Raw genomic sequence first — 72089 nt, 5'->3', positions numbered from 1 at the left:
TTTTATTAATTGTGTTTGACACTTCCCTAATTACTTTAATTTACATCACATCAGCCCCGAGCACATGATAGGACTTGCATAGCAGCTCATCTCCGTATTGCTGGACCAAAAGGAGAGGAGTTGGGGACTGGCTTAGGAAGAATTATCACAAGTAAAGGATAATTCATAAAAACATATACTGACCACTTGATGTTAATCTTGGAGGTTTTTCAGTTTGTTTCACCTTACTTATCAGACTGGGTCTCGTTATCGACCAATGCCATTTGTTAAATGAGTCAAACCCTTCTCAGAACGCAACTGTGCTGCCACTTTGGGGAGTGGTGGCCTGGTTTTTGGAAAGACTGGTAGGAGTTTAAACTAAAATACTCATGTCAGTAATATAAACCTGACATCTTTGCTTTTAAGCAAGTCTTCAGTGATTGTGATTATATTAGACCATAAACTGTGAGCCTGGTCCAATGTTTGACTTCTGGTTGAAAATCCTGAGTTATGATGAATAACTGAAAATTTTGTTTTGAATAAATTCAACTTTGAATTTTATGACCATGAGTAATTTTGTTGTCCGCACACAGGCTTTGAGTCAGTGGAATGTGTGATGCTTTAATGCATCATTCAGAACTGAATATTCAAATACAATGCAATATTAACCACATGTGTTTTTTTTATAATTTTTTTATCTTAATTGAACTATAGATTTTCTGCAGTGACTGAAAGGTGGGTAATAAAAGTTCCAACACATGCAGAGACCAAATAATCTGCATGCCAAGGCCTTTTTGTGTGTCTTACATATTTTCAGTTTTGTTATAAAATATATTTTTATAGCAAAATATATAAAGAAATTATTTATAAGGACAAAACAAGCAGAGGTAATTGTGGACTATATATGGCTAGAGTTGAATGAGGTCTACAACTAGATGCGCTAAAAATGAGTCTGTTACTTATTGGGTACCTTGCAAGTAAATAACCATAAAGTCATTGAAAAAATAATGATTTTGGGTGACATTTGAAATAAAGGTACAAATTATATAAGGGTTATTGTGACTGTTGTGGAAAAAATACATTTAAAATAAACACATTTTAACTGTCATCTTCAAACAACTTGCTCCACTGAAACCAAAGTTCACTAAACATCGATTTGCTCTTCTGTTAGTAAATAAATAAGATTATAGCATGAGTTGTGTGACATTGCAGTTTTTCAGAAATCCTTTTAAAACATTTTGAAGAGGAAAGTAATACTCCTTAAACGGACCACAGGCCTTCCGTCTGCCTACAGTGTATAGTCATCTGTATAATCTAAAAAACTTTGATTCTTTCATTTTCAAATAGGTAATGGAAATAGATGAGGATGACTCATAAAAATTTATACCTCAATTCTCCTTTTTAATTTATGCCACACCCTCTGGGCACATATTATTCAAACATTAATATAAAAAAGAACTGTCCATCACAAAGTGTCAGCTTTCACTTCTACTTCCACTCAGAGTCATGCATATTATATTCACACTGGGCTTGACTTCTGCACGTCTTACAACAATTAAACATTAGGTAACAAGCAGATTGAGGGATTGATGGATAAGGTCCATATACTGCATTCAGTATACTTAATTTTTAATGACCTTTTTGGCACCCTTACCTTTCACTTATATGTTTAGATAATACACTTTATGCAAATTGAAGAATTCTATAAATTTTAGATTTGTCACTATCCATCTTTCCTAGTGTCGCTGAGATATGTTCATTGTGGAACGTAATTAAAATAAAATTTAAATAATTCATTTTGTATTGCCTCCGTAGCTCACAGATACACTTAGACAAATAAAAAAAGAGATGTGAATTCGGGTTCAAAAACTAAGCTGAAGCTGAGGTCAGTGCCATTGCGGGGGCATAATTATGCTGCATTAAATTTGTCTCAGGTTTGGGAGTGACGTCACACTGGAGGAAGGCAACTTTTATTTGCAAGTGAGAAACCAGTGGGATTTGCTTATTCATGTGCTGCAAAAAAATGCATTTTTCTGTGTTATTTAAAACACTAAAGTAACATGTTCAATGATTGTACCAAACCATGTGTGACATTGAGTTAATGTGATTCAAACTGTCAAAAGTGAAGGAAAAAAATAATACCTGTCATTTTGAGTTGGACTGCAGTCCTATTGATTAAATTAGAACATGTGTTCCAAATGAGGCCTATTTGTCAGATTAAAGGTATAGTTGGCAATCCTGTTCAGAGACACCTTTTGTTATACTGGCTAAAATCGTCCTTTCATCCTGACAGTAGTTAACACAATATGTATTCCCTAAAAGGAGGTTGAAATATCAAGCTCTTTAGGAGCTTGTAAAATTTCAAAGTTTTGTTCCGGCTTTCGCCTATAGACATTATGTACTCACCCCCCTCTGTCCCTCAAGTTCAGGGGCAATTGCCTTATCTATTGGTTGTCCAACATGCCAATCATTCTGACACGCTCATGTAACGTCAGTGTGTGTGCTCGTTCCTTCTGAGTTTCCGCTTGATGGCTGCACATAGACCAGCGTGGATTTGGGAGATTTTATTCATCCGATTCCCCTGAATAGCAGAAGAGCAAGGTAAGACGGTCTTGCGCATGCACAGATATTCAAAAGGGACTTGGGGAAACAATTATACACTACCAGTGGACTCACCTTCTCAAGATTTGTCTTTATTCTTTATTACTACTTCTGGGAGTTCCAAAAAAAAAAAAAAAGTAAAAAACAAAACAACTGGACTTGTTTTTCGCAATTGAAGACGTTTCGCCTCCTCTCCAGTAAGCTTTCTCAATTCAAATAAATAACCATGACCTGGATGACTGAGAATCTTCACCAGCATACTTCTGGGAGCTGAGCTGCATAACCTTTTCAGGCAACTAACCTCATGAAGCTTGAGAGAAGGCCAAGAGTGACCAAAGCAGTAAGAACAAAAGTCTATGTGTTGGTGGTGGGTGGGGGGTATATTTAGAAAAAAGTTAAATATTCAAGATATTTTGAATTATTTCACAATTTTGCATTTGATACTTATTTCTATATGCATTTGAGGCATGCTTTTGATGTCTTCACTATGCTATTGCAATGTAGAAAGTCATAAAAATAAGGATGGCCATTATCAGAATCAGACATACTTTAATACTCCATTAAATGACCAAGGGGATCTAAACTTTTTTGTGGTATTGTATGATGGACTCATGTTGATTAATTTTAGTAAAGAAAACAAAAACAATACTGAAGAGCCAAAAAGATACTCATGGTATACCATGGAATGCCATTCATTTAACCGACAGTCTGTCAATCACACTGCAGTTTATTGTTAACAGTTAAGTTACTAATTCTGTTTTTTTTAATTAATGTACAATCGTGTACTGTTTATTTTCTGTATGTTGTCTGTAATGTGTGTTTTATTAACTCAGATAATGCCAATATTATTATATATCAAACTGTGTAACAAATAGCAGCATAACTTCTGTCAAGTTCAAGATAATGGTTCCTTATCTCTGTTAATCAGTATCAATATTACTGAGATCAACCTCAACTTGGGGATTAATTAGAAAATAGATAATGGCTAATTATCCTGTACACTGTATTGATGTGTATCGTGTTCCATTAAAAATTCAGTTCCCTCATGTGGTCTGATAGTAACAAACTGTTTTCCTTATCCACAGGGGGCTAGGTAAACACTCAAATAGCATTTATTTTTTGTTCTTACCAGTTTTGATCCCCTATGTTTTGGCATTTCTATGTCAGAAGACATCAGCTTGACTCTATAAATTACCACCTGATCCTTTCTTCTTGGATAATTAGGTACCCATTAGTTCTAATCAAGTAGTTACTTAATTATTGCAGTAATTAGTCTAATGGTCTAGCAAATTGAAGCTTTATCACTTTCGGATACTTAATATTCCTGGCAGAGTACATCACAAATGTCAAAGACTTGGGCATCCACAATCCAGCAATAAAAAAAACAACAATTTTGTATCATGACATGAATAAGGTTGGTTGATTTATGTGTGAAATGCCTGTTGCACTTTTTTTGTCTGGAGTCAGGCTGTGGTGATGAAAAGACACTAATCCACTGGAACATGGGGGAATGCCTTTGATATTACTGACAAATGATGGTAAACAGCTAGTTTGATTAAGATGTTTCCTTGAGGAAAAAATAAAAATGTTCATGGTTTGCTTCAATGTTCCATTAAATAAACATCACAGATAAAACATGTTCACCAGGTTGGTGATAGACACACATCAATTTTAGGACTAACATAGGCCACAAATTAAAGGTGAATGGGTTAAATTGTTCTGTAATAGTTCAGGTTTTTCTGTCTACACCACATTATTGACTGCAGTTAAAGAACATCAGCAGACCAAGAGAGCTGGGAACATACACAAGAATATTCACTTGTGACTAAATCATCCAACACTGCGTTTGACCAGCATTGATATTACATATAGGATGTGAGAAAAAAAAACTATTAAAACAAATTTTAATTTAAAAATATATTACAAGATTTAAAATCTGCAAAATCAAGCAGGAAATTGCTTAAAACTTATCTAGAAATATCTAGAAAGGCCTATATTTTGCTACATATTTATCTTAAACCTTTCTATATCATTGTTAAAAGTATTGTTTAATTTGGTTGAAGAAACATCAATGGTGCCTTTACCAGCTATTTGTTTCACTTCATAACTAATATAAAATGGACACAAACAAATAAAGTGATCTAATATTTTAGACACACACACACACACACACACATACACACACACATATATATATATATATATATATATATATATATATATATATATATATATATATATATAGAACAGAGTTTAGGAGCATGCTGTAAATACCACTATAACTCTGGCAGACCCCATGTTGTTTATTTATATACAACATTTTTGTTTGGGAATAACAAAATATTTTTGAATTGAACAGATCTTATTAGAATTACATGCAAATTAGTTGATGCCTTAATTTAGGCGGTGACTGGTGACTTTTAGAACAGGCAATAACTATTTCAGTCACAGTTGCATTCAATAGTGTCCTTATTGACAAACATTTGGCAGATTGATCTGTGATAATGGCAGTCCTATTTGAAAACCCAGGTGCAAAACAGAACGACTTAAGGATGTCTGGCTGCATCATTTATGTATGAAACAGACTAAGAACAGAGCCCATTCTTTACACCTGTACAGTCAAAACTTTTATCAGACAAAATAAGTTAAGATTTCATAAGAAGGGTATCATAACATTTTCAAACTAACATTTAATAGTCTACTTTGTGTGACCTATTTGTCAAAAGAATCCAAATGCCCCACAAGATGCCTTTACAGAAAAAAAGTAAAAGGTAAAATCCTGCAGTGCTCCATGCCATATGACAGGAGTGTGTGAAAACTGACACACAAGAGTTTTCAAATTGGGGCCCGGGGAGCCGAAGCATAAAATAACTTCAATCTCAGCAGCTCTCCAAGGAATAGAGCAGAAGTGCGACCAACAACAACACAACAACAGAGAGGCAGGAAGGGGTGAAGGTAGGAGTTATTAGAGGATAAAACATGCCTCTCCATCTCACTCCCTCTCTCTCAGGAACCCCGAGGATGATCAATGGATTTAGTCAGAGGGATATTCAAGCAGAAAATTGCTGCCTTTTTGCTTTTCTTTGAAGTATTTCCAGAATACATACTGGAGCCCCTGTCCACCAAGGTTGAAAATAACAGTGCAAGTGCAGTCTGTACCAGTAATCCTGAAAAAGGGGAGAAAAAATGGAGGGGAGGGTTTTGGTGTGGGCAAGAAATGTTAAAGGACGCAGGGAGGGTTTAGATTGAAACTTTGCAGGTATAAAATTGAAGGCAGCCAGCTGAACAGACATAGTCAAACTATGGCTATTTTTCAAAACTGAACCTCAATGGCCAGCATGGAAATAAAAAAAAAACAGATTAGACCAAGCGCCAAGACATTGGACACCACTATGCAGATATCGCTGCATGATTTATTACATCATGTTGATATGTATTTACTTTAAAAGGTCCAGTTAACTTTACTGTAAAAGTGTTTTCTTTAACGTGTTTTGTTAAAACACCTTTAGATGTGAAATTAATTGTTTGCAAAGTTAATTTCTCTGAAGTATTTTAAATTTGGATTTTGTTCAGTAAAAATAAAACTGATTTGACTTGAACATTAAAAGTGGCTCATCCTTACTTAATGCAAAAATTTCTGAGGTCACTCTGATGATGACGGTTTTCTTAAATGAGCCACTGTACCAAAGTGTAGCAGTGACAGGGTAAACTTGAGTGCCAGATAGCGAGGACTGCCCCTGCCCCTGGGGGCCCCGGTGGCACTATGCAGATGACAGCACAGGCATGTGGCACACTCGTGGCATTATGAATAGGACACAGCGATGGGGGACCAGACTTCTCAGCTCCCTGCTGTGTGGTGTGATGGCCTCATCTGTTTTCCTATCGCTACTCTAATACATCTGCAGCACACCCCTTCCTAATTAAGATTCCACCGTTCTATTAGTCATAGGATGGAAAGGATATCACAGAGGGTAGTTTAGCCAGAGTTTTTGGATTAATTGCTGGGCAATTCACCACACACAAGAGTGCTTAGAGAGCCCGAACAAGAACACCAGAGACAATAATTCAGCTCTCTTTTTTTTCCATTCATGGATGTTATTTTTATAGAGAACCCTCCATGGGAATAGGCTCTGTGAACTATTTGTCACATTCTATTCATAACTTTCATTAATAGTAAGTAAGGTTTACTAGTGTGCAGCCATGGGAGACATAGTTTAGAGGCATGCATAAACATACTGAGTTTAGGCTTTTTTGTTAATAATGCAGTTGCATCTGGATTTATCAACTGAGTAAATATTATCAACTGCGGGTTTTAGCTGTAGTTAGAGTGCCGTACTTAACATGAAGAAATCTAGAGCTTTACAGTTAAACCAAAAATTATGCATACACACAGAAGATTTAGATGTAACATTATTGTTATCCAAGCAAGAAGTTTCTTTCTGATAGGAAATGAGACTCATAAAGGATAAGATGTAATAACAAATTCCTTTATTGTTCCATAATGGGGAAATTAGGGTGTGACAATGGCAAAGACACAGACAGAGTTGCACACAATTAATAGTGATGAAAAAAGAAGAAAAAAAAGCTAGTTTAATTTAAAGTCAGTTCTAAAAAAAGCTCCAATAATATAAAGTAAAGTAAAGTAAATTCCAGGGGTGCGCTGGTGGCGCAGCAGGTAGTGCGACCCATGTACGGAGGCCTTAGTCCTCGACGCGGTCGACCCGGGTTCCACTCCGACCCGCGGTCCTTTGCCGCATGTCCCGCCCCCTCTTCCACCCCCTTCCTGTCAACCTACTGTGTTAAAAACAAGTAAATATTGCTCAATTATTGATAATATGGCCTGCTCATGTAAAATTAAGATGACATATTGAAGTTTAACTGTTGAGTAAAACTCCAGCCTGTTTACTGAAGTGAGAAAATATAATATGCAATAAGCCTGATAGTACATCAATTGCAAGGTCACATTTTTATTGGCCCTACAGCAATCAAAACGTTTCTTACAATTGCTTACAAACATTCTGCATCATTATTATTATTATTATTATTATCATTATTATTATTATTGTGGTTGCGCTGTTGCCCTGCATTCAAATCCTGGTTTGGGGTCTTTCTGCATGGAGTTTGCTTGCTCTCTCTGTGAATGCATGGGCTCTCTCTGAGACATCTTTCTTCTCACTGGTGTAAGTAATATGAAGCGGAATTGCAGCTGAAAGCAGCAAGTTTTGAATGATTTGAATTCATATCTGGCAGAAGTAAGATGACTTCATTGTACATGACTACAGACAAATAATTAAACTGTGAAAACCATACTTACTGTAATTCAGCTACAAGCATTCAACTCTGGTTTAATATGGAACTTGGTTTTTCAGGATTCTACTTGATATCATGCCATGCCTTGCAGATTCTCAGCTCACCTCTGCATGCTGAATGCTTGACGTGGCGTAGATCATGCATAAAACATTGAACTTGAATGATTAAGGCATCTGAAGTCATTAAACTAAAAATTTGCTGAGATGTTGACATCACTCCATAAGTAAACCACTCTGTCCTGAGATTTTAGGATGGGTATAAAATGTACAGTATGCTACTAATACACAATCACTACATAAAAAGCACTTCATAAGTGATGCACTTCTTATTTGTGACAGGACTAGATGTTTCAGAAAATACACTGAGTTTCTATGTATTGTAAACACTTAAAATGGGCATTTAGAAATACCAATGTCTGTGACAGTAGCAAAAATATTTGACTGTAATCAGCTTTGCACGGTGACAATGCAACAGCATCAAAATCTGTATTAGGTGTGTGGAAGTTATTTTTTAACTGAGACATTCCACAATATCCAAACTTCCTTAATTTAGTTATCAGCAATAATCAAGATCTCATTATTCGAAAAGAGCATAAGTCACCAAAACAAATGTTTTAATTTTAATAATTTGAAAATATATTTTTACACTCTTGCCTAAATAATGCATAAATAATATTGCAAATGATAACATGTTTATCAAATCATCAAAAATGTTCTATCATAGTGTGCCTTATTCAAAAAACATAACTTAAAAAGCCATAAATCTATGTATTAATTATAGCACATATTGTACAACTGGTCTATTTTTTTAGGCATGACTGCACACAAACCATATTATACACTGGCTAAAATACTACAGGTGAATTCTGTAGAGAATTGAAAGCAATCTTGCATTTTCTGCGTGGTTCCTATCATGTCAACAAGAAGGGATTTCTTGTTATGGTTTAATTCAACAATAGCATTTGCAATTGGGGTTTTGGGCATCTCAAGGGCATTCCTGGTAAAATTACTGAGACTCTGCACCATTTATCACAGCCTGACATGTGTCATGTTCTAGATTCTGGTGCGGAGAGGTTAAAGCTGAAGACAGCTTCTTCTTTGTTGAGCAGTCATCAAAGACAACATCTTGTATTTATCAAAACAAAAAATAAAAGGGGAGAGATGAAAATCAACTGAAGAAACAGAAGCTACAAAAATGTCATGTTTTCAGATTTCCTAATATATATTTTTGTATAAAATGCACACAGAGTTTATTTTAATAAAAACAAGATTCACACCAGAGAAAACAAATGTTGTTAGTATATATTTAGTTGGGTTGAATATGGCTGAATATGTATGTTTTAGTTAATTTAACATAATCAAAAATAGTTTTCATTATTATCATGATCCAAACTAAAGCTAAATAGATGGCAGGCTGATTTCGGATTATCCATTTAAGGTGTTTTATATGAGGCAGCTAAAGTAAGCCATTTAAAATCAGTTAAGTGTTTCTTTAAAGGTCCTGGATAGAATTTGCACTCTATTGTTGTTTTGAGCTTTTATGTATCTGTTAATCTCGCCCATTGAAAGCTGCAGCACCCCACGCGACCCCAATAGGGATAAGCGTGTTGGAAAATGGATGGATGAATGGATGTATCTGTTAATTTAATGATTCCATGTCTGGCTTTTTCTAACTATTTCTTTTTTCTCATCATATGTTACCCAGGAATCATTTATGTCACAAAAGTCTTCTGTTGACAATGTTGATGGCAACAACATTCAATCAATTTGTCAAAACATTACCATATTTTTTTACCAATTTTAACTGGAATACCAACAAATATGAGTATGAATTTGTGATGTATTAACAAATTGTCTTTGGCCGAAAAAAATTAAATAAGGTTGAAGCCTTTGCTGTTGGAGTCCAAAAGAATAGGAAAATCTAATCTCCTAAATTGCATTTTTTCAGGGATACACTTAAAATAAAGATCTATGAGTAGTGCTAACAACTACAATCACAAATATGTTTTTTTTATCACATGTATATTGTCACAGGAACCATAGGGACTAGTTTGATATGTTCCAATGTATTGTATTATGTATTACGGTTAATCTAAAACAAAACTAATGCAACATGTCAACATTAACACAGTCTAACTGCCATAGCAACCACTGCAATATCCAAGGTGAGTTATTGCAATGTATAACCCTTAAAACCACTGTCGGGCTTCCTCAACAAGCAATAAATAAATAAATACACTACTTATGGTATTTACCAGTTAATATAGACATATTCATGTATCTCCCTTGTGACTCCACAATAAGTTTTAAGGGGAAGCAAAATGGTAGGGGTAAATGTCAAGGTAATGCTAACACAAGGAAACAGTATTTGGCTTAAGAGACAATAAAATGAATAGCTCATATGCAAATGATGACGTTAATCAGGTTTTACACTCAAAGGAAAGTTTTGTGGAGATGACACTGAAAGGTTTTTATGGACAACTGACTATGACTTTCAAAGTTTTTGTTTCAGCGAAATTTGCATAAAATATTATTTATATAAAATAAACCCAATATTTTTTTTTCCCTGAGTTGTGTGGAGACCACAGAAGGCCAACCTAAAATAGCCAAAAAAATCATTCCAAAAGACATTCAGTGGTCCGTTGCAACTAATCACCATTACTGACCGAACCACATGAAAACTTTAATTGAAGGCCACAATTGTTTTGGGTCTTTCATTTATTTATTTATTTTTGCAATAACTGCTCCTAATGTTTGGGAAGACAACTGTAGTGAACGTGGCAAAAAAAGAACATTTAAAGGATTCCTAGGACCATATCAGTATGCTGCAATGTATCTCACCTGATCATGTGGATTAACTAACATTCCCAAGAACACAAGTTACTCTGTGGCATGTGGATTAAAAACATTGCTGACTAATGTGCAATTGTATAAGCAATATTCTAAACTGTCACAAGGTTTTCTGCCAATGTTATTTGATTTAGTGTCATTTATTTTAATAATTTGTATTTTGACAATCAGACTAGTTTTTCTTTACTTACAGTGTCATGGCTGGGTTTTCCATGACAACCCAGAGGCAACAACCACAGAGGCAGTAATATGGTAAAAGGTGTTTATTGATCAGAGTAAAGACATGGGGTTATGATAAGAAGTGGACAAGATAGTGGCTGACTGGAGAGGCTCTGGTCATAGACTTTGTGGAGAGAAGAAGAGGTCTAATGAGCACCAGCAAACAACAAGCTAGTGAAGGAGAGAGCAGAAGATGCCTTACAGATGGATGGTTTGACTGGACCCGGGAGGAGGCTAGTCAGGCTGTGGCTGTCAGTGTCATGGTTCCACGACGGAGGGCGTACAGGCTCGATAGAACAGGATGGAGCAGCGCGGGGCCGACCGGAGATCCAGGAAGGCTCGAGGGGTTCCGACTTGCCAGGGAGTCGGTATGGTGAGAACCATCAGCGACGAGGTAATGACTGAACTAGAGCAGGATCAGAGAACCAGGATGGATTGAACCAGGGGCAGGATAGCAGGAACTGAGCAGGAACAGGAAAGGTTCTAGGAAAGAAGAAGGCAGGATCAGTGAGCAGTAATCACAGGACCATGAGAACGTCAAGGAGCTGAGATCAGGTCAGGTACCACTCAGAAGAGCTAATGCTCTGATGCCTTCCTTCTGTCTCCAGTCGCCTTAAATGCTCCTCCTATTTAGCAGAAGATGGGGAATACCTGCTAGCTAAACCCTTCTTCAAAAGCTTAAGGTTTTCATTATGTATCATTAAAAAAAAATTATAATTCTGCCTTGAGTTGTTGGAGGACAGATAAGAAAATGTTTTTCATTACTCATAACTTAAGATCTAGCTGTATTGTGTATTACTGAAGAATTCCTCTTGAATTTAACAATATATTCCAAGGAGCTGTATTCTTTTGAATTAAAACTTTGGATCAGAGTCTATCCTGGTCGAGTCGAATTCTTGCTTCCTACTCCTGTTTCTGTTTCCCACCATAGGCACTGCATTTTAAGACGTAATTAATTAATCTCAAAGGTGATAAATCCATACCCAATCTGTCAACTGTTTTAGGACGATTATAGTTTTGCGTTTCAAGTCACAATAATGTGAACAGTATGGTTGCAATAGCTACCAAACATTCTGAGTATAAACACCATTTATTTGGAGATGATGGTTATGTACTCAGTGTAAGCTAGTGGTTCTGTAATTCTGACAAGAAAAATGCATCAAGTGAAGGTATGGTTAGGCCCAAGATCTTGCCAATTAATACACCAGGCTGTGTGCTTAAAGGTGAAGACCGTCTCACGAAGTGCTACCTCTTTGCTGTTGTTGTTGTCCAAGTTGTATAAGGTGAGTGCTTTATGCTTGACTCTGTGTATGAGACTCCTATTTTCAAGTAAGACTGGAAGTAGTTCTTGAGTTGGAGTTGTGTGGTATGGCAGTGTTGGGAAATAAAGATTGTACTTTAGACACCTGACAACCTTTAAAAGCAAAACAAACAAAAAAACATAGAGGTTAGAAAAGCTACGAAGAAGCATCCACCACTTTCAAGTTACGTGGTTGCACTTAGGGTACTATGCTTAGGTTAATGTTCAGGAAAACCTTTGTTCTGTTTGTGAAAACACAATAAATGTGCAGTTTCAACTCTCTTGGAGCCACCATTAGGTTAAACAGACTCATCACCCCTAGATTTAAATGTAATAGATTGATTTAAGATTATTTGGAACGCAGTTTGCAAGTAAAATCTGTACTTCATTTGTTAAAAAAAATAGATACTTAAATTTCTCCGATACTGTTAAAATCTTGTGTCTTTTGTCTTGTGCTGGATGTGTCCATCACACCCCTAGTAATCAATGACAGAGTAAAGGTATCTGCATGCTGGACAGCTATGCCAAAAATGAAGAGAAATGGAAGATGTTCTGAGAAAGAAATACGCAAAATCTATGTGTTGATTGATCTCTGGAGTTTCGACTTAGCAAAACAATCATGCTGGCATTTATCACCAGCTTTTAAAAAATAACCCAATCCCATTATTTAAATCAGTACCCTAATCCATGATAGTGAATGTTGTGGATAAGCCTAATTTTTTTTAACAAGCACAATAATATAAATCCCATTATTTAAATCAGTACAAATACAAAATGGTGAATGTTGTGTTTATTAAAGTTACTGAGTCAAATCCAACAAAATCAAAAGTCCCATTTATTTTAATCTTTTTTAGTTACCGAGACAAAGTACATTCAATGCTGAATTTCTGTTGATTATTCCTGGGAAGAGACGCTCCCATAAAACAAGAACAGCCTAAGTCTAAAGGCCTTATATATTCCACCATCCTAATTGCCAACACCATTAGAGAATCACAAAATAGCTATCTTTAAAAAGCCATATAAATTGTCATTGTTTAAAGAGCGCATCAATAAATGCTGACATAGTTGAATGTAAAGTAACACACAAGGGGGAGGGGCATGTATAGAATTAATTAATTCCACTACCATTATTTATGACTTAATATGATATACTGGCGTGCTTTATAATAACACTGAATGTGCATATTTCTGGAGGAGACACTGGAGTAATTATGTAGAATGCCTTTTACCCTGAATGTACAACATTAATTACAGCCACGGTTGTTTATCAATTGCAAAACACTGTTTAAAGGCTGTTTGGAAGATCGCCATGATGACCCACTCATGTCTTCTATCTTTTACTTCAACTTCACATAATGTGACACAAGACATCCTTCCTGTGTCACCTCTGATATGTGTTTTGATAAAGGAGAGCTTTACAAAGGAGACCTTGATGTGCAATAATAAAAGTCTAAAGAAAAAATGGGAAAGGTAGAAGAGAATAAGTACCGGTTGCTGATAAAGCACCTTGAAAGGTTGCAACATTTTGTATGCCACATCAATTATATGTTTGTTTACTTCATCTGCATCCCTTAGCTCTCCAAAATTGTAGCCAGGAATCTTTTTGGACCATGCGTATTTGTGTGTCATTACGGGTATTACTTGACATCGTCTTGGATGAAAGTCTTCACTCTGATGGTGTAAAGCATCAAAATGGATTCCATCCCAGGGCCTACTGTCTAAGAGTGCCGTGCAATAATTGTCTGACATGAGTAAGCAAACACTTTTGTGCTGATTTTTCTTCGTCAGCAGAGTCTACACCTGCTTTATTTGATTTACCTGTGCCAAAGGACATCTGGGCATTGCATGAATCTGGAGGGTATGGACTGTGATTAAAGACAAGGTGAAATGTTTGGTAGCAATCCTCCATAAACTTACGATTCAATTACACTTAAGTTACTTTGCAGATAGATACCAAATAAGTTCATGTGTGGCAATTTGATTAGCTTTTTCAACCACCGCTGTTCACATGTCTACAGTTATTGATTATCTGCTATATTAGTGCTCTAATTTAAAAGCAAAAAAGTAGTCTAGATGTATATGGGCTGCCAGATGGACACCAGAAGCAGAAAATAATGTAAAAAAAAAAATAATCACAAGATTTTCTTTGCCTGTTAATAATCCCAAAAAATCCTTGGTGACATAAAAATCTTAAAGGTGAACTGAAAACAGAATGTCATGAAACCTTTTTCACTTGTTCATTTCTAAACTCATAATACATCCGAACAAAGATTATCTGCCAATGGTAGAACCATCCAGCTCTGGACATGGAACAATATTTTAGGGAAAACTCCCTAAACTCCCTTTTTTGTTGTTGTTGTTTTTATGTTTGGTTGGTTTCACAAATAGAATAAAGACTGCCAGTTAATTCCCCAACTTTATACCTACGCATTAGCATTGTATCCTTTCCTACTGCTATTTGATTAACCATACCCTACTCAAATACATAACTCGTAATATATCAGGTTTCTTGTTCATTGCAGTTATGTTTTTTGTTCTTTTTTTTTAGGAATTATGGAGACTGGATGATGCAGATGCATGATACATCATATGAAAATCAGATGATAGCCACCTGAAAACTTTGCATTACGCACACTTTCCATTAAATTCTTGTTCTAATCTCCACTCAGCCCAGTGGATTAGCCATACATTTTACTATTATTAGCATTCATAAAAGTTTAATGTGTTGCTTATGTCTTTCTTATTTGTCTCAACATTCCATAGTTCAAAAACTTGGGAAGTTCTGACCTATTGTGCATACAAAATATGCAAACCATTACACTTGGGTCCAGCAGAGTAATTATGCATAATGGAGCTCATCAAGTGAAACAGAGTTTCCATTTGAAATCTGAAAGAGGATATAACCACTTTTACTAAGGGGTCAGGATTTTTTTTTCTCACCAAAAACAGTCAGTTTACAAACAACAGTTTAATGCAGCAATAAGTGGTTTTCTAAAGTATTTCTGCATATACAAAGCACATGTCTGCACTTTGGTTATATGTTGGTTTTCTCCCATAAATGGCACTGTGGGTGAAAATTGCATGTGCAGTTTCATGAGGACAGGCCTGAGTTTAGAGCTGCATCGTGTCATGTGCCTTCACTGCCCTCTACAGGATGAACTTTATGGTGTTTGTCCTTTTGCCCCCACACCATTAACAAAAATTTGCTGTAACTTCTTCTTCTGTTTAGCAGCATGTTTAAGATTGTATGAAATTTCACAGAAATCGTCACAATAGACTAATAATACACAAGCAACTTAAAACAGTGCACAAACACCTAAAAAGTCACAATTTATTTGTTTGCTATTACATTGATGTTTGATTACTTGTGGTTTCCATTAAAATGCTGCATTTCTTCTGAGAGGTTAAACTACAGCACAATTAAGTAATTTTTTTAAAGCAAACACAAAATCTAATAAAACCTGCTTGTCTCACCTGTGTTCATCAGCATCATATATTTTTCACACGTTTCTTTTTTAACACACTTTCCAAATGTGTAAGTACTAAAAAGATATACTTGAAGAAAAAAATGTGCTATGCTGCTTTATAGTTTTTTTTTTTTTTAAAAAGGCTGGGCTGATAAGATTAAACCTCTTAGGTATTCCTTCATGCTCTCCATCTCAGATGAGTTCACTCTGTCTCAGACTCTTCCTTACTCTGCCCTCTCTTCCTTCTCTTCCTGTTTTCCATCTCTATTTGAGGTAACTGAGGTAAATATGTCAAACTAGCCTATATAGGTCACCCTAACAACCACAAAAGTGTTCAGCAGAGATTTAACCCAGCTGTCTTTGACTGTATTCATGCCATTGAGCAACTTTAAGTCATAAGGCGACTGTGAACTAATTTATTATGCAGCGATACGCTTTAATCTTACAACAGCAATACCTGGTGATGAAACCAGCGTTGATCACTCTTACTAAGGTGCAGTCTAGGTTTAAGCAGGTATGTAAAGGTGATCGGGATATGGCTCTTTAAAATGTGTTGGGGGGGCAGCTGATGTCACTAATACAGTAATAGCATGGAGAAGCTCAAAGCCTTGTGTTTATTGCTTCCATTCAGGAATATACAGATTACCCAATGTTTTTTTTTTTTTTTTTTTAAATGCCCCACAGCAAGTTTTACGTTCGTCAACCTGCACCATGATACACACTGGTATGTAAAATCTGATTTACATTTTTTTTTATTCATTTTTTTTTTTATGATCTGAAGCCTAAAGGTAAGCCAGAATGGATGGCCACATCACTTGCACACTGTTTGTTTGGTGGATTTTTAAGCAAGGGTAGGCACAGCAGAAGCAGAACCGTATCGTCAGCCAACGTGCAGAGAGAATGCTTCTTGAAAATGTTTACATTCATCATCTGATTGTCAAATGTGGGATTCATCACTAGAAATGTCGCTGTGTCCTGCTGCCAGTCATTTGTTGTGTCAAAATGCACTTGCTTTCAGATTAAGAGGGCAGCGGTGACAAGTGTGTGAGTGTGCATGTAGGGCAGCTGAGCAAGGCGCAAGGGCTCTAACATGCAGAGCAAAACAAGCTGCACTAAGCTGGCATGTTCTGTGACTCTCGCTCATCATCTCATTGGGTGTGAGGTCTTGGGTGTGGTTATTAAGGACACTGATATTAAATGGGCCTTCTGCTTGCTCACTGATTATTCCTTGCAGGGCAGCTGTGGGTAGGGTCGCTGAGCTGCTTTAAGCTGTACAAGTTTGAAATTTGCTGAGCCCATTCTGCCAAACCAAAAAAAGAATTCCAACACAATCAGCCTTTATATTATGTCGCTGTCATAATTTTTACTCTTGATCATCCGAGGTATACTAAATAAAGTAAGAGGCAGTAATATGGAGATTTCAACAATGCAGATTTAGCCAGCATTAGAGGAGAAAATGCCAGAAAGGATTTGTGTACGTGTGTGTACGTGTGTGTGTGTGTGTGTGTGTGTGTGTGTGTGTGTGTGTGTGTGTGTGTGTGTGTGTGTGTGTGTGTGTGTGTGCGTGCGTAAGGTAAAGTAACACGTAACTTAGTCGATACGCTGGAGGGAAGCAAACACTGCTTCTGCCCTGAAAACAGTGTCAAGTTGCGTTAGCAGTTCAGAGGTGCTATCCACAGTTTACACCCGTGTCCGGAGGTACGTAACATTCCTGCAGCCTCTGACCTATCCACTTTAGCTGTCTCTGGGGTTAATTCCATGTCCTAGAGCTGAAACAACAGGATCACGGCCGCAGCACTAATACTCAATAGACGTTGACCTACTTTGCTGGATTATGCGGGTAAAAAAACTGATCCGCTGCCCTAATGCCAGCAATGAAAATGATCTAATGGTTCTAACTGCGCTGTTTAATCTGAAAGCATGCTCATGTTATTAATTTCTCATTATGGGAATGCAGTCTTCCTGATGGGATTAAATGTCTTGTGCTGGCTCCCATTTTTCTCTTTTTTTAGGTGGTGGCGGGGGGGGGGGGATGCTTCTCTGAAAAAACACAACAGCTAAAAAGCATCTGGCTGAACACTGAGTCATGACCTTGGTTTATTTGTTTGTGTCTTGCAACTGTTTGTGCATAACATGGGCTGGTGTTACTTATGCATGTTCAGATTTCTGAGACTGTTGGTATTGGTGTCGATTGTGTAATATATTAGATATTTCAGCTTTATTATGAGAAAGGTCCTAAGCTTGTAAATCATGCGTTTTAAATATTAAAACTGCACGCTGCAGCCATCTTGTACATGTAATTATTTTATGCTCATCCAATGACCCTGCAAGTTGTTTCTGCTTCTGTAAAGTTATGCTCAAACGGCTGCGGAATGCCCTTGGCTAGTTGTACACCTAATGTGAACAATCAAAATCTTTTTGTTTTTTGGTCCATTACATCACCACCAGGGGGCACTTGATTCATCAAGCATGCAGTGTGTTCTTTGACAAATTGCTGTGGAGGTAACACATGTATTCAGAGAGGTGGGATTAGGTAAAGGATCAGGTTTACAAGTAGCCCCCCACCTTCTCGCCATGATTGTCTTTGTGTTTACTCTGCTGTATCATGACAGCTGGCCGCTGGAGTGGAAGAGCTGTTTTAGCAGTGGTGTACTTAGTCACTGATTTTGTGGGCATAACACTATGTTAACTGTATTTACCCCTCCATCAATTCCAAATACCACAAGAAGTGATTGTTAGAGATATAAATAGATGTTGAAAATCTTAAAAGCCATCAACAGAATTTACAATTACTTTAGTAATACATCTTTGTTTTGTTATTAAAGTAATAATATGGGATGTTACAACAGTGCATTGCAAAAGTTTTCACACTCCTAGAACTTTTTGACGTTTGTCACATGACACCCACTGACTTTGACACATTTTATTGGAGATTTTTGCAACACGGCAACACAAAGTAATGCATAATTGTTAAGCAGAAAAGAAAAGAAATCTTTGTCATTTCAATTGTACATTACAACAAAATGTGTCTTTTGCATTTAACCCATCCCTTGGTGAGCAGTGGCAATGTTACTGCACTCAAGGAACAATCAGGGGTTTAAGGTCTAGCTCAGGGTCCCCTAGTGGAAGTCTGGGTGGTTCAAACGTGGTTCTTGCAGCCTTCTCAAAACACAAGCCTGCTGCTCTAACTACTAGGGCACCAAAACAGGGTTTTCAAAAAAAAAAAAAAAGTTTGTTTTAAGCATGGCATACCTGTACTTCCAGAAAGATGTAAAAGGGTTACCGACACAAGGGATAAGTACAGCACTGAGAGGATTGTCAAGTCCAGTTTAAAGTTTCTACTCAGAGATGATTTGGGATGCCGTGCATCCACTGGTGTTGGTCCACTTCATAGTATTTTCTGAAGTCCTCAGTCAATGCAGCTGTCTACCCAGGAATTTTAGAGTACTTCCTGCTTCCTCCTCCAGACAAGTTTTATCGAGATGGTGAGTTGATTTTCCAGCAGGACTTTTCATCTACCAACACCTGCCGAACGTTTCAAAGGTACCAAAGACTAGTTCAATGAACCTGGTGTTACTGTGCTTGATTGGCCAGCAAAAGCCTACAGTCATCTCCACAGTTCTGAGCGGGTTAAGCACCAGGTGGTTCTGAGTTTCACAAGTTGGTGCACAGCGGTTCAATCATTTGTGTACAGAAAGGCGTGGGAGAGAACCCACCCCTGGGGATGCCGCTGCTGATGCTTTGGGTGGGAGAGGATGCTCCCCCAGTCTCACCTGCTTCCGCCGGTCAGTCAGAACAAGTCAGGGATAAAATCTGCCTAAATCAGGATTACATTATGAAACAACATCCTAAGCTTTGAACATCTTATGGAAGACTGTTGACCCCTCATATGAAAATGGAAACACAAAATGGCACAACTGCAAACCTACTAATATATCACCGACCACCTAAACCAACAAGCTGGGATAAGAAGAGCAACAATTAGAGTAGCAGCTAATAGGCCTATGGTAACTTTGGAGGAGCTGCAGAGAAACAAGACTCAGGTGGAAGAACAAATAGTTGTGCACGTCACAAATCTAGTCTTCTTGAAAGAGTGGCAAAATTGCTGAAATATTGAAAAAAAGTTATAAGAAGTCCCCTCCACAGTTTGGTACAACCTGTGGAGGCACAACATGGCTAAGAAGCACCTTACAGAAAACGTAAAAATGGGTGCTCTGGTCGGATAAGACATAAATTAAAATTTTAGGCCAACATTTGAAATCCTACAGTGCTTTGATTTGTCTTGCTAGTGAAATGTGCTATACAAAAAAAACTTGCCTTGGCTTGTATTGCTATGTGTGGTGAAAGACTAACACTCAGTACACATCCTCTTCACCATGACACAAGGTGGTGGCAAAATATTGTTATGGAGATGCTTTTTTTCTACAGGATATCGAAGCAGGTCAGGGTTGGTGAGAGAACTTATGAGCAAAAATACGGGGAAAAAACAAAGCGAAATCTGGTGGAGGATGTTTTATAGAATTGTGTAGACTTAGATCTAATTGAGTTTATTTGGCAAATCTTGAAAATTGCTTTTCACAGGCACTGTCCATGAAATTTGATTAAGGCTGTGATATTTTGTAAAATAAAATGTGTTCGAAATTCAATCTCTACATTTCCAAAACTGGGAAAGACATGTCTAAAGAAGGTTTTGACTGTTAACACAGTGAACTGTGGTTCTACAATGCACTGGCTCAGGTAGACTAAGTACAGTATACACACCACACCTTTCTGAAGTTTATTTAAAAGGACCATGTACAATTAAAACATAAATGCTACTATTTGATGCATTGTACCAGAGCTAGCCAAAGGCTAATTTGCATCTGCAGTCCTTTTGGCAGGGCACAATTCATATTAACTCCATTCAACTGATAGAAACAGTAAACATACAGAATGAGTAATATATCACACTCACACATTACCCATAAACAATCTTACAATATCAGTTAATTAAAAAAAAACAATAATACACACACAAAGCCAGTACCATGGACAGAAAAATGATTGGGTTAATTTTCTTTTTGGTCATCTGTAAAAAAACAAAACAAAAAAAAACAACAAAAACAACAAAAAAGAAAAAACCGAGATAAATAAAAAATTGCACCATCCGGCTCTTTTCACTTTGACAATAGTATGCTACTATGGGTTGGTTTATCACATAAAATGGCAATAAAATAAACTCATGGTTGTGATGCGGGCAAAATTTGGAACAGTTCTATGGGTGTGAAAACTTTTCTGGGTACTGAGGGCCCACAAAAGAGCACCAAAGATGAAGGCATTGAAATTATTCCAACAAAAAAAGTAACGAGAAAATAAACAAAGAAAAGTATTGACGATTACACATCTGACCTCTATAAAATATATAACGATGAAAAGTTCACCAATGCTGACCAAAACAAAATGTGGTGTAATGCTGTAATATACTGGTGCAAGCATTATACCTGGTTCCCATGCTAAGTGGATATTGAATTCAATTGTAAAGCTACCTTAATATTTATTAAAAAAAGGGACAAATTCTTTCATCAGCACACTTAAAGAGGCACGCAGGATATTCACCAATCTATCACGACAAATTTGGACATAAAAGGCCACAAAGAGCTGAATAGGCAGAAAAAGGTGTGCAAACCTGAGGCTCTCACTGTACTTAATAAGACAAACTTGACATGTCATGAATCACACTACCTATTACCAAGCTGTATAAAACAAGACCGAAATCTGCAGAGCGTTGACAGATCAAAACATATATTTTCCTCACCCCGAGGTGCTTCCTCTTTGTTTCTATCTTCATACATCTCTTGTACTTTGATTCAAAATAATATTAAAATACGAGTTGTGTTGTACCTCTACATGAATTATGGAACAAAACAGGACAAATGTAACTTTTTTGAAGAAAATCAAGATGTGATTTGTTTTTGTTTTTTTTTTTGGTTTTTTTCTAGAGCTATATTTAAAGCTTGTTCCTTTAAGTTCAAGGAGTCAACCTGATTGGGGTGAACGCAATGAATTATTTGCAAGGGAAAAGGCATGATGCATCTTTTAACATGTGCAGTCATTCCAAAGTGCAAAACCTACAAATGTCATGTCCACTTAAGTTCAAAAGTAATTGGTCAGCCTGCACAACAAGTCACAGGGGTAACGAGGCAGTTTGCCACTGTAACAGACTCAAATGGCATACTGTTCAGCATGGCGGGAAGCTAATAGACCCTCTGTCACAAGGAGATGCAGCAGTTGCATTCTTACTTAACAAGTTAAACAAAAAAGGTGTAACCCTAACAAAAAAGCATTATATTTGTCATACAACAATTGCTAAAAAAATAGTTAGACATAGTCCTAATATATTTTATTAATACATCTCAATTATGTAAAAAGGAATACATGAACATGACTTTGGACAATAACTTGTGCAGACAAGTCCAATATTCCCTAATGTAATGGGGGAAACAAACATTGAATAGTCAATATTTTTTTATTTAATCCTGGTTTAAGGTTCCTTTATTTGCACCAGTTGGTAGATTTATTTTGCAAAGGTTCAAAATACACATATGAATACTAGCAGTGCTCAACAAAACAAAAAGAAGAGGAGCCAATAAAGATCATATACAGTCCACTAAGAGGGTCTGTGTCATTCCAGCTTGTACATTTCACTACATTACATTAATGTAGTTATAATGGCCCACAGACATTAAATTCATGAAATTCAGGATGTTGGATTTGGTACCAACCCAAATATTGAACACAGAGGGAAAAAAAGCACACCCGATTAGTTCCGAAGATATTTGTCATAAAGTGACCAGGTAATAAGCACTCCCTGTATATCTTCAAATTATTACAAAGAATTCAAATTCATATCATCATTTATCTTGCCAGTAAAATTTACTGAAAATAATACTCACACAGTGATCTTCACACCTATAAAATTCCCTCTTGTGTGGTGTTTTTAGGGGCGATGTGCAATCCAATTTTCTCTCCAAATATAGTGTTTGCAATGGCTGTCATGGCTAAATTTTGGTCTCAACTGACCAGACAAACCTTTCTGCTGCAAACTTTAAATGAGCTTAAACATGCTTATTGTGCATAGAGGCCACTTTGGATACTTTGGTGTACTTCCAGTGGCTCCAAAAGGGCTCACTGGAACATTGAAAAGTTCAGAAATAGGCCTACATCTGTTACTAGTACCGTCAGTAACAAAGCTGTGACAACAAGGTTGCAACAGCAAAGTTCTGGAGAAAGCTCTTTGCTTTTACCCATGCTGATGTGTTTCTTATGCAATGCCTTGTTAATAAGAAACCCTTTTAAAGACCATTAGCCATGATCAAACCACTCAATATTAACTTGCACTGATAAGAAGCAGGATGCTTTTTAAATACTGAACGATATTAATTTTTCCTTCACTCTACGTCTTTTCAAAGCTTCTTTTCCTCCTGTGTTTAATACTTATTCTACACTGTATTTCACTTTATGTCTTACAATTTAACTACCATTTTTTGTATGCATGGATTACTCAATAAATTTACTTGTGTGAATTTAATGGCGGTTTCCCTATTCAATTTGCCGGATTGAAAAGTTTGACACTTAAGTGTATGTCTCCTTAAAGAGCCAAACAAAGGATGGTTTGCTTCAGGGTTGGCTCGTAGAACAAAAGCTTGGCCCTGTGGTGCCTTTTAGCTGCAACAGAAAAAAGTGCTAACAGGGGAAGCAGGTGATAGGCTCCAAGTGGCCCTCCATCACTCTGGAGCCGCCAGTGGGTGCCTCTATACCCATGAGGTACAAGACGTCAGATGTAATCATATACAGCTCAGATGACAATGCAGTGGAAATCTCAGTATGAATTTAGGTCTTTATCAACTCCAGCAGCACCGAAACAAAAGGCAAGATATTTATTTGAATATATTTCAGTAAGTTAAGAAATATAGATCAATTTTACTTTGCTTCACGTAAGGAAGCATTTATTTTATTTAATTCTCTCTTATTTACAGTAAAGGTAAAAAATAAAGTATAGCCTCTGTGTATTTCAGGGTTTTAACACCTAAGTGATCTGTTCTGTACCAGGTTCTTAAATAATTTAGATCAAGCCTCCAATGTATAAAACCTCATATCCCAGATTATATTACCTCATTGCTTATGAACCAAATATGTAAAATAAAGTGAAGTTGAAAGTGGTGTGAAGATTTGGTATACTGAGTTCATCCTGGACAAGTATATTTAACGATTTTATTTATTTTGACCATGATATGGCTGTATGTCTCTTCTTTGTGCCAAACCAACATCAAACTCATCATATCCAGCAGGACTACAAGTTACAGCACTGCAAATCTTAGAATGGGTATTTTAAGGTGGTTTTGATGCTGCTTCATGCAAACACAACTGTCACGCTCCCGTCAGCTCGTAAGTGGGTCACAGGACTGTACATGACCCAGACATGGGTCTCGGGCCCCCAGGGTCATAGGCCAGTCAGGCATGAGGTGACAACTGAGAGCCTCTGATTTGACTCCCAGTAAGGTGGCCTTAGCAAAAACCCTGAGTCTAGCCAATGGCTCCTTAAAGTGACACAAGACAGACTCAGAGAGGAACCCCAGGGTTAACCAGGGTAGAGTTATAAGACTGGAGCAGGACACTGCTATAGTTTGCTTTCAGTGACATCATTACTCCTCTCTTTCACATATTCACTCCCTTCTTCTCTGCCATTTATCTATACTACCGTATGTGTGCTCTAATCACAATTACACAAAAGAAGGAAGCTAAAATGCTTTCTTTGATATTTGTTTTTATTTTAAAATTAAATTGTAATTCAAGCTAGAATTTTATCATGGTTTTCCAAGCTCTTGATGACTGAATTTCCCAGTGATACACTCCCATCTAATTAGGCACCTCTACCTGTGAACACCGATAGCCAATTGGCTATATTGCATGGCAGCATCACAGTGCATTTAGGAATCTAGATCGGGCTAAAGACATCTTGCTGAAGTTCAAACTGACCACCAGCACCTTCTTGATCATAACGGTTAGTTCACTGAACTCCAATGGCCTTCACGTTTCCTACAGCTGAACACAACAGAGGCCTTTTAAGTTGTCATGTAACGGAGGATTCATATCATGAATGCCATTAAGTCAATATAGATCAGAATCTTAGAGGTATGATTTTAACAATTTAATCTATGCTCCAAAAATTTTGAGATGGTTTAGAAGGCGTGAAGTGATTCAACTCAGTACTAGAAAGTGTACTTAATAAAATGAAGAGTGAATATTTGTATCGGAGTAAATAGCTTTTAAAATATCTGTAGTAAATTAATCAGTTAGATTCTTTCTACATTTGGGTAAGAGGACATTAGATTTAATGCCTGGTGCACACATCTTCTGATGGCTATTTATAAAACTACCCAACCACAGATACAAATTTTCTGGGGGTTGGACATATCCCATAACCCACCAAATGCTTGACCACAAAGTTTGAGAGGAGGATATTAAACTGGTGTATTAATTAATTCAACTGGCCCATGTAACCCCTAAGACAATTCATACTCCACACTGTAACATCTTTATTGATCCTGGGAATGCTTCAGTGGGCTCCCAGTGCTTATCTCGCCATTAAAAGCATCTCTTGTGACGAACCACAATTTAATTAGATGACAATCACGGTTAACATCTCAAAACTTGCACATTAGTGCTGGCAGTGATAAATTTCACTGTCCCTGCGGGGACAAGTTCCACTATTCACTTAACCATTTCTTTGCAATGCAAGTCTTGTTTTTACAACTTTATCTTGAAGGATTGACACGGAAACCAGATCTAAGCTTGTTGATTATTTTTCTTTATAAATAAAATTAACCTGGAATTACTTGTGAAATGAAGAAACTGTAAGTTGAAGGTGTCATTAAGATGTAATCTGAAAACAAACAGTGTGGTTCTTGAAACAGTACCAGAGACGACAGTGAGCGGTTGCATGCTCTCACTACAAAGCCAGATGACTCCACTAAGCAGTTCACGACAACAACCACTGGAGGGCAGCATACAATGAAACAGCCTCTGGCTTTACAGTACTTTCCTTTTTCAATATGCACAATAATGTCAGGTTATGCTTGAAAACAATTGTCTCGAAAGTATATAATAATGATGATATTAATATATATTACTTTTTCTGTGAAATTAACTTACATACTAATTCCACTCTGGTTGTGTAATTAATACTTTGGCAAATATCACAAACAAATAATATGAGAAAATATTGCAGTTAAAAACCTATGTTTGATACTTTTAATAAGCATGATTTTGTCATTTTATAGATGATTATCAGCATCAGCTAACTTGAAAAGTGAAGGCTTCATCAAAGGGGTCAGCGTGACAACAATAGGGTGACACTATATTTTTGGCAAGGGACATATATAGGGGCCAGGGGCTAATAGCAATGAAGCATTTGTCTGTCATCTGTGTATTTAAAAATCCCTTGCACTCCATTTTCTGCTGTTTGTTTATATTAACCTCTGGTTGAACTCTCTTTAGTAGCAGCCTCTTTTGCCAGAAAGTTCAGTGAACATTCAGCATGGAAGCGGAGAGCATGTCATCTCGCATCTATTAGCCCACAGGGGAGATTTCAGCATCCAGTGTGTGTGTGTGAGTGCCTCTCCCCTTTTCTAACTCTTACATTCTCAGACATAGACATCTGCAGATATAAACACACACTTTTTAACACAAAAAGAACACACCTTAAGTGTGCTACTCACCCACACATTTCCCTTGCTTATGATGCATGTAACTGAGATTATTGCATACAGTGCCCTGGTGCTGACCTCTCCTTTTCACTCATGCCTAATAATCTCATCCTAACATGCACTATATAATTTTACTGCAGAGTTCTACGGGTCTGAAGACTGGGGGAAAAACTGACCACAGACGATTTTAAACGTAGAGATATTTTTTTGGAAGATCTCTCTAAACAACATATATTACCTTTTTTTTTCATTTCTAAAAGGTAAGAATAAATAGTGGGGCATTAATGTACATTGCTCTGAAAATTATTTACTCTGACTTTGCTTTTCTGCCCAATTTAAATGTTTCAAATCGTCAAACATTTTTAGACATATATTGAAATGCAAAAATAAAAACATCCTTTTTAAAAGCATCTTGTAAATAATGATGTAGTTTCCTGAAAGGGAAAGATGCTACCAGGATTTTCCTGTGGAGCAATTGCCCCACAAACCTAAAAAACTGGTTGTGTCACCATGTGCTTCAAAAGCTGTCGTCAAGCATTTGAGATAATGACAATGAATGTTTTTCACTGTGGAGACATTTTGAACCACTCTTCTTTGCACAATAGTTTTAATTCATCCATATAGGAGGGTCTATCAAGTATGAAGAGTCTGTTTAAGGTCATGTCATCCCCACTGCATCTAAACCTGGTTTAAATCTGGACTTTGACTAGGCCACTCAAAAAGCGATTCAGACGTGCTGGTTTGCTTTAAATATTGTACCAACGCTAAACAAAAGTGAGTTGAGCTTAAGATCACAAATGGATGGCCAGACATCATCCTCCTTCAAGTCTTCCTAGCACAGAGAAGAATTAATCAAAGGAAATGATCTAGATTTTTCCGCAGCATCGCATTTGCAGGTCATCACACTGCCACCACTATATTTCACTGTGCATATGATGTTAATTTTTGACATGCTGTGTTCATTTAACACAACATGTAACAGGATTTCCCCCTACCTAAAAGTTCTGTTTTTGTCCCATTAGTCCACTGAATATTTTTCCAAAAGCTTTAGACGGCAAATCTATTTCCTGTTGTTAATACATGAACACTGACCTTGACTGGGTTGTCCTTGGTTCTTTTGTAAGCTTCTGGATGAATCGCAGTGTTGTTTACTAGAACCCAACAATGCTTTAGGTGTTGTTCAGGCTTCTTTCATAGCCATCTATATAATTCACTGATACACTCCAGGAGTGATTTTGTTAAGCTGGAGACTCCTGGGAAGGTTCACCACTATGCTGTGTCTTTTCCATTTTTTGGAGTCTCAAAGTCTGAAAATGGCTTTATAACCCCTGTGTAACCAATGGATTTGTGTCTTTGTTTTTTAATTGTTATATCTTAACTCATAATGTGTTCCTTTTTGGGACTGTTTTGCTGAAGTGCCAAAGGGACAAGTTGGTTTGGAAAGTTTTTTTTTCCTTAAGAAATGAACCTGAAATGTTCATCTGAGCACTGCATTTTGTATTTGGTCAGCTGATCTTGTCTTCTATTGTCTGAGATTAAAAGGTTTTGGACCTGAAACATCAAGTGTGACAAAAATAGCAAAATTGGACAAATAAGGAGGCAAACACTATTTTTTACATAAATCTGCAGAGTTGAAACTCCAGAAAAAGAGTAACAAAAATGTCTTTGCTGAGTTAAAATAATACTGTCATAAACATTTATTCAGGAAAAGTATTTCACATTGTGTTTCTTTAAAGCACAACAAAATAAACTGACTTTATTCCAGTGTTGATGAGCAGATTCACTTCCATAGAAGGAACAAAAATGTGTAAGCAGTTGGTTTTATTTTTTATGTAATGATAATGACTGTCATAATATGACATTAGGTGAAATACAGTCAGTATAAATGGGAAAAAAACTTAGAAATATTTACATTAAAATAAATGCACAATGGAAGAGAAAAGTCTAAATTGTCCTACAGGTGAGAATTTAAAGCAAGGCTCTGATGTATCAACCATATTATGGGGTCACAATATTGATTTAAAGGTAGAAAGCTCTTCTATATTAAAGTCTAACCGTGCATCAACATTGCTGTTATGAGGTCATTTGTGTGACACAGTACATTTAATTATCCTTTATTTTATTGGCCATGTGAAGGACTAGGTTATTTTTGGAACAAGAATCATAAATTTGCATTTGACTGCATTCCTCATTCATATATAAATAAATATTGCTCATAAATGTAATGTTATGAGTCTCTTTCAGGCTGCTATTGGAGACGCTGTAAGGAAAACGTGACATTGGCATTAAGATGATTTAGTCACATGGAGCTCATCACAGTGTGACAGTCTTATTAGCAACCGAGGGCATGCGATTTAGTCACCTGCTTAACTCCACAGATGACAGAGAGTTATCTGCTCTCCGTCTGTGAATAACATGACGTGTTGTTAATGTGAAGCGGCCCACGGGTTATGGTTTGTGCAGTTAGCTCACCTAACGGAATATCATGGTTTATTATCTTCAATGCAGGTTCACGAAAGGAAGTTGTGAAGTTGCAGCTACAAACATGTAACAGTATTTTGCAATCAATAGTATATGTTTTTACTGAAACATAAAAACCAAGCCCATCTAGTTTTTAGATACAAAGATGTGTAACATGGTTCATATTGATATTGTGGGACCAGGTTACATTTTTTTCTATTTGAGATTCCTTGTAGAGGTTTCCAACATATTACATTTTAATTTTGGATATGTGGGAGAAATGTACAATGAGCATAAGCTCATCTAACATGCTGTCAATCAGCAGTGGTATTATCTGGTGCAGAGCCACTTTTATTTTTACTGATAACAGCTGCCAATATAGATGAAGACATGTTGAATGATGAGTGAGCATATGCAAGGTCAGTAACAGCCACATGGAGGAACAAGGTACTTAAATGTCCCTTTAATAAAGTCATTACGGTGGTGACAAAAATAAAGAACATAAGCCCTGTTTTCATTGCAGGAACTTGCAGCTATTACCTGGGATTTTAAAAGCCCTCCACACTTTTCAATACAATTTTCCCTGAGTAAATTAACTTTCCTGGGTCTACACTTTCCTGGATAAAAGGTCCTGGTCTGGGATAGGACAAACAGAAGCCCTTCGGCGGAAGATAGCGGCTAAAAATGTGTTTAAAATTTCAAATATTACACTTTCTCTGACACAAAATAAACTCCAATATTTTAGGTGAGAATGCATTTGTATAATACTCAAATATCGCTTAAATCCAAAAGTGTTCTGTCTGTTTCGGAGAAGTCCATTCCTGCTGTGCTGACAGTAATCTCTCCTCTCCAGCTGTCAGCTAACCGGGTGTTAGAGGTTAGCTGCTGAACATTGTTGACTGTGTTGTCCAGAACATTGTTTTCAAACTGACTGGCTTGCACGAAAAAGTAGCAATTAAATAGAGATATAATTCAGTCAGATGGTATCTTCAGTATTTCCTTCATCACTGAGCAAATCAATTTGGCAGAAATTAAGGTTAAGGTTCATAGTTGGATAATTTAACTTTAAAGGAGCAATAAGCAATAATTTATCATTTATACAGTGTCACAGCCTCCTCTGTCCTGCAGAAGGAACCATCCCTGCAGGCAGAGGTGGGCCTTAGTTAAATGGAGCCACCTGGGTTCACTAGTTAAGTAGTGTTCCACTAACCTTTCTCTCTCTGTTCTCCGTTTTTCTTTTTGTTTCAGTTTGGTCCTTTGTTGAAAACTCTGTCATATTTACTGACAAATATTCACTCATTCATACCCTGCACAGATGTTTACATACCTGCATTTCATCTGGGTTATTTTATTTGTTTGTAAGTTTATGTTGTTTAGAATAAATCACTGCGTCTTTAACCACATCTCCCCTCGTCTTAGTGATGGGCTATGAGCCGGCCTGTAAAAAGTGTGAGCTTGTTAAATATAAGTTGACATCAGTTGTAGTTTAGTTTGGAGTAACATTTTGTTGATGGTTTGTGAGAACGTTCTGTTTGCTCTTTTTAGGTTTTAAATTAATGAGTTGTGTTTTAGTAGTTTTGGTGAGTTTGCTTATTTTGATGCGGTTTACCAAAATATTTGTTTGAGTGCACTTGGTTTGGCCATTTTAGAAGAAGAGAGCAGTGAGCATGTGTTCCCTTTCGTCTGGTTAGCTTTTAGGAATTGGATCTGGTTTTGTAACTCAATGAGGGCTTGATCTGGCTTTGTGTTTGGGTGGGAGTCCTCCCCTATTGAGGTTTTTCAGCGAGTTCTTCATATGAGACTCGTGGAGATTAATTTTAGGTGGCAGTGAACGTGGGTAGAGCGTCCTTTTCCCTTTTCCCCAACATTGGCTTTTGAGCACCTCTGTGGTATGTGACTGCACAAAGACTAGGGTGAAGTTAGTTGTTTTTTTGAGTACAATTGGAAGTGTCTCTTTTCCTAAACCCAGGTTGGCAGGAGATAAGCTGATTTTGCGCATTTAGGTGTTTGGTTTGCCACATGGCACAATGTGTAATGGATGACAGACTGCATATGGAACATAGTCAGTGTGAAGCTAGCTTTAAAGTAAACTCCAAGACCAGAACACCCTACACACCCAAACTCCACCCTCACCCAACATACCCTTCCATTGTGTAAGGATTAATATATTTTACTGATAAATTGGACACTAACCTATAGATCTAACCAAAGTATCCAATTTTTGTTTCTTGGTTTGGCAACGATTTATGACTTAATTGTCCTTTGAGTCATGTAAAATGATAATAATCCTGCTCACTACATTTTACTTTCATATTTGTTGATCCAGAATGAAAATGTATAACAATATTCATTACATCCAAATACATAAATCCATAACAGCTTAACTGCATCCCTAGAAAAGCCAAGAGTTACTAATCAACTGCACTTTAAGAACTGGTTATCAGCAATGTAAAAAATCTCACTAAATTTTTTTTTATTTCATATACATGTCATGCTGTCAATATCAAAATTGTTTATATAGCACACTAAAAAACAAGAGTTGATCAAAATACTTCACAGTTACGCCAACAATCAAACTAATAAACAGAATACAACTGGAATCGAGATGAATGAAACACAGAAAAATTAAGATTTATAAAAAAGATTTTGTGTATCATAGTCAAAGGACTGGGCAAAGAGAATGATTCTATGCTCTGAGTAAGGTTAAGGTAATTCATGGGGCAGTAACACTGAAAGCTCAGTCATCTCTGCGTTATAGCTTTGATCTAAGGACATTGAGAAGAAACTGGCTGGTTGACCGGAGTGCTAATTCTAAGGTGTGTCGATGTGGAGAAGATCACATAGATAAGATGAGGCTGGACCATTTAAAAGTCTCCTCAAAGCAATGGTTGAAAAACATCAGCACTCAAAAAAGTGAAGATAAATAGATTTGCCAATCTTTCTGATGCTTGGAAAAGTAATTTCTTCAGGATTGGGGTTATGAACACCAAAATCCTTAAGGGAGTATCAGCTTCAGTCTCATTAAATACATTCATTTTACTGGCTTATTGTCCTCAAAAAACATGCTGCTTAACCTGGGTACAGGAAATGACCTCCAAGATACTCTGTCAACATAACAGTGCTTGATCACCTTTAAATAGCATAGTTTCTCTTTTAACTTCCAGAGGGATGCTCAGATTAGCATCCCAGCAACTGCAGAGAGGAACACTCTGGGACACAAGAGATTTAATACAACAGCAATTAGATTCATAGTGGTGGTGGAGGCTCCACTATGTTTAGCAGAAACCTCTAGTATATTTCCTCTGAGACAAACAGTGGTAATTATAGGAGCTTCATATAAATCTTCAAGTAAAAGGTTAAGCGCAAATTATAAGGTTGAACTTTTATTGAAAAGTTACAAAGAAACAATGAAAATTCTTATTGTATACTATACTATGCTATAGGAAATTCTATTCCTGACATAGTACCTGACATACCAATAGCAATACCAAAAATACTTTTTAATCTCTAAAATATAAATGTATTAAATTTAAGATTATACTTTGCACTGGAAAAGTATGTTCCTTTTTAATATGTATCTTCTAGCATTGCTGTATTGTCCTTCTTAAATGTCTCAGACAATCGAGTCGAAACTTTAATACCAGAGATAGACAACCTGCGTAAATACACAAAGCTGTTTTTAGTTTCTATTACTGGTAGAAAGCTCTGCAAACCAACATGCCCTTATGTAAAACAGCAATAGGCTACAACAGCAATTACTGATGTGTACTTTCCCATTGCTGTGGGGGATGTTTGGCCAACTCTTCCTTGTAGAATTTTATTATTAAGTAACATTGATGGTTACAAATTGTTTTATATTGAATGACATGCATGATTTGGGTAAAAAAAAACAACAGAAAGTTGATGTAGAAATCCATGTTTTGCTAATGCAGACCTTGCATTGTAGCTACAGTAGTGCAATGAAATGTGCTAATAATAATAATTTTGGTTGAGGTCAAGAACTACGTCTTAAACATAAATATAAGAACTAGCGTAGAGGAGGGTTTTTCAAGCATGAAAGGCCCCATCACTGTTTCTCAATCAGTTTTAAGTCCAGACTGGGTCACTCCAAAAGCTCCACTGGTGTCCTTCCCATTATTCTTATGCTGCATAATCCTAGTGCACTTGAACACAAACTGATTGGGCCTGTCATTGTCCTTCAGGACATTCTGCTTGATGGCAGAATTCATTGTTCCATCAAATATAGTAGCAAGGTAGCCTCAAAACATCACATTGATGAAGAGATATATTTTTATATCTGCATTTGGTTTATACCAGACATGACAGGATGCACTTTTTGCAAAGAGTTTCCCTTTTATCTGATCAGTCCACATTATATGTTCGCCAATGTCTTGGGTATCAAGCTAATTTGGGGTCAATTTGAGATGGGGCTTTTTTTCTTTTTTGTCTTTGAACTCTCCCATGGTTGCTATTTTTCCTTTGTTCTTTCTTATTGCTGAATCATGAATGCTGACCTTAATTGAGCCAAGTGATGTCTGCAGTGCATCAAATGTTCTGGGTTCTTTGGCAGTCTCCTTGATTGAGTTGTCTCTTCACTCGGACAAAATTGGGGCTAACCAGTCCTGGGAAGGTTCACTATTGTTTTATCTGTTTTCGGATGACTGTCTGATTTGGTTCTATGTAGTCCCCATATAGAAGTGGCTTAGTAACTATTTACAGGTAGACAGATATATTTGTTTCTCATCTTTTCTTTAATTTCTTAAGATTGAGGTATGGTGTCTTCCTAAGATTTTGAAATCTACTTGTTTGCTGCTAAATGCATGCTTGCTATTAGGCTGCAAAGTTAACGACAATGCAGGCAGCTGTGTGACTACATGCTCTTTCAGGAGGGAATCCTGCAAGTCAATGACCCAATGCAATCTGCTGGTTTCCTTTGATATAAAACTTTTTGGCCAATCTGTCTGTATGATTGCCTTGATGCCTGTGTTGTGAAATGGCGCTATACGAATGAAATATAATTGAACCAAATTATTTTGTCAGAGAGGTTCTATTTAAATGAGCAATAAGCAATAAATCATTATTTTAGATAGAAATAACTAAAAAAGACAGCAATGTGAATAACTAAAGGTGTCTTTTTAGGTGGTCTTGTTTTTGAGCAGGACATGTCGTTTAAATCCCATATTAAACAGGTTTCCAGGGTTTCCCTTTTTCTCCTCCGGAATATCGCCAAAATTAGAAATATTCTGTCTAGGAGTGATGATGAAAGACTAGTCCATGCATTTGTTACTTCAAGGCTGGACTATTGTAATTCTTTACTATCAGGAAGTCCACAAAATGCAGTTTGAAGCCTTAAGCTGATCCAGAATACTGCAGCAAGAGTTCTAATGAAAATCAACAAGACAGATCATATTTCTCATATATCAGAGATCTGATTGCTCCATATGTTCCTAACAGAGCACTTCACTATGAGACAGCAGGTCTGCTGGTGGTTCCTAGAGTCTCTAAAAGTAGAATGGGAGGCAGATCTTTTAGTTTTCAGGCTCCTCTCCTGTGGAACCAACTCCCAGTTTTGGTTCCTGTCTACTTTTAAGACTAGGCTTAAAACTTTTCTTTTTGACAAAACCTTTAGTTAGAGTAGCTTAGGTTACCCTGAGCTATCTCTATAGTTGTGCTGTTATAGGCTTAGTCTTCTGCTTTTTTGTGTCTCTGCTCTGTCTTCTCTAACCCTTATTCAGTCGAGGCAGATGACCGTTCACATTGAGCCTGGTTCTGCTGGAGTTTTGTCCTTCCTGTCAAAGGGGAGTTTTCCTCTCTACTGTTACTTCATGCATACTTAGTATGAGAGATTGCTACAAAGCCATCGACTATGCAGATGACTGTCCACTATGGCTCTATGCTCTTTCAGGAGGAAGGAATGTAACAGCATGAAGTCAGATGATTGTTTTTGTTGGTCTTACTGTCTTGTTCTGGAACACCGAATGCAGTTCCTGTGAAATTTTCATGTGAATTGCATGGTGTTGACCACTTTGCATTTTGCATGCACAAATGGTGACACATAATCAAATAGGAGGAACTTCTATATGCTTGTCTCTTTAACTCTACAAGGTGGACCAAGATTTTACCAAGCGAGTCACTGTGCTGTATTTAATGGGGAAATCCAAACAATGGGCAGCATCCTTGCGGGACTACTAGATCCTCCAGAGATGCTTCCAGTGTGGGGAGTCCTGGAGCTTCAGCTGGATCACGATCGCTTCTCATGGTAACTGTCAACTTAACTGTATACTTCATGCCCTGGAAATCTCTGTATTTTATACTGGATATTTTCAACCAATCTATTGAATTTAGTGCATTAGTTGATCTTTTCTTCATAAGAGAACAGCAAGCACTGCAGCCAAAATATGGCCTTTTTTTTTACCTGCTGTATATTAGCCAGTCCCTAAGGTTGATGTATCATGAAACTGTTGACCTTTCGGGTTTTGTGATTTTTATTTTATTATTACAATTAAATAATACTAATACTACTACTACTAATAATAATAATAATAATAATGTTCCTAGTGTTTTTTTTCCTAATCCACCTCTTATGTCTTTCAATCCTTTTGCAATTTTGTCTGTGTTGTGTGCATCTGCCTTAATACTGTCAGGATTTTTCTTTGATTAACACAGAATGCACACCACACACACACACACACAGAGCTAATTACAGAAAGTTTATTGAAAGAAAAATGAGTAGTGGATGAAGAAACCAGAGAGGCAGGACTGGACTAGAACTGGGGTGTAGATCAGAGCAGGAGCTGGAGGACTGGAGAGAGTTCTTGAGTTGCAGGGCTGCTGTTGATTCAGAGAAGGAGAGCGAGACAGTTCTAGGGAGAGCAGGGCTCCTGGAGTACAGGGGCAGCAGGAGATCCAGGCAAAGAAGCAGCGAGCAAACTTGGAGCATGGGAGTGGCAGAAAATCCAGCAGCTAACAGAGGCGTGACTAGAGGCACAGAGGAGGCAGGAAACACAGCAGCTGGCAGAGGCTTTACTCGAGGCACAGATGAAGGCAGGAAACCCAGTAGTTAGCAGAAGCCCATTGAAGCTCAGAGGTGGCAGGAAAATCCAGCAGCTAGCAGAGGCCTTACTTGAAGCTGACAAATACAAGCAATACAATTTAATAGAACATCTAACTTGTTTAACTATGAGTCATTAAAGGAGCAGTACAACTGAATTTACTTCGGCATATAAATGGTAAGACACATTTTTAAAGCTGCTAATAATCTTCCCAAGGGGGCTGATGTACAAAAAAACACAAAAGTGGGCCTAAGACCAAGCCATAAGGAACACCATGCAAGAGAGGGATGACTTCAGACATAATATTATTCACAAACATGGAAAATTTTCTGTTGTTCATATAGGAAGAAAACCACTTAAGAACAGTACCAGAAAATCCTTTTTCATTTTGTAGTCGATGTAACAGAATTTTATGGTTGACCATGTAAAAAGCTGCAGACAGATCCAATAGAACTAATACAGTGCACTGACCAGAGTTTGCAGCCATGAACATATCATTAGATACCTTTAACAGAGCTGTCTTTAACAGATGCTCTAAGGAGTGTTTCCACAGGTCGTTCCTCCAGGCTGCAGTCCTGTTGGCTGCTCCCAACAAGCATAATAATTGTTTACACCATGCTAATCGTTGCGCAGGTTCTGATCCAACCATTAATTGTTTACACTGCTCCCAGATGCTAAGATAACTGTTAACATCATGCTAATCATTGCACAGGTTTGTTTACAACAATGTCAAGGGAATTTGCACACGCCTTAGCTAGGGATGCTGCTACACTACTATGAACATTGCATATTGTATTATCGTACGTCATGTAAATATTGTATATTCTGTTATTGTGTTGTATGTAATTACTCTTATCGTCTACTCTTGGTGTGTCTTTAGAGCTAACTTTAGATAAGACCAGCTTGCTATTTTTTCTTCTTTTTTTCTCATTGCTGACAATTGTGTGTAACTGTCCGTGTGTTTGCCACTGTCACACCCGAATTTCCTCAATAAAGGAATTATTATTCTTATTCACCAGTACCCAACCTAAGGAGTAATGTCTTACCGTAAAACCCCTCAATATTTGAATAAGTAGCTGATTTAACTGCCAAAAGCTTAGTAGTGCCAGTATACCGATTATACATTTCTATATTAAATAATTTATCTATTGCTGTGATGTATAATTTAGCATATGATTTTGTATATACATATGTGTGTGTAATGTTTTTCATTGTGTGAAAAAATGACAAATTCTATTTTGTTCTTTGTAACATTATAGTCTCAAACATAATGTTTTCATTAGCTGTGAACAGAAAATCATCATAATTAACATAAATAAAGCCTTGAAAATATCTATGTGTGTAATTAATCTGCATAATATGTTTCACTTAGTGAACTGTGTTACTGAAAAAAAGATAACTTTTCAAGAAGACTAGTATATTGAACTAAATATAATTTAAAACAATGATCAGACTTCTACAGAGTTTGGCTTATTTTTGAGGCTTTAAAGCCATATAACCATTGAAATTATGAAGACCAGTAATCTGCCAAAATTTGCCAAAATTCTTTAAGTATTATCTTTTGGTGAAACACCTAGTGTCTGGTTCATGTTTTGATAGCTGTATTTCTGTATTGGTAATAGGGGTTAAGTGAAGGGAGCAAAGGTTTGTTTGTTTCCATATCAATCCCTGTCATCACCAATAAACCCCTACAATGTGCCTTGAAAGTATGCTTATAAAATATTTATGGAACTTGGAGAACTTAACTAATCTTCCTCAGCTCTGCAGTAGCCTGCAGCGAGCAGGATGTCTGCTTATATTAATTTCATGGAGTTTAGGGGGTCAGCAAACTCATTTGGAGATTTTTACTCATTTATGAACTCAGCACCCCGTATGTTCTGCAGTGCTCTAAGTTACTGGTTCAGATATGCTTAAATTTACATGGAATTTTATATGGCTAGTTGGTGAAAAAGTATGGAACATCTGAAGTTTTAAGCGCAAGGCTGCATGTGTATGTGCTTTGTAATAGCATTCACCTGTGTTTAATGAATGATATATGCACATTTCTACTTTATCTCGCATGTATAAAGGAAATTTGGCAGCTGAAGCAGTGAGATGGGATTGGGCATTAAGCCTTTGGGGAAAATGGTTTATCCAATATTCAGAAGACAATGGGCTGCTGGAAAAGCAGCTTAGCAGCAGAAATGTGAAACCAAGAGAGTGAAATTGACTAAATGATCTAGTTGATGTTCTTAGCTTTCAGAGTGGAATATTGTCATTGTAAGAGAAGTAATAGGGCATTCATTTCAATTAAAAAGAAAGTTGGGCTAGTAAAGCTAGACTTTAAAGGGGAAGTAGTTAAGACGTAGTTCAAAGGTTAATCTTATTGTACTCTGTCACACTGACCTCAGAGCAGTCTGACTCACAAGTGGGGACAGCTTCGTCGCCGGCAGAAGCCCCCTGACAAAGCCAGTTTGTGGCAGTCTTCCATCGACTGCAGATCTCCCAGTGAGAATGTTTAAAACCACTGAGGCCTCACATCTCTGCAAGGGCTGAGCTTGGTCTGGGGGATAGTGGGTGATTAATTGATGGTCACATCTCACTGACTGCTGCCCACACCTCTTTGATGAAGAGGGATTAGGCTGTTCACCACAAGCTTGGCTGATAATAGCAGAACGAAGAGGAAATGCTCATGTCACGCTCCATGGCAAGGATTTCAATCAAAGATGACTTTTTAAAACAACAGGAACCCTCAGCTTCCTGTACCCTTTATTATTAAGTAACATTGATGGTTACAAATTGTTTTATATCGAATGACATGCATGATTTGGGTGAAAAAACAACAGGAACTTCACATATAGTAAAATTAAAGTTGATATAGAGATCCGTGTTTTGCTAATGCAGACCTTGCATTGTAGCTAAAGCAGTGCAATGAAATATGCTAATAATAATCATTTTGGTTGAGGTGAAGAACTACGTCTTAAACATAAATATAAGAACTGGCATAGAGGAGGATTTTTCAAGAAGCGGAATTTTTCAAGTTCTAAATGTGAAAGTGGGCAAAAGTACTAAATAGTTTTAAAAGACACTCAAGGACAGTTCTAAAACATCCATGGAATAGCACTTTACATCTCAGCTAAAATGGGGAACATTAACTTGGATCACTCTAGCAAGATTAAAAAATATTAAACAATGTCCTTGGAACACTTTATTCTATGCCACCATTTTGTAGCAAAGATTAATTGAGATATCAAACTTTCTTCAAATATTTCATGTAAACAAATCATGGGAAATAATTATGAAAAGGTCAGACAGAGCAACAGAGCATCAGAGAACATGAAGTCAACGGTAGAAACCAGGAAAGATCTAAGGACACCAGTAAGCTGTACTGAGAGTAGGTGCAGTGAATGACATGGGCTTCAGGTGTGAGTAATCAGGTGGGGATGAAGAACAGCTGAAATTAATTAGCTTTGGGGAGGAGTGTAAGGAACAGGTACTGAAGGGAAAATGTATTGAAGGAATCCAACAGAAATAAAACACAATGTACAAATAATAAACTAAGAACCTAATCCAGAAGTGTATGAACTAAAATAGCTCCAATTAGATAATTTGAACAGGAATAAATGAAACATAAGAAACCCAAAAAATCAAATACCTCAGGATCCAACACCATCCTCCTGAGCTGCTGAAACTAGTCAGGATGGAGCCACGCTTTAAAATGGTTTAACCCAAATCCTGAGTCTACCATCTGAATGCTCAAGTGTGTTATTTTCCAGTTTTGATGAGCTTATGTGAACTGTACTCTGAGTTTCTTGTTCTTAGCTAGCTTAGAAGTGACACTAGGTAGAGTCTTCCATGGCTTCAGCCCATCTGCTTCATCTCTATGGTATTCTAAATACACTGGCTGTAACAAGTGATTATTGGGGCTACTGTTGTTTTCTCCTACAAATCACTTTGCTGTTTTTCCATCTGCAAGGCATTTTCAGCTACACAACCACTGCTTACTGTGTATTTTCTCTTTCAACCAAAGAGATGATTGTGTGTTAAAATCCCAGTTAATTTGTAGCTACTAAAATACTCTGATAAGTCCATCTACCACCCACAGCCATTTCATAATGGAAGTCACTTTAACTCTCTTTCATCCACTCTAATGCTAGATAACTAATTAATTCAGCTGTGTCCAAGTGATAGGCTGATTCAATATATGTGTTCACAAACTGCAAATTATTTGGTTCTTATCAAGACCTTCAAAAACATGACTTTAGAAGTGTTAATGTGTAATGTTTTAAGACAAGTGTTTAACTTTACCCTAAAATCTTAAATCACGGAATTTTGTCAAGTGAAATTATCTTGCTGCATGGATAGATAATTTCCCTTGTTTTGATTATCTTTTCCTGCAGATTTAATGTATTCATCTCAATTTTAGACACCCCTCCTTTGGAGTCCAAGCAGTTGAACTAGTGTAATCATGTCTTTTGTCAAGGTCTTTGTGAGTTTGTTGGCTTGTTATCTTCAAAATTCTTTGTATGAAGGTTTACTACTGCATTAAAGAGTGAACTTGCACAGCACTGCATGTAATAGTGGTTAAGTTGTTTTATTTCTTATGACGCTATGTTATACCTATTATTTTGCTTTACAACAGGTTTGTCAACTTTTAATTTCCCTTCTGATTCTTTAACATCAAGTGTTTTGGAAATATTTGGCATAAATTAAATTAAAATAAATTAAATAGTGACCAAAGTCCATTAATTATGACTGTAAAAAAGTTATAAATATTCTTATCTGACAAAGCTATGTTTTAATATTAACATATTAAAACTTAATTTTACATATCTGAGGCTTGCTTTAATGTAATTTTACTTTGATTACTAAAAGAAACCTCCTTTAAACAATTAATGTTTTAAAAGTTAAAACATTTTTGTTAATGCTTCGGGTAAACTAAGCTGAATATAATGTACAAAAGCATATCAATAGGTAAGTAAAAGAATGACAAAACCATGTTTAGGAAAAAAACAATATTGCACATATGATAAACATGGCCATCACAAACGGTGGAGAAAAATGATTGTCTTGAGGTTGTAAGGTTGAGGTGCAATTTCATCTATCTGAGCCTTTATTTAGCCCCCTATCCTGTCTCAGTACTTGCTGAACTGAGATCAGTCTGCAGTTTTCCCTGGAGACAACGCTAATGTCACATACCCACTTGGCACACCAATATTTCACAAGCAAACCAAACCTATTAAGGATGACTACTTACCATAGACAAGATATGTCCTTCACAGCGGCAACCTTCACATTCTGTGTATTCTCAATCTTTGCAGAACCACAGGGAGACGTACATGGACATACACACACTCACGTGCTGTGCATGCATATTTCTTTTTGTTTTTATGGTTACTTCAAAAGTCCCTCCTTCAAACAACCTTTATAACCGTGGAGTCTTCAAAATCTCTCACTTGCAACATTGTATGCAAATTGTGAATGCAGCTGGAAGTTATCAATAATGCTAAAGCTTCATAAAGAAATAACAGAATATGAAAACAATTTCCCTAGATGTGATAATTTAAAGGGGACATTTCATTAACAAAATTTACTTTTTTTAACCCTTAAATACATTTTGTTGTGTACTTGGAATCTCTAGGAGTGCAGAAAATGTTAATTTAGTCTATCTAGGTCCTGCATAGATATCTTATATCTACTAATATATTCTGTATAGGTCATATAGGTCATAAGATTTTCAGTTTTCTTTATTCTCTATTATGTTTTTTTTAACAAAAATGTCACTGTATTTGCTGTAAAACTGCTAACCAATTTTGCAAATCTGCCATTTTTTATGGCCACAACTTTGTGGTCCAAGTTCAAGGATGCCAAAGCTACAAGTTAATATGTGAAAATGTTCAGTTTGTGGGTGTATTAACCCACATAATTCATTACATTGTTTTGGTTGCTCATATACTGTAACTATATTCAAAATAAAGTTTAATTTATTGTAGATCATATTACTGAAATTAATTATTGCCTAATTTAGCCAAATGCTTTCTATTGAGGATGAATTAAATCAATATTGCCATAAGAATCAGTCAGTCACTATTTTCTGTTTATTTTGCTTAAATTACATGGACGAGATAACCTATGAAGTATTTAGTTTGAACTCGGAAATTAGTTGTCATATTACAGTATATTTCTCCTTTCAGTAGCGAAGCCCACTGCGGTTTGATTTATGTTCTCCCCGGTTTTATTGAACTATACAAAGGAACTCTCCACCTTGACCGCTCCATTAAAGTAAGAAGCCAAAGTTATCAATCGAGGTGGTGAAAGGAGGAAAAGTCTTCCCAACAAGCTATGCTTTCTCTACCTAATGGATCACACAATGCTGCAGAGAGCGAAAGCGAGAGTGAGTGAGACAGAGCGAGCAGGAGCTTGCTTCTACAGTAAGGTTTTGACTGATTATGCATTTTTTAAGCTATTCATAGAAGATAGATTTATCATTCCAATTTGTCAAACTACCAAAGATTTCAATTAATTATGTGCAGCCTAAGACTGGTGTATTAGGCCTCTCTGTCAGCGCTAGTCTGAGTTCCCATTTACAGGACTCAAAATAAAGAGGTATCAGAGAGGGGTTTGGATCCACCAGTAATTAATTTGATGAATGCCTTAGCGGCACAAATAGTGGCAGCCGTGCATCTTTTCATCAGACACAAGCGACAGTCTCTGTGCTCAGTGCTAATTTGAGGGGGCGACTCATCTGTATGGTGGATGGGCCTGTAGCGGGGTCCATTCTTCAACCTATGCCTCCTGCTGTCCAGACAGTGTGTGGGGGCCTTATGTTTTCTGTCAACTTTGTCCTTGTGCCAAGCAACTTGCTCCACTTAGTGCCCGGTTTTTCACTCTGTGGGTTGAACTTGATAATGGGAGGCCTCCTGGATTAATGGAAGGAATGATCCTGTTGTTCTCCTGGTGCTGCTACTTCTATTAGGATATAGTTTAGATTTTTTGCAAACCATGAAAACTATCTGATGAACTTCGATCAGATACTCTGGAGACATAGGAGCGCTTTTGCACTGGAACAAATAAAGTCAAACACAAAGGGGAGGTTTGATTGGGCCAATCTAAAATGATGGATCATATTATTATGATTAGGTGAAAGCTTCAGCGGTCACTGTTTGTGATGCACACTGTCAATGTTGGCGGGAGTTTCAGCCTAACAAAGAGATAATTGGACTGGTGCTGCATAATTCAGATTCATATTTTCACAAGCAGTGGGGGGGGGGGGGCATCATTATAAATCAGGTCAGCCACTGATACAAGACCATAAATCAAAGAGAGACATAGCTCAAACCATTAGATAATTACTGGACCACAATGTCATGGCTGCAGAGATGTTTTGCTTTGTCAATAACAGAAAGTGGAAAAAAGTACTCACAAAAAAATGGATAAACTTTAAAAAAAAAATAGATAAAAAATTTGGATGGATTTAGTAGTATTAAGTTGTCAGCTTACTTTGTTTAAGCAAAAGAAGTTATTCTAGTTGTTGCTTTGGACAAAATTACATTGGATCAAAAATCCCCAAGAACACACTTAGCTTATTTATTAATATTAATAGAAAAAATATGTCTGTTATGATTTGTCTTAGTAAACCTGGACAGAGCTTGTTCTTTTGAAGTTTATTAAAAGTACTGAGTTGTGGATGATGGTGACCAGAGTTAGTTACCGGACTGGAGATGATGGGTGCAGGAACAGGCTGTCTGGAAGAGACTGGAGAACACAGAGCTGGATCTTGTGACGAGTTCTTGGAGGGGCTAGGACAACTTTCGAACCAGAGGTGCAGTGAGAGAGTTCTTGGAGATGCAGGGCTGCTGTCAAACCAGAGGTGCAGTAATAGAGAGTTCTTGGAGATGCAGGGCTGCAGTTGAACCAGAGGTGCAGTAATACAGAGTTCTTGGAGATGCAGGGCTGCTGTTGAACCAGAGGTGCAGTAATACAGAGTTCTTGGAGATGCAGGGCTGCTGTTGAACCAGAGGTGCAGTAATAGAAAGTTCTTGGAGATGCAGGGCTGCTGTCAAACCAGAGGTGCAGTAATAGAGAGTTCTTGGAGATGCAGGGCTGCTGTCAGACCAGAGGTGCAGTAATACAGAGTTCTTGGAGATGCAGGGCTGCTGTCAGACCAGAGGTGCAGTAATAGAGAGTTCTTGGAGATGCAGGGCTGCTGTCAAACCAGAGGTGCAGTAATACAGTGTACATGGAGATGCAGGACTGCTGTCAAACCAGAGGTGCAGTAATACAGAGTTCTTGGAGATGCAGGGCTGCTGTCAAATCAGAGGTGCAGTAATACAGAGTTCTTGGAGATGCAGGGCTGCTGTCAAACCAGAGATGCAGTAATAGAGAGTTCTTGGAAATGCAGGGCCAAGGACCGCGGAACCGGTAGGGCCGGTAGGGCCGCGGATAAATCATCCCATCTAAAAATGTATAGGGTAGTTCACTGCTATTGTTTTCATCCGGGTTTTTCGCACATGCGCGACTGGTAGGCAAAAGGCGAACACAATGGCGGACGCAAACAGAGAAACTGCTCCAGACAGCCGCAGAAGTGGCTGCTACAGCAGCAGCCGCTTCTCCGGCCCGTCTAGCGATCGCCACCTCCCCTCCGCCGCTATTCAAGTAGAACAATGACTAGAGCAGAATTAAGTTGTATTTACCGGATATGAAGTGTAGACTGCAAATTCTGTTGTAGTATGATGGCTCCCCCAGTCCATTGGGAGTGTCTGCCTGCGCTCTTTTCATTGAAAATATCCATTTCCTCCTTCGGTAAACGACAGAAACGTACATCCAACGATTTGGAATGCCTCTGTGTGCAACCGGGAGCGCAACAAGTCGTAGGCATTGCTTAGATTCCAAAAATAAACGAAGTAAAAGTACGCTCTAAATCACCCGTTTTGTCATGTAGTAGACGAGAACAGTACTGTTTGTGCCTACACGCCGGACCTGGACCGGACGTAGCGCTGACGTCACGCGTGAACTACCCTATTGGCTGATTGTGTCATGTGATGTAAACAAAATGACCGCTACTTCGTTTGCTTCGTTAGCTTAGCTAGCTTTAAGGCTGTGTCCACTGCAAGTGCTGAGAGGTGTTTCTCGTCCCTCTGTCGTATCAAGACTTATCTGAGATCAATAATGACCCAGAAAAGACTAAATAGCTTGATGTGCGCCCACACACACAGGGATCTTTTGACCACAGTGGATGCTTTGAGGATAGGACTTGTCAGGGTTCTGCGGGCATGCCCGATCAGGGTGCTATCCTTTTCCTCCTTCTCCCCTCACAGGTGGCCTTGATAAGCAGGGAGGCGTGCTGTGGCAGGTGTTCGGCCTTAAGCGGCGCTGGGTTGGACTATTTAAGCGGATGGCTGCCAGCACAACCCTGCCAGAGTGTTAACCTAGTGTAAGCCTCAGTTGGCCACTGTCAGATGACAGCTCACTTACCTGTCGGTAACTTTGTTCTCCCTGTGTCCCAGGTTACCTCAAGCCCTGGATCCCGTCCTAAACGCTTTCGAAGCTCAAGCACCCGTCGCCTGATCGCTCCAGATCCTTCCCTCCGATCACAGCTGGCAGTCGGTCCTGGATTCCTCCGAGTTCCGTCAGCTGGACCCGACCCACTCTCGCCCAGCACGCCAACCTGCCTTCTCGTCCTCTGTGCTCCGAACGCCCGTAGAGCCCGTAGACCACTCCCCTTGGCTAAGTCTCAGCTGATCTCGGTAAGAGCGCACCGGTGGATTCGCTTCACGAACCCATTGTCCAGACCTAACCGTGGAGTGAGTGGAGACTGATGAGAACAGGACTTGAGAGGCGTGGTGTTTGTAATGACTGAAGACGAGCCCGTGGGGAAGAGAAGACAGAGCGGATTATGTAGAGAGGCTGGCAGGTGGAGTGAGTACTGACTGATTAGTGCCTAAGAGGTGTGACTGATTGCTGAGGGAGTGGAGGCTGAGCTCTGTGAGAGGAGGAGGTGCTGAAAAAATAACAGGGGAAGACAGCCAGGCCAAAACTGAACCATGACACTTTCTGTATGTATGTTGATGCATGAAAGAAGTCTAGTCAAGGATTTACTTAGCTTATTCCTTTGTTTTTTTCCTATGTCTGTAATGTTTTTCTGTTCATGTACAGCAATTTGTGTTAGCCAACTTCGAACTCAGTTTATTCAAAATAACAGTTAAACCGCAGCTGCGCTTTCCACCCTTGCCGCCTTTGCCGCCCTTGCCGCCCTCACTTCCTCCAAGAAACACTTTCTTTGGACCTCTGAAGCCGAGAAAGCTTTCAGCGCACCTAAAATTAAATTTGCTATAACTCCCATTCTCACCCAGCCAGACCCCATGCACCTGTTCAAACTGGAGGTTGATGTTTCCATCACTGGACTTGGAGAGGTTTCTGCAGCAACGTAGCTTCACCCATTTCCTCCTGTCATCTAATCTCCTCCAAAAAGAATTATGATGTTGGTGATTGAGAGATAGATACCTGTTTTTATACTGTTTTTTTTATGAGTGGCACCATTGGCTTGAGTGAGCTGAACACTATAATTGTTTGGACAGACCACAAAAACATTTCCTATCTCTAGGAAGCTAAACGTCTTAACCCACAACAGTCTTGATGGTCTCTCATCTCTTCATAAATTAATTTCATTATCTTTTACAGATCTGCATCCAAAAACACTTAGCCAAATTATTTATTAGTTCTCCCTGATTTGGAGGCTCTTGCAGCAAATTTACACTTTTATTTTCATTTATTCTCGATTTAAATCCATTAAATCTTTAAACTGTAACAAACTGTGGTAAAAACATAATTACTGCAATTATCAAGCTTTAAATAATAGAATATATATATATATATATATATATATGAATTTCGTATTTCTCTGAATAAAGATATTTACATGCAGTTGCATCTGTATGACCAATAATTATAGGTCAACAAAAAATTACAATGAATGACCAAATAGTTGTTTAAATTGTCTGCCACCTTTGGTCTGATGCAACATTTTATTATGTACTGATTCAACCTAAAGCTAATTCTAGACATTTCGGTTAAGGATCTCTTCACTCCATTATTACATGGACTGTCACTGACCCCTAGTGTTCCTCAAATGTTCACTTACACTGCCTGAACTCCACTTACTCTAATTACATTTCTGGCCTTTGATTACCCCAAGGCAGGAGAAGCTGCCTGAAATCCAGAGGCACGGGTCCAATTGACCCCAATTGAAAGTGTCATTTCACAGCACCGCGAGTTGGAAATGCTTGTGTATCCAAGGATGAGCAGAGATATTAATTCGACTTTCCTTCTCAGCTTCATTGTCGTTTCATATCCGAGTGGCTTACTCTACTCGGTCAGGGCGGGTGCGAGCTCTGCCTGCACTGTTCTTGTGTCAAACCGGAGTGCAAGGGAGCTCCAACAGCAGTGAGAAATTGAGGTCACAGCACCAGAGTGAACCAACTGGAACAGATTGTTGTGGAACCTCCAGGCTTTTGCAGACACGTGTTGATCCCAGAACAGCATGCCCTCGCTTTTACCTTCCTACCCTTCTTTGCAGCTTTCCTGAGAGTGGCTTATGGATAGGAGGAGAGTCCTGATACATTACTTTTGACCATATGCATCCTCCTGTTTGAGTTTATGACACAATAACTAAGAAAAAAGGGAAAGAGTGTAATTCTGAATGCACTTACTGGGACATAAAGTCTTTTTCACCAAACAAGGTGCTTGCTTATATCTTAAACTGTAAATTTAAGGAAACTGTTTGCACAGCAAGATGACAGATGATGTGGTCTAAGCTTTCCCAACCCAGCTGAACAAAATGTAAATGTCTCATTACATCATTGTCTCCAAAGCACTTTAAATAGATATTACAGCGCTCGGCATAAGCCCCATCTGTTCTGGTACATATCCCCACAGAGAGGAGGCAGTGTTTTAAGGCACAATTGATCCTTTAATAATGTCATGACCACTGTATGACCCTAAGCAGGGGGTGTGTTTGTCGGCGTGGGATAGGGACGGCTGGAGTCCACAGATGCATATAGACACACATGCACGCATCGTGTTAAGAAAACCGAAAAGCGTGCATTCTTGCCTGGTGACTGCTGATGAGCTGAAGACAGGTTTTATATCTCTGTTTAAGAACACTAGTTTTCAGAGTGTCGCCTGGAGTTAACAGACCCCAGCCTGAAACATTCCTGACATTCTGTCATTATTGTCACTTTACATGAAAGCTGCGACAGCAAAGAGGGAGCACTGACAGCAGATTGACCTCAGATGTTGTTCATTTGATTGATATCTCTATAGACAATGATCTTTTTTCTGCACCGCAGTGGTGGTTACATAGGGAGCCGTCGGGAGGGGGCGGACAAATACAGGAGAAATGTCACACCAGGGAAGCCAGCGAGGCGTAAAGCCCTTTCTGACGAGTGCAGGGTCAGTGGCTCCTCGCTGCCCCCCATGTGCCCCGGGTAAAATGATCTAAGTGAGTCTGGACCTCTGCCACCGATCCGTTGGACTGCAGGAATCAGCTGTGTAGGCAAACCAGAATGAAGGCTCTCCATTTACCAGTTGCTCAATTGTTTTCATTAAGTAGCTCTTACTGTTGCTGCTTCCTAGCTTGCTGTGTATGCTGAGATACTAAGAAAACATAAACTGTTATATATTTGAATTATGCATGTCCAATGTTTATTGGGATTCATGATGTAGAATTCACTGTATCCTGCAGCATAGACACAGGGTACATTATTTTTGGTATTTCAGAAGTAACAAAAGTAACCTTTCATCATCATTTTATTTTTAATTCTTCAACATTTAATTGTATTTAATATTAATTGACCATGTGGAAATTAAATATCAGTGCACTGTGAGTTCCCCCAAGTGGTCGGAAAATAATTTGCCAATTTAATCAGAAAGTAGTTTACGTCTTCAGTTTCACTTTCAGTTTCAACTTTCCAACACACCAAGGTGACTGGATCTTCATCAATGCAGATACAACAGTGAAACATGCTTGTTAAAGGGGTTATATAATGTAAAATCAACTTTTTGAGCTTTTAAAGATTTTCTAATCATCAAAATCATGTCCAAACTGGTATTTTGCTTAATTCAAGCATGTCTGTGTAATCCTTGTGAATTCTGCTCTCTGAGCAGCAGCATATCCCTATCCTGTAAAATGAGTGGCCATGACCAGTCTATGTAGAGCGGCCATTACCCACATTCTCCAGGAAGCACCTATCATGACCGCGCCACCCCTGGCCAGTAAACAATGTGCCCATTGTCTCCAATCAGCGAACGATGATGTGAGGATAAGCACAATGATTTATCCTCAAAGTGGAGACAAAATGGCTCTTTTAGCACCTAATCTGCACAGTGACTGCATTTGCTCTTTTTTAACTATAGATTATGTCGTGAATTTTTTTTTTTCTCAGACTTTTTTCAGCCTTCCTAAACAAGTGCTAAATCGCCAGAATAGGTCATATATTATTTTTGTGGGCGTGCTACAAACCTGCAAGCTTGGTGGACCTCGGCCTGTACCAAAGTGGATTGTCCTGGAGATAAATTCTTAAAACTAGCAAGATTCGTTTTGAGGCACAGCTGTGAGATTCATTTTAAAACACGTTTGTTTCTGCACAGCTCCACCCCCACACCAGAGCCTGTCGTAAGTGCAAGCTAGTAATCAGGGCTAACTGTTAGCCTTTGCAACAAGCTACAGAGTAAAATGAGATTTGCACTATCACCAGCAATATTGTAACAGTTGCTATCTTAATTGTGTAGTTATTAAAAATTCTGCAAATCAAGCTGAGATTCTTACTTGCCAAGCAGAAATGTGGCTAACTCTGCAGCGTCCTAAAAGTCTTTTTAGGACACTTAGGCCGTTCTGACGTTTTTCAGGCCGATCTAATTCTTTCTCTTTAGCTTGCTTTTTGTGATTTGTGCTTTTTTTCCGTTTACCTGTCTTTGTTTTCTGAGCAGGTGACACTTGACAAATTAGCAGTTTTTCCTGTAGCGTTAGGTTATATCTCCGCCATTTCACAACACAGCTGCAGCCCACTGCCAATCTTGAGCTTGATCGATGGTATGCGCCGTGTGGGTAAAGGTGTGAGCAGCACATACATGAGTGAGACTGACAATGTTAAAACATTGGGATTGGTGTATTTCTGCATATTGCAGTAGGATCAATGGTAGGAGACAGAGGAGTTTGATTTCTTTTCACAGATTATCTGCCTCATATATTACTGTCAGAATACAGTGACAGTTTTAAAAAATAATTTTTTTACAAAAGCTACCTACTGCAACTTTTATTAACGCTCAAAGATTTTAAATGGGAAGTTCCACAGGTTTCAGTGTTGGGACCTAAATCTCTTGATTTAGCTAAATTAGAATGACATTTGCTAAATATTGTAATTCATTTTGTTTGCAAATGACACAAATAGTCTGTGTTCTGGGACTGACTTATTTATTAATTATGGGGAAAAGTTGGATCAATGAAAGGATCAGAGTCAGAAAGCATGGGACATGTCTCAAAAATGTCCCATGTTATTTATCCCAGAATGCATCAAAAGCAACATTTGACCTCAACATTTTATGTTGCTTTTGAGTAATGATTTCTTACTCCTTTGTTGACACTAACATTTGCCAAAATTTTTACTAAATCTTTTGCTTTTCATTGAGGTTTAATTTTTTTTACCCTAAAACACCTTAAACATGTGCAATGTATGGTTGCAGGAAATTCCCATGCTCTTTATGCTTCACTAGATAAATTATTGTATAACTCTTTGAGTTGACCTAATGTCATAAGGCATGGAAAAAAGGGCTACTCTTTTTTGTATATTGAAATTAGTAAAATAAAACATATCAAATGTCACATTCATGATTTACATGCCTTTGTAAAAAAAAAATAACTGTCAGAATACAAAAACCATTGGATACTCAAACTGACACATTATGTTATACAACATTATGTGTTGTACAAATTCTATGCAGTTGCTTCACTTCAGTTTATATAGTCATTTTCAATATCAACCATATTTATTCAAAACTAGCACAGCCTACCTGACAGGGGAGAGGACGTATTAATATACATTGATTACTGTAGAGAATGTATATTAGCAAAGAAATCATTATGGCAAAGAATGCCCAATATGTCCAAATTTCTTTCTGTTCAAATTCAATCTTAGTAAAATGTCCAAACTCCATCTTTTTATCTGGTTGTTCATAGCGGGAGAAACTGCAAAATGTTAATAATAAAAAAAAAAAAATGCAAATCTTTTGGTATGTTCATACTAAGATAGTTAATCAAAAATACAACAGTGTAGCTGTTGAAATGTATGATGTTTGAAATAAAATTCATGAACTCTAAACTGATGTTTAAGTTTTATATATTTAGTTAAAATTTTTTAAATGTTTTGATGATATAATAGCAATAGCAATTGAAAGATCCCTGCCTGGATGTGTCTGTGAGTTAAAAAGTCAGAGGGAGCAAGTTATGTGGCAAGCTCGTCACTGTGCAGGGTAATAAGGTCAATGCAAAAAATATCCCCTGGGCACATTTCCCAGCAAATGTGCAGAAACACAAATACACACATACAAACACACTAACCCACCCACACAACCAAACACACACATGTAGCACTCCACTGTCCTAGCCTTATGTTGCAGAATCCAAACCAATCGAGTCAATTGCCAGAAAACATGACATGACCTTTCAGATTCACTGAGCATCAAATGTGAGTGGGACTGGCGTGCTTTCCGTTTCAGCGCACCCTCTGCCCCTCCCGCCTGCTCCGTCACCCTCAGGGCCCTAAACCCTCCACAAATAATTACTCTCGGTGGAGTCTGCAGTCCACAAGACATTGCAGGAAAAAAACTTGACTCTGGTCTTGACCCATACTTAAGGTACTCTCACTATTAAATCACCCGTCACAGGGGGTTTATAATGAAAAATATAAATAAATCAAACTCTTGCACCATTATTAGCAGAAAAGTAATGTCACCATTGTTTAGTCAAATGTGACTAGAAATTATTGAATATGTTTTTCTTGAAAGATTTTTAAGAAATGCATTTATATTTATGTTTAATCACACCAATATAGCCTTACTTTAATGCTCTAACTTTCAAAAAAAAAACAATGTATCCTGGAGAAATCTTAAATTCATTGTATCTTTAAGGGGTAAACCTACAAAAACATCTTTCTCCCTAGAGGGTTGTATACTTAAAAGCAGAGGGAGGTTAAGTATAAAAAAGTTGGGTTGACGGAAAACGCATTTTTAAAAGATTTATAGTAACACAAATGTCCGATGATACATAAGTACAACCTACTGTTTGAGATGCATACACTGCTTTCATTCATCTAATTTTGTGTGGCTTTCTTCTGTGTCATGTTTTATGGGGTTGTGGGACCCAAGTGCAGGCAAGTAGTAGGCAATGATAAAACAAAAATCTCAATGACAAAAATACTGTATTTAAAAAGTAAGTACTGGTAAAACAATGGGGGGCAAGGGTGAGGCACAGAGTGGGTAACATCAGGATCTGACAAAGACTGAATGCAAACAAGGGTAATAAACACATAAGTTATCACTGGGATAAGAAGCAGGTGATTCTTGTTAAATGTATGTTTATGACCAAAAAGCACAGGGAGCAGTATCAAAACAGAACATAACTAAATACAAATTTGCAAAAAAGGAAAATGAAAGGGCATAAATCTTATAAAACCCATAGGAATAACTCCGACAATAATGCTTAGATCAAATTGAACAACAAAGTCCAATAGGTTGTGGCACTTTTTGTGTGATGATATGCAAATTTGTCAAGGGGATAAGACATGTCATGGACACTGTTCTTAACAATCTCAAACACACATTTACATACAAAAACCCTGTGATCTTAAAGCTTCTGTAACACATTATATCCACGGCATTGCAGCCACTGGCAAGCGGTATGAATAACATGGACATGGATATTGTCACAGTACTACGATCTGCTCAGAAACCTTTTTGTCCTTGCATTTGTCGCTTTAACACGTAGTACTAAATGTATCCTGTCTAATAGCCTGGCTTTTTGAATAAAAAAAAAACGTACTTACCAATGCACAAACTATTCCTAATTGCTAAATATGCTAAAGTTTATGGCGCCAGGCAATATTAAATGAACACCCATGTGAGAGTTCTTTCAAATGGAGCCAAGCCAAAAGAATCCAATCTTAAGTTGTTCTAATCATCACTACTATAGACTTTTAAACTAGCAAACAGCCTTTCCAGATTTCTAATTTGCACCCAGAACACGTCACTTTACAGGGTGGTGTTGTACCAACCTTTATCAAAATTAGCATTGTTTAGGTTTTAATTAAAATGTTTTGTTTAGGTTGTTTTGTTTTCCCTCCTCTGACTCCCTTACCAGTCGTACAAGTTCTTCTGCTTATGTTCCTCTTGTGCAGAGCTAGGTTCCCACACAGCAATCAACTCACCTACTACTCATCTGCTCATCCTGACTTCTAGCTAGATCTTCTGTTCTTTGCCAGATCGCAGTACAGTATGTATACCGAGTTTTTGAAATGTTATGAATTTCTTTTATATGTAATTATTTTTTTATTACAGTTATGAACATATTATTTTTTTGTGTTTTTTTATTTTTTTTTTGGGGGGGGGGTCTTTTCTTCACAACACTGGTGCAACTTTGCTTTATAAAGTTGACACAGACTCTGGCATTAAACTTAGAAAACAGCCTTTAGCAGGATATGTAATACATTTAAGTATTTGCTTATAACATTTGACACAAAGGGCAAATATCATGCCTTTAAATTCATCCTTTTCGCTTTCAAATCATTCAGTTGTGGTCTATATAAAGTGGAACTGCAATGCTTTGGTCTGACTTCTTCGTCAGTAAGCAAGACACCCCTCTTGTAACCGATTATCAGTAGCCTCTGAGACTGCTTCCTTTTCATTGCATTTGATGTGGCCCTTCATCCCCGCCCTCGATCATCTCTCATGGCATTTTACTCCACAACTTTGCCATTTTTGTAGTTTAATGGCCGACATACTATTATTTAGCGCAATATAAACTTTTTATTCCCATATTTATTAAAGACATGTAAGCAGAAGAGTTTTCTATTCAGCCTTACCTGTTCAAGCCAGAGTCTGACCTAGAGCAAGAGGGAAAAAAATGCTGCTTATATCATAATTCTACTAGGCACTATGATTGTGCTCGCAAGTGCTATGATATTGAAAATAAAGTCTGTTCAAATTTCAGAGTTATCAGTACCTTACCACTTCGCTTTGTCCTTCGTTTCCATACTCAGAAGGAACTGAGCGCTCCATCAGATGAAGTCTCTGGGCTAATCCCTCCTGATGACTGGCCAAAATTAAAGAAGTATTGCTCTCTGAAGTGCTTTGCGCAAACAAGGACAACTTTCCCCACTGATGAGGGTCCATTCTCACAAAAAATAAAAGTTAACCAGTCATTTCGACAAGGTTCTGATAATTGGGGCCATTGGAGTGACTTGTGTGGGTTAATACCACCAACCGAACATTTAGACTTGTCCACTGACAACTTAGGCATCCTTGAGTTTGGACTACAAAAATTAACCCAACTAAACACGGCGGAAAAGCTGTTAGAAAAGAACCTTATAATCAACAGCGTTATGAATAAATTATGTTGCTGGTGGAAAACGGGTGTGTTTAATACTCTTTTTTTATATATACTTCTTATACTTCACTATTGTTCTTCTTCTTCCTTTGCAATACTACTGTGATGAAACAGCAAAGAAAACGTAACACAAACATGGAATCTGAACGGCTTGAAAAATATGACCCATAAGGAATCTAAAGATATCCAAACAACACTTTGGAAGACTAAATACAATGTTTCAGTACTTCTAGAGTCTCCAAGCATAGAACAAAAGGTATTTAAAGACTGAAAAAGTGGATTTTGCATGTTATGTCCTGTTTAACTAATACTCCACCAGTTTCCGTGCAGTTAAAAGTATGCTTTTGGGTATCCCATCCAATGTTGCCTGGCAACAGAATTTCATAGTAATAGAATCCTTCCTTCTACAGAGAAAGAACTGTGCAACCATGAGTTAGGGAACACAAGACCCTTGATTATCCAACCACAAAATTCCCACATTCTAAATGGATCCTAAAACCCAAACAAACGTGATTCATAAAGTCCCCAAAAAGCAATTTGAAGGACCTAAAGGAACCAATGATAAGATCCTTGTGAAAGAGATATTGTATCCCAATACCATGCACCTAATTGGTGAGTCAAAAACAAAGCAGAAAATTGGAATTTTGTGGGCAATTGCTGGACATTACGCATAATCTACGTAGTTCTGACTTAACACTGACTGAGGGGGCAAATATTGGCTGGATCATGTAAGCAGCACATCTACCTGTCGATTTACACTACTAAAAAATATCTAAGGACAGATATCTTGTTTTATACACTGATATTATTTAAAAACTGACAGACTGATATCTAAATATCAAGGGTCAAACTATCAGGTTGAAGCAGTGAGTTGACTGATTCCTGATTTATACACCATTCTGCATGGCAGCACTTGGTAGTCATGGATCACTGAGGATTATGACATATGACTCTGTGCAGTGAATTAAAAAGAACAACCGCCCTTTTTCAGAGCTAGTAATGAGACTGTCTAAAACGTAAAAATATATACTTTTTTAAGTTAAAGAATGGGGGATAATTCTTATAAACGATGATCACATGTCAAATATTTAAGGTTTAGATTTGTTTCTCATGTACCTCATGTATCAAAATAATCTTACTGTTGAATAAGCGCAGAATGTGGGTTGAGAGTGCATTGGAGACAGTGTAAATACCAAAAATCTTGTCACTTCGTTAGTGGTTAATCTCTATGATCACAAGTAGTTTGATTACATTGATAAATCATTTTAGAGATTTATTAATGTATGTTGCCTGACCTTCTGTTCTGGAGTCCTTCAAGGAAGGTCATAAGCAACAAACACTTCCATAGAATTAAGCATGTTAGACACTGCAAAAGTTTAAAACTTTGTAAAAGTAGGTTATACAAGGAAATAAAAGGGTTAAAGATTGTAACTGCATTTACAATTAGCATTAAACTGAAAATTGTCTGTGGCTTTTGGGTAAACTAAGTGCAGACCTATTCACATGTCTATAACACACAGAGTTATATTTCAAGTGTTTAACTCTTCTAATTTGGATGAAAGTGGATAACAGCTAACCACTGATATATATCACTGGACAGGACATCTCGTATTTTGCCTCTTTAGACATTAACATGTGCAAACAGGCGCCATTGCAATGCACTGAGTTTTGTCACCAAAACCATGCTGTTCTAATGCGGAATGAGCATGCAGCTGTCTAAAAACAGTTTCAGCACTCTTAATTTGTATCCGAAAATATATCTCAAATTAAATCTGAGAAAACTGCTGATGTTATGATACATAGAAATATGTACTCTCCTTAAACATAAATCCATAAGCAGCAATGTTCCCTCAAAACTGCACGCATGTGCAATCGCGCACTGCATCTGGATTCAGCGTGCACAGCAAATCTATGCTGCATAGTAAATAAACTCCAAGCTGAACTTTAAACAAAATCATAATAAACCAAGTTATTTTGTACCATTTTGCAATTCTCCTGAGAGATGGCGTGCCACGGTCTCGCTCTGTGTGTGCCAGGTGCTGATTGGAGCGCACCACTGATTGATGGGTGGGGCAGATGCCTTATAGCTGTACAGGTTGCGGTGTGTCTCTTTGTCCTGGGTTCCATTTCAGAAAAAAATGTCTGATCTACCCTGGGTAGAAAGCTGCTACTGTGAGTAGTTCTACCTCACTCTGTCATACTCAGCGTTTTCGGTTTCATAACAGGTAAAATCAATCAGGTAAGTATCAGCATCCAAACAACCCTGAGTTGAGCACGATCATGAAAAAAGCCCTCCTCAATGGAACGTAGATAACATGATTTACCATGACAATGGCAGGAAATAAGAAGCCTGGAAGTGTGTATTTCCCGCGAGTTGAATTAGAAATCTTTAACAAAGGCATATGGAGAATATTAAACCATAAGAAACTTTGCTGTTGATGCAGAAAAGTGAGTTGGTGGCAAAGAATTGTTGAAAAAGTCAATGCGAGAGTGATATGGAAGTTATTTGACAGAGAACTAAAGCAGTTTTCTCACACTTCACTCATTCAACACAAAAGGGCGGGGGGGCATTGAAAGGACATGGCAGCAAATCATGATGGAGTATAAAAATACAGTTTAATCAGGTAAGGTTAAGTCATAATAATCAACATTTGCAATTCATGATGGGATGGTGTGAGTTATTGCAATGACCGATATGTTCATTCATGTTTTTGCCAGCATTGTTCCCCCATCCTTCTAAAAATTAGTTGACACAGATTAACTTTATCTTAATCATATAGGTTAGAAGTCCCAAAATTTGATACAGAATACATTATTGCCTATACATTATTACATTATTATTCTGTGTAGCTCTTTTATTAATTTTGTGGGTCTCTGACTATGGAACACCTTTAAGCTCATCTATAGCTGAGTGCAACAGTAACATTCCTGACAGCACGACATAAAGCTGCCTCTGGAAGATTTTCTGCGTGTCCTGCATATACAGCTCTTTCAAATCCAAGATTTTAGTCTTCTTCATGTAATTGGGTTAAATCAGTTGTATCGAAAATAATCGAGAATAAATTATTGCTGTAACTTGATTTGTTTAGTAAACCATGTAACTTGTTATAATCCCAGGGTTTGGACAGGTGTAATGTAGCCTCAGTGTGCACGTGGGATGTTGCCCCCAGAGGTCAAGTGAACGCTTAAGGAGTTTGTGTGTATGCTCAGACACACAAAAAATTAGGGGGAACATTGATACGCAGTGTGGGAACTGTGCATTCATAGAATTGATAGGTGCCTCCTGTGCATTAAAGATTACCTTGTGTCAAGATTTGTTCTGATGAACACGAACACAACCACACACTGAGCTTAGTTTCTGGAGGTTTATTGAAAGAGTTGAGTTGGGGAGGTTGAGATCCAGAGTCTTTTAAGCAGGATGGGAGCAGGTGGATGTGAGAAAGCTGGAGGACTTACAGGAGCTGGAGTAGCAGCAGCACCAGCAGCACAACAGAGAGATTACTTGGAGGCAGGCAGGCAGGCATCGACGAAGGGAACTCTGGCAGGCAGACGTAGGAAGCTCTGGTAGTGATGGGTCCGGCAACACCGATGCGTCGGCGCATGTGTCGAGCTCATAGAGCAAAACCTGTGTCGATACGTACATCGACACGGGAAAGTCACGTGACCGATACAGGAACTGTTTCGAACTGACTGACGCACCAAACTGTTTCTGTTCCCTCTAAGCTGCACGCGTGTGCATTCGCGCACAGCAGCGCGCACAGCAAAGCTATGCTGCGCAGTAAATAAAATCCAAGCTGAACTGTAAACAAAATAACGGTTAATAATGGTTAATTTTTAACCATTTTGCAACTCTGAGGTGATGGTGTACCACAGTCTCGCTCTGAGCGCCAGGTGCTGATTGGAGCGCACCACTGATGGATGGGTTGGGCAGATGCCTTTATGGTTGGGTGGGTTGCGCTGTGCGTCTTTCAGAAAAAACGGCTGATCTACCCTTAGTAGAAAGCTGCTACTCTGAGTAGTTCTTCCTCCCCTTGTCATACTCAGCATTTCCGATTTTAGAACAGATTATATCAGTCAGGTAACTGAACACAGCGCCCGATCAACCATTGAACGTGAGCATTAGCATGAAAAAAAGCCTGATCACTGGAACGCAAATAACCTGATTCACCATGGCAATGACAGGAAATAAGGTTGGAAGTACGCATGTCCTACGAGTAGAATTAGAAATCTTTAAAGAAGGCCCATGGACAATATTAAACCATAAGAAACAATGCCGTTGCTGTTGAAAACCGCAAGAGAGAATTGTTGAAAAAGTCAATGCATGCGCGATATGAAAGTTATGTGATGGAGAAATATAGCTGTTTTCTCACACGTCACTCATTCAACACAAAAGGGGGAGTGTGTGTGTGTGGGGGGGGGCATTGAAAGGACATGGCAGCAAAAAAATTGTAAAAAAAATAAATAAAAAAGCCAGTTCACAAGCTGTTTATGTTTAATTCAAATGAAAATATAAAATGATACAATGCAACATACAATGATTTAAATTGTATTGTGTATACTTGGTCATCAAATCAGTGTCAGTTAACTCTGTCAACCAGCTTGCTTATAGGGGTTTTTAAGGTCCAGCAGGTGTCAGTATTCAGTGACACAGTATCGGGACAGTATCAATACAGTTTGGCAATGTGTCGAAGCGCTTCATGACATCTCATCGACCCATCACTAAGCTCTGGCTAGCAGGCATGGGAGCTCAGACTAGCAGACATGAGAAGCTCTGACTTACAGACATAGGAAGCACTGGCTAGCAGACATGGGAGCACTGGCTAGTAGGCGTGGGAAGCTCTGGCTAGCAGGCGTGGGAAGCTCTGGCTAGCAGGCGTGGGAAGCACGGGGCAGGACAAGGTTTGGATGAAGACGATCCGGCGGGGAATGGTTGACTGAGGTAGGCTTTTATAGAGGGGTTGGCAGGTGGAATGAGTACAGATCTGATTAGGCAGGGCAGGTGGAACTAATGAGGAGGTGGAGACTGAACTGCATGAAAGGTGGAAAGGACAAAGTTCATGGGGAAGCAGGCAGATTAAAATTGTACCATGACACCTTGCTTTCAATTTATTTTTTAATAGCTCAAGCTGCATTGTTGTATCACAGTTTGTTGGTTTCTGGCTTTGAAGCTGACATTTCTAAACTGATATAGACTGATAAAAGAAGGTTTCAGGTACAAACTGGCCGTGGGGATATTTCCCTTTATGTCCCAGTGCTACCTACGACCTGGCCAGCTAGCAATCACAGAGGGGCTAAACTAAAGGCCCAGTTCGGGTCCTGCTTGAATTTCTTAAATAAACAATCCAACCATACTTTAGACCTTGTGCTGACATATGGCATTGATTGTGAAGAATTAACAGTATTTCCTCACAACCCTGTCCTATCTGATCATTTTTTAATAACATTTGAGTTTAATCTAACTGAGTTCTCCACCCCCAAAAGAGGGTTCCATTATAGTAGATCTTTATCGGATAATGCTGTATCAAAACTTAAAGAGTCTGTCCCCTTTTTAATATCCTCCGTATTGCAGAAATGCCCTGTAGATGGCAGCAATGTTGTTTCTTTCAATTCACAAATAGAAAACGGTATGACTTCGTCATTGCGTTCTGCATTAGACAATGTAGCTCCCTTGAAAAAGAAGGTGATTATTCACAGGAAGCTGGCTCCTTGGTTTAATTCAGAGCTGCGTTCCTTGAAGCACAATGTTAGGAAATTGGAGAGAAAATGGCGCTCTACACACCAAGAGGAATCCTACCTAATCTGGAGGGACAGTCTATTGTTGTATAACAAGACCCTTCGCAGAGTTAGAGCAGCATATTTTTCATCATTAATTGAGGAGAATAAGAATAATCCTAGATTTCTCTTCAGTACAGTTGCCAAACTTACCCAGAGCCACAGCTCTGTTGATCCATCCATTCCCTTAGCTCTTAGCAGTAATGATTTTATGGGATTCTTCATAAATAAAATTGATTACATTAAAAATAAAATAATTGGCATCCTCCCAAACATGATTACCTCGTCCTCAGTAAGTGAGGCAGCATTGGAGGAATCCTTAGAACCTGCGCAGTGTCTGAACTGTTTAAAAGCAGTAGAGCTTTCTGAGCTATCTGAAATTTTAGCTTCATCTAAACCTTCGACCTGTATGTTAGACCCAATCCCAACCAAGTTGTTTAAGGAGGTATTCCCTCTGATCAGTGGTCCTATTTTAGACATGATTAATCTATCCTTGGTAAATGGATATGTACCACAGGCTTTTAAAGTAGCTGTTATTAAACCTTTACTTAAGAAACCATCTCTTGATCAAGATGAGTTAGTAAATTACAGACCTATATCTAATCTTCTTTTCTTATCTAAAATTCTTGAGAAAGTAGTTGCTAATCAACTATGTGAACATTTACAAAGTAATGACCTACTTGAGGAGTTTCAGTCAGGCTTTAGAGCTCATCATAGCACTGAAACAGCTCTGGTGAAGGTCACCAATGATATTCTCATGGCCTCAGATAATTGGCCTTGTGTCTATACTTGTCCTGTTAGATCTCAGTGCTGCATTTGATACAGTTGATCACAATATTCTCCTACAAAGACTTGAGCATACTGTAGGGATTAAGGGAAAAGCATTAGGCTGGTTTAAATCTTATCTGTCGGACAGATTCCAGTTTGTCCATGTTAATAATAAATCTTCCTCAAACTCTACGGTCACCTGTGGAGTACCACAGGGTTCAGTCCTTGGACCAATTCTATTTACTATATATATGCTTCCGATTGGCAAAATTATCAGACAGCATGGGATTAATTTCCACTGTTATGCTGATGACACTCAGCTATATTTATCCATAAATCCTGATGAATCCAATCAGTTACTTCGACTGCAGTCATGTCTTGATGACATCAAAAGCTGGATGACTTTAAATTTCCTGCATTTAAATTCTGACAAGACAGAAGTTGTAATCTTTGGGCCAGAGTCTTTCAAAAAATAAAGTTCTTAATCAATCACTTAATCTGTATGGCATTAACTTGGCCTCTGGTAATAAAGTTAAAAATCTTGGTGTTGTTTTTGACCAAGACATGTCATTTAAATCCCATATTAAACAGGTTTCCAGAGTTTCCTTTTTTCACCTCCGGAATATCGCCAAAATTAGAAACATTCTGTCCAGGGGTGATGCTGACAAACTATTCCATGCATTTGTTACTTCAAGGCTGGACTATTGTAATTCTTTACTATCAGGAAGTCCACAAAATGCAGTTTGAAGTCTTCAGCTGATCCAAAATGCTGCGGCAAGAGTTCTGATGAAAATCAACAAGAGGGATCATATTTCTCCAATTTTAGCTTCCCTTCATTGGCTTCCTGTTAAATTAAGAATAGAATTTAAAATTCTCCTTCTAACGTACAAAGCCCTTAATAATCAAGCTCCACCATATATCAGAGCTCTGATTACCCCGTTTGTTCCTAACAGAGCACTTCGCTCTCAGACTGCAGGTCTGCTGGTGGTTCCTAGAGTCTATAAAAGTAGAATGGGAGGCAGATCCTTTAGCTATCAGGCTCCTCTCCTGTGGAACCAACTCCCAGTTTTGGTCCGTGAGGCAGACACCCTATCTATTTTTAAGACTAATCTTAAAACTTTCCTTTTTGACAAAGTTTATAGTTAGAGTGGCTCATGTTACCCTGAGCTATCTCTATAGTTGTGCTGTGATAGGCCTAGGCTGCTGGAGGACATCAGGGTCTAATTTTCTCACTCTTCTGATTTCTACTGTTCTTCAGTCTACTGTTCTCCAGTTTTGCATTGTATTACATTGAAATGACTGTCGTCATTTTAGCTTTTAACTTTTTGCTCTCTCTCTTTTTCTTCATAGTAGGTACACCTGGTCTGGCGTTCTGTTAACTGTGACATCATCCAGAGAAGACGGCTCACCCGCTACTACCATCTAATGTAGAACAGATTACTAGATCAATGTGTGCTTCTGTGCTTTTTTATCTGTCTTGTTATGTCTCTGCTCTGTCTTCTGTAACCCCAGTCGGTCGAGGCAGATGACCGTTCATACTGAGCCCGGTTCTGCCGGAGGTTTTCCTTCCCGTTAATGGGGAGTTTTTCTTCCCACTGTCGCTTCATGCTTGCTCAGTATGAGGGATTGCAGCAAAGCCATGTACAATGCAGACGACTCTCCCTGTGGCTCTACGGTTCCCCAGGAGTGAATGCTGCTTGTCGGGACTTTGATGCAATCAACTGGTTTCCTTATATAGGACATTTTAGACCAATCTGTATAATCTGACCCAATCTGTATAATATGATTGAACTTGATTTTGTAAAGTGCCTTGAGATGACATGTTTCATGATTTGGCGCTATATAAATAAAATTGAATTGAATTGAATTGAATTGAACCAGTCTATGTGGCTGAATTGGGTTGGGTATCTGTCTCGCTAAAGCTTGCAGACGAAGGACAGATGTCCCTTCGCCACCCTGACTGTGACAGCAGCGCTGAGACACAGAGAGAGAGAGAGCCAAACGGAAAGGAGGAGCCAAGAGAATATGATAAAATAGCTCCGGTCAGTTGATTAAAATTTGTAATAGAGCAAGTAAGGCATAAACACTAGTCTCATTAAGTCAAAATGCAGGCATAGCCTATCCAGTACATCACATATTTCTCCTAGACATACCATGGTCATTAAATCAAGTCTTGATACTTGCAAAGATGTGGACAAGTGTCCAGTCCTGTGGGAAAATGAAATCAGTATCTCCATTCAATTCAGTTTATTTATATAGTACCAATTACTATACCCACTTTACCAAAAAAACGTCTAACTTTATATACACTGCTCAAAAAAATAAAGGGAACAAAACACATCCTAGATCTGAATGAATAATATTTTTTATCTTATGCAAAATGCTAATTTCCAGAGAAACAGAATATTGGTTTATATCACAATTAACAGACTTGAACTCTGATATATCACTTTGTATGTAATGTAATTTTAATAAATTTCTGAAATTAATATAGTTAAAAAAGAATTATTTATTGGTATATGAACAATACCTCAGCATCTCTGTTGGTGTATTGGTTTATTGTATTTATTAGTTTTATTTTATTTTCATCAAAACATCCATACAACAGCATCCATGCAAAGGTTGAGTGTCCTGCTTTTGATCCTTGGTTTATATTTGCAATAGACTGTGACTTGTTCTCCAGTTGTCATCTTTGTTCATAAATAGATTTAAAGCTTGCTACAATGCAAGGTCAAGCACATTTAACCCTTAACATTTAACTTATCCTACTGTCACATGTGTATCATCAAATTAATGTCAGGCTACAACATGTTTTTGTTTTCCTCTGAGAGGGTAAACCTTGGCAAAACCCAGCAGGGTGGATCCAACTAGTCTCTTTTCATTTAACTCAAAATGAGGAGGGCAAAATGATATGGGAGCACACGCCTTAATACAACAATCTTATTTCATGGAAGATGATGTCCTTTGCTCCTTTTGTCCCTCTGAAGTTGATTTGAAGTCATGGTTTGTCCTTTTGATATGATGTTGGGTCAGACCAATTTGCCACCTGGTGGGGTGAGGGAAGTAGGGAGGAACATTTTTTAATTGCCAGGTCACTTGCTGCAGGGACAGAAGATCCTTTGGGCACATTGTCTGTCTTTGTGTGAAAGAGCAGCCATCGGAAATCCCTCACCTCATTATGAGAAAGGAAAGATTAATTGACCAGTTCATTGACTGGCAGCCTCCAGACTAGATCAGCTTAGCAAAGCGACCCACCAATTAAGACTAGACTACATCACCTTTTTTTTTTTTACTATCATTATTCTCTTTAGTCCTATGAGCAAGATCAAGGCTAAATTGGAATTTTTATTAACGACAAAAAACAACTAGAATGCTTGAATCCACAACTGAAAGCAATAATCTTTAATCAGCAAAGTTCCAATAACCATGCAATTCCACAAATGTATTTATTCATCTATTGTCTATACCAGCTGGTACTCTTGGAGGAAGCCGGTGTATGGTAAATAAAATATAAAACTCCATACAGAAAGACCCCAGGACCTCCTTGCTATGAGTCAACAGTACTACCAGCTGTTGCACTTTACAACCCTTATTGATGACTTTAATATTTTCTTTTTTAAATCAGTGCAATAGAAATCAGAACTAACATTTAACTTCCCATTGTGCAGAAACCTTACAACTCTAAATGGAAGTATCTGAAATATTTCTTTTTTTCTACACATAGTCTGTGTTCCTCCTGGGGGCATACCTGCAAAACAGTATCAGTTAATTTCTCACACCAAGTAGTTTGGTGCTATAATGTCCCTTTTTCTTTTCTTTTTTAGATATGAATGTATGTGTTAGCATTTTAATGTGCATGCTTGGGGATATGTGCATACTACATATAAGAACATATCTATTTGGCTATGTACTTTGTACATTTTATATTTTATGTATGGACAAAATATCTCATTTTACCTTATTATGTTTGTCTTGGCTTAACTTGTCTTCAAGCTAAGCTACACACATGCTGGTTGAAAAAGAGGTAAAATAATGATAATGTCATGATTTAGGTTTTTGTTTGTTTTGCTTTGGAGTTTGCTGGACTTTTCTTAATCAGCATTCACCTGTTAACCATTATGCAATCACCTCAGTCTCCTTCCAACCACCACTCTGCTCTAGATCAGCTCCACCTGTTGGAGTAGACTACTAATTACAGTCTACTCATCTCACCTGTTAACCTGTCTACAAATACCTGCCTCACTCATACACTCACTGCCAGAAAGTCTTGTCTTTTTTCATCTTGTCCTTTGTGATGTGCTTTGCCTCTACCAGTTCCTGTGTACTCAACCAGCAGGGCTCTTCTGCTAAAGGTTGCCTGTGTCTGCATGCTGCACAAGTCTGCCTGTTTTCCCATGAGCTCCAGCCACTCGCTCTGCTCATTCTGGTGGTTCCACATCGCCTGTTCTGATCAGCTCCGGCCTTCGTCACTGGTCTGGCCTGTTACTACCTGCATCTGGCCAAGTCTGGTTCTGCCTGCCTCATCATCCATTACTCATCATTTCAATAAACTTTTTAAAAACGTTTAAAACCGTAACTCTGTGTTGGTTGAGTATCGGGTTTGTAGTTGTAAACATTACTGAAGATATATTAAACAGCATATGAAATTAAACACTTTTGTTCATTTGGCTGATAGACTGAGGAAAAACTGTTGCACCTGAATATAGATTCTTACAGGTAAAGATTTGTGGTAATCTTTAAGAGAAACTATTGATTGGATTTAATTCAATCAGCAGATCTGTACCAACAAAAGACCACCGTAATAAAAATGTTATCTAAGAAGCTTCATGCAAACTTTAACACTTCAGTGGTTTGAATGCTTCACCCACTGTCATTACAGTAGTATGAAATGTATAGCATCTTAAAGCAGCACCATGTAAGTTTTGACCCAAGTAATGGCTTAATTTAAGATTTATTAAATTATCTTTCAAGTCAATATACAGCACTTGGCGTGTATAGCTGCTCTCCTCAAAAACTCAACTATAATGTGAGAGCGTTGGTTCCATTCCTGAATAATCATGTTACTTAGAGTGCCACTTTGTCACATGACCCATTCTAGGTTACAGCAGGCTGAGCTCAGACTGCCATAACAACAAAACCAAACAGATATGACACTTACCTGATCAGACATATTTTTGGTTGTCTGACGTAGGGTTTAGTCTACAGGGGAGAATGTGGTCTTGTCTTTACAAGAGATTCCATAACTTCTCAATCTGCTGGAAAAAAGTGGTCTACTATCAGATTCTAAAACACGGAGGGAGACTGTTTAATTTGTTAATGTTGCAACGCTGCAGTGTTGACAGTGGCCTTCCACATTCAGTGGAACCCCAGGGTCAGTCTTTGTTGCCTATCGTACAGCCAAGTTTCAAATAGTTCTATTATCCCAGAGCAAATGTCCTTTAAATTGAGTTGTTGGTGAGTGATGAATAATCCGCCATTTAAGTTTCATTAATTTGAGGTCACATGTATTGTGGCTACAAATTTTGACATTTATTCTAGAAAATGGAATGCAATACATTATATAATAAGTTTATCTGATCTTTATTATTTTTTTCTGAAGAATTAAATAATGTCCTAGAGTTTCTAAAAAAAAAAAATCCAAACTGCACCAGATATATTTAATCATATTCACCAAATTAGAATATTATCAAAAAGTCTGTTTGTGTCAGTGACCCAATTAACTAAGGTAAACACACTAAATAGATTAATTACTTGCAGACTGATGTTTAAAGCCCTTGTTTATGTTAATAATATTTTATTTTTACTTAATCGACATTTAAGATTAGAATAATACATCAAACTTACAAAAACAAATATTTTTGATACAGACATGTGGTCTTAAGGCAAAGTATGTTAATACTAGCTTAAAGGTTGTCATTTTTAAAAGGCACTTTTATTCTGATAAATGGGCCTCATTAGAACCCATATTCTAATTTATTAAATATCACTGTACATTGTGGCTAGGAGACATTACTTTCCCTCTTTGTTGAGCCAACCTCTTGTAAAGCTTTGTACCAGTCCAGGTAATAAAGAAAGACTACAAATTTATGAAAAATCTCCAGTATTCTAAATACACTAAATTTGTAAATGAGATTTAAAAAAAATCGCTATCAAACTTTTTCAGATATAGTTTGGAAGTCATAGACAGGAATGTGTAGTTAATTAATTTCTTTCTCTATTATGTTTAATGTACCTGTAATACATGGCTCACCAGGCCTAAACTAAAAAGCTTTTGTGTAAAACTGTCACATGTTGCTGTAAAACTAACTAGAGGGGATGGATCTGTCATGACAACAGAGGTGTGAGAGATTTGGTGCCAACACCTGTCGGCTCCAGGGGGAGGCTACATCTACAATAACAATACTGATTTTGACATAAAGCATACAACACGTGCATATAAGCATACTCTAATACATAGAAACACACACTCTTTCTCACTTTGTCTTTAGTGCACGCATAAATGCTTTGGGGGGAAGTTACACAGTGTGGAAAGGATGTCATCATCACTCTCTTCAGGAGACCATTACAGAAAGGGGAGCTAATACACTGCAGATATTCTGGCATCTCTTTTTTCCATCAAGGGCTGCACATCCCTTGTGGGTGATCGGTAAAATTGGCTGACATTTTCCTGCCTCCAATTAACCTTCGATTTGACTCTCAGTTTTGCCTGTCGTCTTTTATTGTCTTCTTGAAAATGTGGTAGAGAGGAAACTACCACTGGAAACTAAAGTATTGTTTCCCCTGTGTTGACCATGTCATATTTTCCCTCTTTTGCACTGGATGACCACATAACAGGGAGAAACAGTTTTTCATCAGTAGGTCATGGTATTCTCTACAGAAGGTTAATACACTTCTGTTTTTTACCGTATTGTAAAAAACATCATTTGAAATGGACGATGAGTACCATTGTGTGTCACATCTTATAACTTCATGCATAACACTCTGGAAATACTGTATGTTGGATGATCATTCAGTCCTCTTGCTGGTTCTATTGTTCTTTTATCTGAAGTAATTATATTGCTTTGAATCTAGATTAACATTTTTCCAATTTGAAGTGTGGAATTAAAGTTCTCGTAATGTTTTTGGATTGAAGTGATTACAAAAAACACCCCCCCCCCCCTTAACTCACACATGTATACAAACTCTGTTTGATGTGTTTTCCTCTGGTTCATGTGGGGGTCAGCAGTGTCTCGTTTTTAGAGGAAACAAACATAGGCATGATGAATTATTAACAATGTGTCATAGTAATAATGGCAATTGCATTTTTGAACTCTACAGAGAATCTGAAATAATTTAGATGGTATATGGGAAAATAGCTGTAACATTGCAGTGACAGTAATATTTAAAAACTGTCGGCAGCCCCCCATTTGCTTTTGTACCATTGCAAAGGTAAATATATGGTGTTTGCTAAACTCATGGGGGCCTTTTCCACCAAACTGGTTCCAGTTATAAAGTGGTACTTGTGTTTACTTAGCACCAGTTCTTTGTGTTTCCACTGACACCAAGGTTTCATTCTGAGAAAGAAAACTGGGGCTTAGATAGGAATCAGAACCATTAATTGAATAGAATCAGAAATTAGATTATATAAAATATTTTAAAAATAGCATACCATTATATAAGAGAATTGTGTGGTTATATAATTATTCATCAGAATGATTAATCTACTAAGACATATAAACTGACGGGAAGTGGTTACGTGTGTGGGTATGGATGGCTTGTGTTGGCAGTCCTGAGGATCTCTGTTGGAGGGCATGGCTACCTGACAGCATACCTGTGTGCTGTTTACTATCTCCTGCAGTATTAAATATGAGCAGCTAGCAACTATTCTTCGTCTGATTGTCCAATATTAAATTAAAATAAGACATCTTCTGGGTTCCCTTTGTGATTTCCATGCTGACAGACTATTTTCAGAATCCAAGCCTTCCACAGTTGCTGTCGCTGTTCCACTTTCTTGCCTGCCTGCTCTCCACCACCTTCATAGATCCTCAACAAGGCGAACCATCTCCTGACCCAGGCCTCAGTTCTTTTACAGGAGCCTTTACCCACTCCCAGTTCACCTCCTCAGCTGAGAACCGTAAGCCTTCACCCACATTTCCATCAACTAAAACTGCCTTCTCTATCGAATATCCACCAACAGCCCTTCTCTTTGCAAACCTGACAAAGTGCTCTGAAGCCAAATCCTAATTTTTAAATGTTCAATTAGCATGAAGGAATAAACATTGTTTTCTTTAAGGACTTGGCTCCTTGAGTCCTGCTGGTGGTTTCTGCATGTGGGTCAGAAAGAGCCCCTCGATCACGACAATTAGGATTTTCCTGCGTCGCCTTAACCTAATCTAACTTCTACTGAGTTTCTTTACCAGAACCTTTGTCGACTTTTTTTGCTACTGCTGTTATTGCTATCACTATCATTATTAGTATACATCAGGGTGACCAGATGTCCCCGATTTCCAAGGATAGACCCCGTTTTGGATGAGCTGTCTCCGGCAAAAGCTCTCCCCAGAAATGTCCCTGATTTCAGTGTATCATGATGGAGTAAAAAAGTTTAGAGCAACAAGAGGTATTTACCCGGTCTTGCTGGTGTCCCGATGTAGTACAGCTTTGCTGAATGCACCTTCCCCGCCCCGTCGGCGTTGCAGTTCAGACAAAACAAACCAACCCCCCAAACAGAGATTCTGTGCTCAACAAAATCAGAGATGTTCCCAGTTTGCATTAGAGAAATCAAATCTGGTCACCTTAAGGAGGAAATACACTGGCCGCGTAACATAAGCAGTGCGGCTTACGGGCGTTTTTTTTTAAAAGTGTAAATTTACACCAGACGCTGCAAAGTATGCTCCACAGCTGTGTGATTATGCTGCGAGACAAACTTTCATCATGTGTAAGTAATTAAAGAGACAAATTACCAGTAATATATGGGTATGGTATTGAATTATCGGTAATATCTCCTATGTTTTGATCTCCTAAAAGTCCATGTCTTGGGGCACACTGGTGGCGCAGCGGGTAGCACGACCCATGTATGGAGGCCTTACCCCGACCCGGTCGACCTGAGTTTGACTCCGACCTGCAGTTCTTTGTCGCATGTCAGCCTACTGTAATAAAAAGCAAGCCACTAGAGCTGCGAAAAATCTCCAAAAAAAAAAAAAAAAAAAGTCCATGTCTTGATCATATCTGATTAGAAATCGCATCATTTAGCTTGTCACAACTACATCATCCATGGCGCTTTATTTTCGACGAGTCTTATTTTGGGATACTTCCGGAAGTGAACTTTGACACAGGATATTGTTTTCCTGTTGATTCCTTGCCAAACAAGAGTGTATATGCATCTAAAATTAGAACTTCAATCTAATTTAGGTGTTATGTAGCGTAAATATGCGCGTTGTAAATGGTTATTATTAGCTCAGGGGTCTGGTCAGGTAGTGACACAGTGTACTGTAGTGCTTCAAATATCCATTGAGCGGAGCTGCTTCGTTGTTAACCAAAGTTGTACTTACACATTTTAACAGATTTTTAAGCCCATTGTACCACATAAAATCGTCCAGTAAGCACTACAATAATCATATATAAGGTACACTGGATTATAAGGGGCACTGTAAATTTTTGAGAAAATTTAAGGATTTTAAGTCCGAAAAATACAGTATTTACCCGGTCTTGCCACTGTCCTGACGTAGTAGAAAAGCTAAGCCGAATGAGCCTTCCCTGCCCTGTCAGCATTGCAGATCAGGTAATCCTCGGTTTTCAATAGAGAAATCTGGTCACGTTAGTATGCATCCCAAATGTTTTACATTGTATTTATTAAAACTTTACCCAATTGTGTTGCAGTCTGTCCGTCCGTCCGTCCGTCTTCTTCCGCTTATCCGGGGTAGGGTCGCGGGGGTAGCAGCTTCAGTAGGGAGGCCCAGACGTCCCTCTCCCCGGCCACTTGGGCCAGCTCCTCCGGGGGAATCCCAAGGCGTTCCCAGGCCAGCTGGGAGACATAGTCCCTCCAGTGTGTCCTGGGTCTTCCCCTGGGCCTCCTCCCGGTGGGACGTGCCCGGAACACCCCACCAGGGAGGTGTCCAGGAGGCATCCTGACCAGATGCCCGAGACACCTCAACTGGCTCCTCTCGACGTGGAGGAGCAGCGACTCTACTCTGAGTCCTCCCCTGATGACTGAGCTCCTCACCCTATCTCTAAGGGAGAGCCCAGACACACTACGGAGAAAACTCATTTCAGCCGCTTGTATCCGGGATCTCGTTCTTTCGGTCACGACCCAAAGCTCGTGACCATAGATGAGGGTAGGAACGTAGATTGACCGGTAAATCGAGAGCTTCGCCTTTTGGCTCAGCTCTCTCTTCACCACAACGGATCGGTACAGCTCCCGCTTCACAGCAGACGCTGCACCAATCCGCCTGTCGATCTCCCGCTCCATCCTCCCCTCATTCGTGAACAAGACCCCAAGATACTTGAACTCCTCCACTAGGGGCAGCACATCCTCCCCAACCCGGAGAAGGCACTCTACTATTTCCCGGTTCAAGACCATGGTCTCGGATTTGGAGGCACTGATCTTCATCCCGGCCGCTTCGCACTCGGCTGCGAACCGCTCCAGTGAGAGCTGTAGGTCACGCCCTGATGAAGCCAATAGGACCACGTCATCCGCGAATAGCAGAGACGCAATCCTAAGGCCACCAAAACGGATCCCCTCAACACCTTGGCTGCGCCTAGAAATTCTGTCCATAAAAGTTATGAACAGAATCGTGACAAAGGGCAACCTTGGCGGAGTCCAACTCTCACCGGAAACGAGTCCGACTTACTGCCGGCAATGCGGACCAGACTGTGACACTGGTCGTACAGAGACCTGACAGCCCTTATTAAAGGGTCCGGTACTCCATACTCCCGGAGTACCCCCCACAGGATCCCC

The sequence above is a fragment of the Fundulus heteroclitus genome, chromosome 2, assembly GCF_011125445.2.
Source record: "Fundulus heteroclitus isolate FHET01 chromosome 2, MU-UCD_Fhet_4.1, whole genome shotgun sequence".
NCBI classification, from domain to species: domain Eukaryota; kingdom Metazoa; phylum Chordata; class Actinopteri; order Cyprinodontiformes; family Fundulidae; genus Fundulus; species Fundulus heteroclitus.
Note: the sequence above shows the minus strand (reverse complement) of the source record.